This window comes from Phragmites australis, chromosome 2 (assembly GCF_958298935.1).
Source record: "Phragmites australis chromosome 2, lpPhrAust1.1, whole genome shotgun sequence".
NCBI lineage: Eukaryota > Viridiplantae > Streptophyta > Magnoliopsida > Poales > Poaceae > Phragmites > Phragmites australis.
In genome coordinates this window covers 15,992,834-16,064,922 of record NC_084922.1, presented here as the reverse complement: position 1 = coordinate 16,064,922, position 72,089 = coordinate 15,992,834, and the positions used below count along the sequence as shown (strand labels likewise).

At 45.7% G+C, this 72,089-nt stretch overlaps 2 protein-coding genes across 8 annotated transcripts; one reads left to right on the top strand and one right to left on the bottom strand.

Annotated features, from left to right (window-relative positions):
• Nucleotides 1-26,848: 26,848 nt before the first annotated feature.
• On the bottom strand, nucleotides 26,849-29,050 carry LOC133901034 (uncharacterized). 2 transcript variants are annotated; one of them, XM_062342338.1, is made up of 3 exons: nucleotides 29,032-29,050; nucleotides 28,837-28,947; nucleotides 26,849-28,216 (listed from the first exon to the last, which is right to left on the bottom strand). In XM_062342338.1, the coding sequence occupies exons 2-3, from the start codon at nucleotides 28,837-28,839 to the stop codon at nucleotides 26,942-26,944; spliced, it is 1,278 nt and encodes a 425-aa protein (XP_062198322.1). In that variant the 5' UTR covers nucleotides 28,840-28,947; nucleotides 29,032-29,050; the 3' UTR covers nucleotides 26,849-26,941. The 2 variants fall into 2 exon arrangements, with proteins under 2 accessions (XP_062198322.1, XP_062198314.1); XM_062342330.1 differs by lacking the exon at nucleotides 29,032-29,050 and having other exon boundaries at nucleotides 28,837-28,966.
• A 10,782-nt stretch (nucleotides 29,051-39,832) lies between these two features.
• On the top strand, nucleotides 39,833-53,001 carry LOC133901000 (uncharacterized). 6 transcript variants are annotated; one of them, XR_009906632.1, is made up of 3 exons: nucleotides 39,833-39,970; nucleotides 40,075-40,516; nucleotides 52,366-53,001. XR_009906632.1 is itself a non-coding variant. In XM_062342307.1 (3 exons), exon 3 carries the CDS (start codon nucleotides 40,762-40,764, stop codon nucleotides 41,956-41,958), a length of 1,197 nt encoding a protein of 398 aa, XP_062198291.1. In that variant the 5' UTR covers nucleotides 39,836-39,970; nucleotides 40,075-40,219; nucleotides 40,345-40,761; the 3' UTR covers nucleotides 41,959-42,059. The 6 variants fall into 6 exon arrangements, 5 of the variants coding, with proteins under 5 accessions (XP_062198279.1, XP_062198291.1, XP_062198303.1 ...); XM_062342307.1 differs by lacking the exon at nucleotides 52,366-53,001 and having other exon boundaries at nucleotides 39,836-39,970; nucleotides 40,075-40,219; nucleotides 40,345-42,059; XM_062342319.1 differs by lacking the exon at nucleotides 52,366-53,001 and adding an exon at nucleotides 41,122-42,059 and having other exon boundaries at nucleotides 39,836-39,970.
• Nucleotides 53,002-72,089: the final 19,088 nt, after the last annotated feature.

Here is a 72,089-nt window from a genome sequence, read left to right as displayed (position 1 = left end):
CTTGATCCCAAGCTGGCGGGGAAGACTGGGCTGAGCCAACTAAAGAGGTGGCCACCGGGGCAAAAGCTGTGAAGGCCTGGCCCGGTACGCCAGGACGAGGGCCGAGTATACCTTGGCCAGTAGCATTGCCCGAACCATTGACGGAGCCCATGCTGGGGTTGATGCAGATCCACAGACCGGTTGGGGTAGGAGTAGGAGCGACCTGTTTCGGAGCAGACTGGACGTGCCCATCATAGCGACCTTTTCTGTGCTTGTAGTCGTGGCGGCTGCCAGAGGAGGAGCCCCTCGCGCTATGCTGGGCACCAGCTGCTTGCTGGCACCCACCAGAGCCACAACCAACGTGCGGCCTGGAGATGATGAGGGCAGTGCCAGAGGCCGCCTCATTGTTCTGATGCATCTCTGACATGAGGAGGTAGGAGCAGGCCTCACTGAACATGGTAAACGGCGTCTTGAAGGAGATGTTGTCGATGGCATTGGCGAAGCTCGAGCAAACGCCACGTAGAAGGTTTAGCACGAGCGCTGGCTCGCACATTATGTGACCAACATCGCAAAGATCATCGGCCAGTGATTTGATGGGCTAGGAGTACTCCGTTATCGACAGATCGCCCTACATGATTGAGTGAAATTGATGATGAAGGTAAACGACGCGGGTCTCACGGTTGTTGCGGAACTGCCCCTCGATGCGAAGCCAGAGATCCCGCATGGTCTGGGTGGGCTCAATCGTGACGGTGAGCATGTCCTCGTGATGCAGCCGAAGAGCCATGAGAGGACGATGCAGTCCTCTTGAGCCCATGTTGGATCGGTCGGAGCGGTGGGGACGAAACCATCGATGTGATGCAGCAGATGAAACTTGCCACACATCACCTTGAAGAACACGGACCACATGGTGTAGTTCGCGGCCTTCATGCTGAGGATGATGGTGATGTGCAACTTGATCGAGGCAACGTTGGTTGTGGCAGTCGCGGTGGAGGGGACGAGGGCGTTGTGGGCGGCCGGCGTGGTGGAAGATAAAACGCTAGGGAGGTGTCTTGGCCAGAGACAGTGCCCATGGCGGTGCTAGGGAGAGAGGGCGGCAGCGCTAGGGAGAGAGAGAGCAGAAGCGATGATCGGATCGATCAAGCTGATACCATGAAAACCAGAAAGGAGAGAGGGTTTTGGGAAGGCACGACACATAGATGTGCGGCCTTCATTTTCTCATATATAGCCATTTACAGAGGGATCAATCCCTGATTACAAGGGAGGGAATATCGCCAAGAATAACTACAATACATGGCAAGATATATCTTTCCAAAGAATGAATACTTTGCCCCTAAGTATGTACGTTAACAGAAAGGCTGCATCATATTGAGCTCGATCGTCTCTGATGAAAGTCTGATCGTGTTGGACGCCAAGCTGCAAGGCCACCTCCTTCGCGACAGCGGATTTGGCATAGCCAAGAGCTCAATTCAGCACTGCTATGCTCAGTGCTGTCACCTCCATTGCTCTCCTCTCCTCTCCTTGGTGTTTGCGTGAAAAAATTAGGCACTTGCCTATGCTCAGCTACAAGACTAGGCAATCTGACAGTTTTTTTATAAAGACTTTGCCGCTATCATTTTTGCTCAAGGTCTAACAACACAGAAGACTTCATTAGTAAATTTTTCATCCAGCCTCTATTATAGTGAAAACAGCGATCCCTCAACAATGCTATAAAGTCCACATTTTACTAGACGAGAGGATTTGTGGGCCAAGGATGTTAGTTGTTTGCTCAAACAACCCACTTAACGTCTTAAACTAGGTCAAAATGCATAAGCCTATCCTTATGATAAAAGTGGCTGTCAGCAGGTCATGATCTAACAAGATACGCAATCAGTGAAAGTTGAGTAACCATCTTTCCTTTTCTTTCAGAAATCTCAATTGGCAACCAACAGCACAGCCAAGCTAGACAATAAAATTATGCATATGGAAAACCTTTAAAATCGTATTAGACAAGTGAACGTAATGCGTGACTTAATAGTTGATATCAATGGCGGCGAAACAAACAAATACTGTCATCAGCGAGAAAACGATTTCAAATCAACTGCACACACTGAGTCGACTAAACCTGGATGGAAAATATCTAGGTGCAAACCCAGTTGCAAGAGCAGCTCTGGACTGAGCTGTCAACGGTCTAGTTTCAGAGCTGCTCTTGCGCGGTTTCGCCTCGAGAGAGGTTCCTGATTTCCACATTCTGACTCGATTAGGATCTTGATTGTTGCTCAACACAATTCACAAATTCTAGTGCATGCCAAACAAGAGAGCAAGAAGACTCGCAAGTCGCACCATTTCGCCCTACCAAGCTGCTCGCACCAAAAGAAATGTTGCAAAGCTGTCAATTTTTCGCTGCAGTACAGAAAATAAAATTAGATATTTTTTCTTGCCACGAAAATGCCAATTTTGCACAAAAGAAAATTAGCGTGGTCAAAATGCAATAGATTATGATCAGAGAGCTGTCTGGTGATTATGATAAGGGTTTGTCTCCTTTTCAGGTGACTGAGATTTTGCTTATGTCTCAGTCACAAAACATCATCCCCACAACCGTAAAATATTGTTGCTTTTACGATCCAGTTTTTATGGTTACATGGTGATTTTTACAGTCATGGTTCTATGATCATAAAAACAATAGAATTTTACGGTCGTGGGGATTGGCTTTTACGTTCAAAATGTGACCGAGACATACACAAAATCTCAGGCGATCCAGAACTAGCTAGCAAATCTGTTATGATAATTACATGCGCTCAAAGAAAGACAAAGTTGACTAGCATCTTTCCTTCTGTTTCAGATAACTGAATTGGCAAACAACCACACAACCAACCAGAGGATAGAGTTATATTCGTAAGGCAGCTAGATGAAGGTTTTAAGACATCAAATCCAATGACGATGGAATTGTGTGCAAGCCCATTTCCAAGAAGGATTCTGGAGTGAGAAGTCAAAGCTAGTTTCGGAGCAGCTGATGCGTCTAGAGAGAAAGGTACCTGATTTATAAATTTCATCACGACTGGGAACTGGATGTGCTGCCCCTTGTTCCACACAATGCTCAAGTTCTTTCTTGAGGAAGGTTGTAGGAGAAATCCTCAAAGAGGAAGATTTTAGGAGAATTCCATGATATTCTCCTTGATGTTTTGCCGTGTATAAATACACGATGTACAGCTGCTTACAGGAGGTTGTGATCTACACGATTATAACATGTTTTCTATACAAAGTAAGTCTACAATCTAGCATGGAGATCCACTTGGATTCTGATTCTGCTATTGCCGTGTTGGTGCCGGGCGGGGAACTGGAGCGACACGGGACGGTGTACAGTCTAACAGTCCCTTTGCAGTAGAGTGCAGGTTCATTGTCGGTTTACAGGTTCCTGCAAGTCAGTAATATTTTCAGGTACTGTAGACTTTCAAGACAGCCTCCACAGGTGCCCTTCTTTATGGAGATCATAATTCTTCTCTCTTGGAGTGTATGGACAGTAAGAAACAATTTGATCTTCAATCATGTGACGCCCTATGTTTTGCCATATTATAAAAATCAGTAAAAAATTAAACTTTTTCAAATTTCAAACAAACTCAAACGAATGCAAAGAAACACAAGCAAAGTATCCCAAATCACTACTATAGAATCTATTTAGTGGGACGCCCCTGTACAAATAGATCTACGAGTTGTCTGTACAAAGGGTACCATAGACGGCTCCAAATTAGAACCGTTTAAGAAAATAACAACAAGCAGTTCCAACAAAGTAGGACGCTATAGTACATACGGTTCCAAACTGGAACCTACAGACGGTTCCAGTTTGGAACGGTCTGTACTATAGGCAGTAATAGTACATACGGTTATAGTTTGAAACTGTTTGTACAAATAGAATAGTATAGACGGTTCCACACTAGGAACCGTCGGTACTACTATTAGTACAGATAGTTTCTAGCATTAGTACAGACGGTTCTAAGTTTGGAACCGTCTATACTAATAGTGTCTCACTTGTTTGGAGCTTATATGTTATATAGATTATTTTCATACAATAATTAGCAATCAATGACAGGTGAGATGGTAAGGAAGCTTCGCGCAAAGTTTGAGGTTGCGAGTTTGACTCCCAGAAAATATTTCGCGTGATTTACGACCGCTCCTACATAATAATATAGGGGCCGGTGTGGGTAGAAAAAATATTTTTTAGATTTTTTAGCTCCAGAAAACTTAGTACAAACAATTATAATTTGGAATTGTCTGTAATAAACATTTGTACCAATGGTTCAAAAACCGTCTGCATAAACCTGATTTGTACAGACTCTTTAGTATAGATGGTTCAAAAAAGTGTCTCACGTGGGGTTTTTGAACCATTTGTACAAATCATTTCTCTAGTAATGAATATTAGCCTAATTTATTTTTTGAAATTTTGAAAACTTGCACAAAATATTTCATACTGCATTTTGGAGTTCTTCTGGATTTTTGAGTTGTTTGGTTGCTTGTTCAAATTTGAATTATATTCAAATTTGAATCTACTAATTCCTAGAAATGTTTATAACATTTATTATCCTTTAAAACCCTTAACAGGTTGCAATCATCTCCACTCCACCCTTCCAGCTGAGTCTAATCCCCTTCCTTCATTTTCTTTTCTTCCTTTTTCTAATCGGGCCACATGGCTTCCTCTCTCCCTTTGGGCCCGACCTGTCCCAACCGCATCACCACCACCATCCTGCACACAGGCCCACCTTGGCCCGTAAAGCTGATCCCATCTACACTGACACCAACAAGCGGGGCCTACCTGGCCTTCTTCTTCCTCCGGTTTCCCCGCCGCCTGCCATACCTCCGGTTGAAAAATGTATATGATTATTGTGGTGACCTAGTGTATGGCTTATGAACTTCCTATTTGAATGTTGTACTATCAACTGTGAATATTTGGTGAAATTGTATCTGAGATTCTTGTGGTGACATGGAATTGCAAATTTATTTGATTGTTGTAACATGTGCAATACTAATTACCGACAGATACATAGTCTGTACATGGTTTGATATTTTTAAAATGTTTGAATGCTTCATGTTGGACTATCTGTCGGTAATAGTATTTTTTTCATCGAACAATCGGTCGGTAAAGAGGTAGTCAGTCGGCAATAGTATGTCGGTCGGCAAAGGTGTCGGTTGGCGTTTCTTTGATTATAGCATCAAACAGTCGGTCGGCAAAAAATAGTCGGTCGGTAATACTTTTCCCGACCGGGCTTTAAACAACCAAAATATCCGTCGGCAATACTTTTTCCCAACCGATCCTAAGTCGCTGATGGAGCTTTTAGCGACATATTTGGAGTCGCTGATTTTGTGCCGTGGCGTAGTGTTCCCGATCTCCCTCTCTCTTGTCCCATTGTCACACTAAACTGAGCCACGAGGAGCACGTGTCTCGGACCCCATTTCTGGGTTCCCCAATTCCTCATATATCAATCCTTGGATTAGTAGCTGATACGCACAGATTGCAACAGAATAATATCATAGTCACACATTAGATAAAATATATTACCTAAATAAAGCAATACATATGTCTCGCAGCTTAGGATTCCTGGCATCCACAGCCGACCAATCAAACATAAGAGAACTCGACAGCAGAATTATGATATGCCCAATGCCATATGCAACTTGGGTGTAGCCGTAGCCTTAAGTTTCTATGCTTCATCATCATACTCAAAGTAATGCCATGATTGCTCTCCTGTATTCAACAAGCAGGTTTGAGTACGGAAGTTACTGAACAAGTCCTAACAATACATCAAGGGATAAGTAGATGCTTAATGGTTTATCAAGGAATCAGGCCATAGGGCTTAGTTTTGAGCAAAAAACTAGTTTTTATGCATAGGGTTGAGTTTGTAAAGCATAGTTAAAACATATCGTAAAACCAGTTTAATGTCGCCATTAAATTTTGTTGGCCTTAGGGAGATGCAATCCATTCCTCTAGTTCCCAAGTTTTAAAGTCGATGGACACTCTGTCGTCTCGAGCTCACGGCACATATCACTACTTTCCAAAACATGGGCATGCCGTCCACTCATGCATCAATAAACTCACACTTCAGACTAACCATTGTGTGGCCGAAGCTTCGTGTGTCCATAATCGTGGACATAGCTATCTGGATAGGATTATAATCTATAGATGTTGTACACTTTACCTACAAGATATGCTTAGCCTCCAACCATGACCAATGGCATAGCTGACATAACAAGGTCCCGTACCCACCAAGCATCGCCTCGATATCCACCAATGGATCATCCAGGGGCTCATGATCAACATGGCTCAAATCAATTATTATAGTCTCTAGCTGGATCATAGGACTCCACTTAGTGCCCACTGCCAGTACTAGCCTCGTGAGTGGGAATCAAGCTAAGTTAGTGGGTGTGGGGCCAAGACCTACCCATACAAGACATGTGGTTGCACAAAGGTTGCTTAGCATCATGACACAACGATTTGGTCCTTAAGCGTCTAAGGTGTCTTCCAACAATATGTGGCTCTTGTGAATCCACTTGCTCCCAAGGTATTCCTGTCCCAATGATGTCGATATAAAGAATACTGGGGTCCCTTGTCGGGAGGTCCCGCACCGGCATATGCTAGCTGGCAGTTGATATTTTCAAAACCATGGCTCTACAGTGCGACCAGTCCCCTGATCGTAGAGGGAAACCCCACGACTAGTCCTTGCTGGTCGTGAGGCAGGTACACACCTAACCAGTCTAATCGTATTTAATGCCATCCACTCATACATTTTCCTTCCCCAGGCACCGTTTTGGCAGGCGAAGTCGTGGGCCGGCACAGAGACGGTGTGACCCGTCCAGTAGCATTTAATGCTACGGGGTGGCCTGGCAGGCGAGCATGACGGACTGGTAGGCAAGCGTGATGGGCTTCCAGGTGGGCATGATGGTGTTTGGTGGATGTTACATGGCATGTAGGACAACCAGAGCGGACCGAGCATGTGCACCTCCTATAATGATGACCTTGGGGTAGCAGTTTTCATTAGGTATAGGGCGGCCACAATTTTTGACACGATCTGCTTGTATGTACACCTCGCCTCCTACTATATAAAGATGGGAGGATAGGGCTTGTAAGGACATTCTCACTCTGGATAAGTTCATCCAACTCATAAGAAAATACACAGGACATAGGGTTATTATCCCACGGTAAGCCTGAACCTGGATAAATCCTGTTGTTCTTGAGTTCCTTCGACACACACACACACACACACCCGCATACATCCACCGAAAACGTTGATCACGCACTCATCATCTGACACACCCTGGATACATTGTCAGGGATTAACTCTCAATAGTTAGCGCCCCAAGTAGGAGGGTACGTTTTCGCATTTCTGTAGGTGTTGATCTTATGATTGGGCTACCCATGGTCGGATCTATGACAACTGCCGAGTCATGTTCCGAGGATCCTGGTTATCATGAGGTGTTCGTCTTGGGGTATAACCCAGATGAGCCCGGTGTGCTCCAAATTTTGGACACTGAATCGGAGTTTGAAGGCTCCAAGACTCAATGTGAGGTTTGCATGGTAGACCATGCAGCGGGGGGCAGTGGAGGCCCTCGAGCCCTGGGCACCATCAGTGAGCCCCAGGCCTTGCGCCCTAAGGGAAACCGGCCTGGCACTGAACAGGGGGGTGCCCCGATACAGCCCCATCAACAGCAGCACCGCCCAAAGCAGCACCTGCCTAGGGAGTAGTCCTTGGTGACGTTGTCGTTTAGGCCGTTGCACCATGTGAGCGTTGGGGGCTCCCCTCCTCATGACATATCGCCGCTTCGCGCTCAGTAGCTCGACTATGAGGCCATGATGCCTGCACAGAATCTACAGATCGTGCGAACGCTTTTTATCCACCCACCGGTAATAGTACCGGAGGGCTCACTAGTAGCGCCATAGCTATGTGACCTCGCACTCCTAGTAAATACTGCCCGATGCCAAACCGTGGTGGCAAAAACCACATCTGTCGCAAGGACTAATGAAGGTCGCGATCGCCAAGAACCGCAGTAAGACACGCGGTAGGAAAGATCCCATGCTCTCTCAGTGACGGTAAGTACTCGGAGACCCCCGTCGTGTCGGAACAACCAACCCACTGACCTGCACGACTCTCTTCACCAACACGACCTCCACAGCTTGATCCCGGGCCAAAGGGTCAGCCAAGAGTAGGAAGATCGCACTCAGCAGGAGCAGGAAAAGGGCAAGCAGCCCTAACACTCACCTCCCCCTCGCAGGGAGGCGTCGGATTCCTCCACCCCATCACTAGGGCTGCAAGTCCGTTGTCTCTCTCCCTGAGCACGCGCTGCTGCCCATTAGCATGCTACTCCCAGTTACAAGACGGGGTGCAGTGCTTTATCTAACTGGCTATGTGAGGTGCCCTGGCAAGACAAGTTCCGACTGTTCCTAGCTGAATAATACGATAGCTCGACCAATCCCGAAGTGTTCCTACAGATCTACACTACCATGATGCAGGCCACGGGGGGACACGGCAAAGTCATGGTGAACTATTTCCCGATCGCTTTGATCGACTCAGCCCGGTCCTAGCTTATTAACCTCCCTTGCGGGTCAGTTTACTCCAGGGAGGACTTGTGGGACCAGTTTGTCGCCAACTTCCAGGGGACCTACGCTCAGCCAGGGGTCGAGGATGACCTGTACCAAGTTACGCAGCAATAGGGGTGAGTCGCTGTGAGAATACATCTAGCGTTTCACTGAACACCAGAATACCATTCCGAAGATCACGGATAAGTCCATGGTCATAGCATTCCAGAGGGGGTCAGAGGCCAGAAGATGGTCGAGAAGCTGGCCACCAGGAAAGTCTAAAGCACTACCGAGCTCTACCCATGGCCGGATCTATGATGACTGCTGACTCCTGTTCCAAGGATCCCGGTTGTCATGAGGTGTTCATCTTGGGGTATGACCAAAATGAGCCCGGTGTGCTCCAAATTTGGGACACCGAATCGGAGTCCAAAGGCTCCAAGACTCAACATGAGGTTTGCTTGTTACACCATGCAGCAGGGGGCAGTGGAGGCCCTCGAGCCCCAGGCACCGTCAGTGAGCCCCAGGCCTTGCGACCAGAGGGAAATTGGCCTGGCACCAAACAGGGGGGTGCCCCGATACAGCCCCATCAACTGCAACGCCGCCCAGAGGAGCACCTGAGTAGGGAGCAGTCCTTGGTGGCATTGTCGTTTAGGCTGTCGCGCCACGTGAGCGTTGGGGGCTCCCCTCCTCGTCACATATCGCCGCTTTGCACTCAGTAGCTCGACTACGAGGGCATGACGCCTGCACAAAATCTGCAGATTGTGCGAATGCTTTTTAGCCACCCACCGGTAGTAGTACCGGAGGGCTCGCCAGCAGCGCCAGGGATGCGCGACCTTGTCCTTCTGGTAAATACACCCCGATGCTAAACCGTGGTGGAAAAAACCATGTCCATCGCTAGGACTAGTGAAGGTCGCAATCACCAAGAATCGTAACAAGCCCAGCAACAAGAAAGATCCCATGCTCCCTCTGTTACGGTAAGTACTCGAAGACTCTCGTCGCATCAGAACAACCAACCCACTGACCTGCATGACTCTCTTCACCAACACAACCTCCGCAGCGTGATCCAGGGCCAGAGGGTTAGCCGAGAGCAGGAAGATCGTGCTCAGCGGGAGCAGGAAAAGGGCAAGCAGCCCTACTACTCACCTCCCATTCGTAGGGAGGCATCGGATTCCTCCACCCCATCACTAGGTCCGCAAGACCATCGTCTCTCTCTCCAAGCACATGCCGCCGCCCATCAGCATGCTACTCCCAGTTACGGGGCGGGGTGCAATGCCTTATCTAACTGGCTACATGAGGTGCCCTCGCAAGACAAGTTCCGGCTGGTTCTAGCTAAAAAATACGATAGCTCGACCAATCCCTAGGAGTTCCTACAGATCTACACTACCATGGTGCAGGCCGTGGGGGGGACGCAGGAAAGTCATGGCGAACTATCTGCTGACCGCTTTGACCGGCTTAGCCCGGTCCCTTGTGGGTCAGTTTACTCCTAGGAGGACTTGTGCGACCAATTTGTCGCCAACTTTCAGGGGACCTATGCTCGGCCAGGGGTCGAGGATGACCTGTACTAAGTAATGTAGCAACAGGGGTGAGTTGCTGTGAGACTACATCCGACGTTTCACTGAACACTGGAATACCGTTATGTAGATCACGGGTGAGTCCGTGGTCATAGCATTCCAGAGGGGTGTCAGAGGCCAGAAGATGGTCAAGAAACTGGCCACCAAGAAAGTCTAAAGCACTACCGAGCTCTTCGAGCTTGCAGATAAGTGCGCGCAAGCCATCGAGGACCGAGAGCATCAGATCAATGCAAAACCATGACCACCATCTAACCAGCCCGCCTCTTCCTTAGGTGTCAGCTAGAAGGAGAAAAAGAAGAACAAATGCAAGGCAGAACCGCCCAATGTTATGGTGGTCGAGCAGACTGGCCCATCGCGTCAGCTCTACAAGAAAAAGGACGGAAAGAAAGGCCGAGGATACTGCCCGATCTACCGCAAAGACACCAATGACCTAACCGAGTGCAAGGTCATGTGGGGCATCATCGATAAGCAGCATGGGTAGCTGTCGGTGAATCAGGAACCAGGGGTCCTCGAATCCTGAGGCCAGGCCAGCAGTCTGCCACGTGGCACCTTCCCACGGGGATCATCTCCGTGAGGTACGAAAAGACTGAGTCCCGGGAGGGGGTGCTCGGGGCCATGAACAGTTGTCCCCGAGTGCCCAAGTTCCCCGATGATCTGCGAAGACTAAGTGTCGGGAAGGGAGTGCTTGGGGTCATGAACCGTGGCCCCTGAGCACCCAAGTCCCCCGACGACCAGAAAAGCCGAGTACTGGGAAGGGTGTGCTCGGGGCTGCAAACAGTGGCCCCCGAGCACCCGAGTACCCCGAGGACCTAAGGAAGTTAGTTCCGGGAGATAGTGCTCAGGGCTGCAAACAGCAGCCCCCGAGCACTCCATTCCCCGAGGATTTGAACAGTCAGTTCTGGGAGAGAGTGCTCGGGGTCATGAATAGTGGCCCCCGAGCACTCGGTTCCCCAAGGACCAAGAGAGGGCGTTTCCGGGAGAGAGTACTCGGGGATATGAATAGTGACGCCCGAGCACTCAGTTCCCCGACGGCCCAAGAAGTTCTTCGTCGGTGGCCCCCACAGGGGTCCACCGATGAGGTGTCAGCCTGTGAAAGGCCCGATGCCGTATTTAAGAGGGCGCGTGGCCTGTCACCTCCAACTGCTCCTACCACGCTCGATGTCAGTCCCTGCCACATTCTGGCAGAAGGGCATGGGGACATTTAATGCACGGGTCCCATCCCGCGTCATCTGGCGTGCCTTGGTATAGCATGCAAGGCCCAAGGCGCCCCGCCTGCCGCCCTGCTATGTCAGGCGAACAAGATCGGGCGGGCACACCGGGCTGCTCTGCAGCTGCCCGGTGGGCCCTCTCCACGGCGCCCGTTGCCAGCGCCATCATGACGACCGAGACCGGGCGGGGGGCGCGTTTTCAACCCCGTTGTCACTTCGCGCAGCAGCCCATAATGACCGCTTTTCCATTTATGGCGCCTTGGAACTCATGCCCTCCCTTTCGGGGCACGCTACCGCCGACGGGTATTTAAGAGAGCCGGTGGGCACGGACAAGGGGAGGTTTTTGAGGACTCTGAAGGGCTTAGAGACTCGGATACACATTCTCAGAGGCTGAAGAATCTAGAGCGTAGACAGAAGAACACCTCAGTACAAGCACAGAAGTTGAGACCACCGAAGAACAAGGAGCCCGAAGCTCTAGGATAGACAAACATTCTTGTAACCAGCAACATTCCTGAGAGACATTCTCAGGGCATTTATAGCATCCACACAGGAGTAGGGTATTACGCTCAGTGCGGCCCGAACCTGTCTAAAAATCCCTCCAGTACATTTACTGCATTCTGCATTACATCATTCCACCCCACCTGCCATCGCATTTACATCCATTTATTTCTCCCGCAAACATATTCAGAATCATCCCCCTAGCCGAATCTCAAAAAGGGGTCCCTCCGGATCCCTGCGATAGGAGTTCACCCTCCGACAGTAGCGTAAACCCAAGCGCGACAACATTGTGGAGGATGGGGCCGACCCCGACCAATCGGTGTTGGGTTTCTAGCAGGCCGATCACATGGTCCACTATATCTTTGGGCGGTGGCGCAATGTATATCCCAACCAGGGAATACAAGTCGGTGGCCCGCGAGGTGTGGGCTACCACGCTGGCCTAAACTCGCGTTTGAAGTGGTTGGAGCTACCCCTCACCTTCAGCCAGTAGACCACCCGCGTCTGTCAGACGTCCTGATCACTACCCCATCGTGGTCGAGCCCACAAAACAGAACATCCGACTAGGTTGCATACTGATAGATGGAGGGAGCTCCATCAACCTCCTCTTTGCTGTCGCACTGGATGCCCTGCAAATTTCGAGAAGAATGTTGAAACCATCTCCTCCTTTCTTTGGGATTACCCCCGGCTCCTCGGCTAAACCATTGGGTCAAATTGAGGTGCCCGTCACCTTCGACTCACTGAGTAACTTCAAGACCGAAAAGGTCCTGTTCGATGTGGTGGACTTCAGTACCGCTTACAATGCAATCCTGGGGTGACCAGTAACGACCCAATTCATGGTTGTGGCCCACTACGCATACCAGGCAAACTAGCCTAGCCCAACGAGGGCCATCACCATTTTTGGTAGACAAGAAGAGCCTCGACATGATCAAACTGGATCCTATATCGCAGCTCGAGAACATTGAGCCCAGTGGTCGCCCGTTGAAGGTCCACGTCGTCTCCAGTCCAGACGATCGGCTCAAGGTTGTTTGTCCAGATGGCTCTGACCCTTCCAGGATAGTTCAGATAGGGGCCAACTTGGACCCTAACTAGGAACTCGCGCTCATCACTTTCCTCCAGGTGAACGCATATGTCTTTTCTTGGAGTCCGTCTGATATGCCAGCTGTCCCTAGGGACGTGATCGAGCACAAATTGTTAGTGTGATCGGGCGTGTGACCGGTAAAGCAAAAGGCACATCAGTTCATAGCTGATCGAAAGGAAGCACTTCATAAGGGAGATGTGTGGTAGCTTTGAACAGGTTCATCTCGAGGCTAAGAGAGAAGGGGTTACCACTCTTCAAAATTCTGAAAACAATGACCACTTGCGGTGGACGTCGGAAGCGGAGGCCGCCTTCCAGGATCTCAAAAGGTACCTCTCTTCCCCTCTGTACTGACTGCTCCTCGACTAGACGAGGAGCTCTTGCTCTATGTTGTAGCTACCCCATAGGTCACAAGCGCGGTCTTGCTCATCAAACGAGAAGGTCTTCAATGACTAGTGTACTACATCAGTGAGGTCCTACACGACGTGAAGGCTCAGTACCCATAGGCTCAGAAGCTAGTATACACTATACCGATAGCCTCTCGCAAGCTCAGACACTACTTTCAGGTCCACAAAATCATGGTAATCTCATCGCACCCTGTTAGAGAAATTCTCCATAGCAGGGATGTGGCAGGAAGAACAACAAAGTGGGCAGTAGATCTCAGGGAGTTTAATATTCAGTTCAAACCTTGAATGGCTATCAAGTCCCAGGCACTGGTCGATTTTGTGACTGAGTAGTCATCCGTTGAGCCCGAGTGGGAACATTGACTAGAGGCAGATGAGCACTAGACCATGCACTTTGATGGGTCATTCAGGCTGAAGGGAGCAGGGGCTGGAGTGGTCTTGACCTCACTGACCGACAACATCCTCAGGTATGTAGTTCAATTATGTTTTCCGACCACTAACAATATTGCAGAATATGAGGGCCTCTTGTCCAGAATGCAAGAAGCCTCTGCACTTGGGACAAAGCACCTGCTAGTGATAGGGGACTGGCTACCAGTCGTGAACTAGGTGCAGAAGGAGTTTCAGTGCTCTGATCCAACAATGGTGGCATACTTTGCTAAAGTGAGAAGGCTAGAACGACGCTTTATTGGTTTTGAGGTCAAGCATGCCCCTCTCAAGGATAACTTCCTAGCCGATGAGCTGGCCTGTCTAGCTTCGTCTTGCGAATCTGTTGTGGTTGGAGTCTTTGAAGAAAGACCCACATGACCATCCACCATGGTCTCGGGCCAAGGTGAAGGGGATTCTCCGCTTGGAAACGGAGCACCAGAGGCAACACCTTTTGAGGCAATGCCTCGTTTGGTGTCGTCAACCTCGGGTGGCCATCATGTGGTCGCCCTGGACGATTTGGGTATTGTCGAAGGATGAACTCCTCAAGCGGGGATCCTGAGGGACCCCGTTTGAGATTCGGCCAGAATCATCCCCCCGGCCGAATTTCAAAGGGGGTCCCTTAGGATCCCCGCTTGAGGAGTTCACCCTCCGACAGGTGGCGCCTTGTTTTCTGCAGGGAAAATGGCAGGTGGACATCATCTTCAACGCACTGGCTCAAACTCCAGTGAAGAAGTGGAGCACGTGGCCCAGGAGACCCAACTCCTGCTGTTCCCAACAGCAGCAGCAGTCGGCCCGTACTGCGCCCCACTGCTTCGGGGACAACGGCGCTGGCCCAACAGGGCCGCCGCTGCCGCAGGCGAGCCACCCAACCCTCAGCAGGCGGCACATGTCCCTGCCTCAAGATCTACGTTCGGACAGCGCCGGGCACTGTTACGGCATAGGCTCACTTTTGGTGATGCCAGCCCCGGGAGCGCTTTGCTTGCAGCGCAAGCATTCCTCAGGCACCCGCCTGTCCAGGCAGCAAGGGAAACCCTAGAAGGTCGTTGGCTGCAGGAGGCAGCCGCCTTGGTGGGCACGACCCACCAGCAGGTGCTGGCCGAAAGTTCCTTCACCACCTCCCACCGTGGTGCAACAAAAGCCAGTCCATCTTCGGGTGGCAGCAGAACCGGCCGGGGGGCTCCAGGTGGAGCACCGCCCCCCTGGTCACTACAGGAGCTTAGGATATCCACTTACACCTCAACGAGTGGAGGGCTGTCGAGGATGCGTGCATCACCCTTGAGCGCCACCGGGAGTCCCGGCACGAGGTCGACGCAGAGGACCAGGTTTCCTCTATGCCAGCCCGCGACCGCCAGGGTTCCCCGGTGTGCCGGCGTTCGCCCCCCCAAGGGCGCTGCTGGCGCCGTGGGATACGGCACAGGCTGCCACGCATTCACCAGTGAGATCCATCGGGTCAAATAGCCCACGAAGTTCTAGCCAGAACTACTGAAGAAGTACGACAGGTCCATTGACCCTGTCGAGTTCCTCCAGATCTACACCACCGCCGTCCAAGCAGCAGGCGGGAATGAAAAGGTTATGGCCAATTACTTTCACATAGCCTTGAGGGGCTCTGCCCGCTCCTGGCTTATGAACTTACCCCCAGGATCTATTAGCTCCTGGGATGATCTGTGCCACCAAGTCGTTGCCAATTTTCAGGGCACCTTGAAGTGCGACCTCCATGCCGTCAAGCAGCAAGAGGGGGAGACGCTGAGACGCTTCATAAAGCGCTTCAGCCAGGTCCGCAATACCATCTCGTGGATTACCCCCATGCCATCATCGTCGCATTCCAGCAGGGCGTCCGCGACGAGCGGATGCTTGAAAAGCTAGGTACGCATGAGGTCGAAACCACCGCAGAGCTCTTCGCGTTGGCCGACAAGTCCTGCGCCCTAAGCAACCCGCCGCCGACAAGGCAGGTCCTTCTCGCTCTGATAGGTGGGAAAAGAAAAAGAGAAAGAAGCGCGACGCTACCCCTATCGTGCCGGCGGAGGGCCCTGCCTGCAGGCCGGCACGCCGGGCGGCTATCGACAAGAATCCTGCTCCCACGAGGGCTCCTGCTCCCGTAAGGACTGAATAAGGAAAGTGGTGTGAGATCCACCAAACTAACTGGCACGACCTCACTGAGTGCCGGTCGGTAAAAGGGCTCGTCGAACGGCACCAGAAGGACCGCGAGGAGCACCGCAGGGGTGGCGATGACAAAGCCGCCCCTGAAAACCAAGAGCTCGAGTTCCAAGAGCCCGAGCACACTGTCGCTTTCATCGACGGAGGCGCATACACGCCCTCCTCTCATCGCTGCATCAAGACAATGCGGCGTGAGGTGTGCTCAGCTACCCCGGGCGCTGCGGCCGCAAGGCCTCTGAAGTGGTCGGAGACCCCGATCACCTTCAGTCTAGCGGACCACCCTGCGGTACTGTAGGCGTGGGGCGACTACCTCTGGTAGTGTCCGCCACCATCTGCAATGTGAAGGTCACCCGGGTGCTGATCGATGGGGGTGCAGGCCTAAATCTCCTGTCCCAGGAGGCCTTTAAGAAGCCTACGTGCCGGAGAGGTATGGCCCTGCTGGCATCTTGAAGGCATAGCCTCCATGCCTGTGAGGTGTGAACCCTCCCCACACGGGAGAGGTGTGGACCCTCTAGCATTGCTACATGCAGGAGTGGTGTGGACCCTCCGGAATTGCTACATGCGGAGCGTCCATGGAAAAGGCATAGCCTTAGTACCGAGGTCAAAACCCTCCATGGAAAAGGCATAGCCTTAGTACCGACGTCCAAACCCTTCAAGGAAAAGGCATAGCCTCAGTACCGTCATGGTCCAAATCAGCTTATTTATTAAATCCTAAAAAAATTACTTCATCACATACATACATGCATATTCATACACACACACACACACATACATACATACATACATACATACATGCATGCATGCATGCATACATACATACATACATACATACATACATACATACATGCATACATGCATACATACATACATACCTGCATACATGTACATATACATACACATGGCATAACCACCTTACAAGCTTCCCAGCCTCGGCTAAAGCCACGTTGATAGCGTTAGTAGAACATGCCCTCTGCCTGCTCGTGATCATAAGACGCAAGGGGGTTGGGGGAACGACGCTTCGCGCGATACACACGACGTGTGAGAGGCGAGCCGCGTCCTCCACCCACTCATGGCCAAAAAATGCGAGAGGGGCTGGGTAGTCAGGGAGTCAAAGGCTTGGCCAATCCTGCACAAGTTGTAGAATTTCCCTGTCAGAGCACATTATTTTCAAAACCCTCCGGCATCTTGAAGGCAAAAGCCTCCGTGCTGGAGAGGCACATTATTTTCAAAACAATTACAGGAACAATGCAAGGGCTGAGGTCCCAACAAACTTGAGTGGATTCGGAACATGCTGGCTTCGGATGGCCCTACCTCCGTTGAGCCTCGCCACGGCTAACCGTTGAGGGGGTCGCACACTGCCTCCCTCAGCATCGCCACCGACTCCGTCCCGAGCTACCGCCGCGAGGGGCTCCGGATGGCATTGCCTCCATTGAGCCTCATCACGACTAACCGCTGAGGGGGTCGCGCACCACCTCCCTCAGCATCGCCGCTGACTACGTCCCCAGCTACCACCGCAGGGGGCCCGGACGGCCCTGCCTCCGTTGAGCCTCACCACGGCTAATCGCTGAGGGGGTCGCGCACCGCCTCCCTCAGCATCGATACCGACTCCGTCCTCGGCTACCACCACGGGGGGCTCCAGATGGCCCTGCCTCTATTGAGCCTCGCCATGGATAACTGCTGAGGGGGTCACGCATCGCCTCCCTCAACCTCGCCACCGACTTCGTTCTCGACTACCGCCGTGGGGGGCTCTGGACGGCCCTGCCTCTGATGAGCCTCACCGCAACCAACCGTAGAGGAGGTCACGCACCACCTCTCTCAGCATCGCTGCCGACTCCATCCCCGGCTACCACCGCGGGGGGCTCCGAACGGCCCTGCCTTCATTGAGCCTCACCGCAGCTAACCGCTGAGGGGATTGCGCACTGTCTCCCTCAGCATCGCCGCTGACTCCATCCCCGGCTACTGCTGCGGGGGGTTCCGGACGGCCCTACCTCCGTTGAGCCTCGCCGTGGCTAACCGGTAAGGGGGTCGTGTACCACCTCCCTTAGCATCGCCGCCGACTCCGTCCCTGGTTACCACTGCGGGGTGCTCCGGACAGCCCTACCTCCGTTGAGCCTCGCCGTGGCTAACTGCTGAGGAGGTCGCGCACCTCCTCCCTTAGCATAGCCGCCGACTCTGTCCCTAGCTACCATCGCAGGGGGATCCGGACGCCTACCTCCATTGAGCCTCGCCGCGGCTAACCGCTGAGGGGGTCGCGCACCACCTCCCTCAGCATCGCCGCTGACTCCGTTCCCTAGCTACCGCCGCGTGGGGCTCCGGACGCAATGCTTTGGTTGGCACGACTCCGTCAAGCTACACCATTGTCACCACACGGCACGTGACCTTAGCGGACCTCGCGGCACTCGCTCTGGAGCAAGGACGTCCATGTTGCAACAACGGAAGGCCACCCCGGATATCCAGACTTTGAGGGGGTTGGAGCTAATTCATGGTGCATCCGCTCGCCCCTTGGAACCTCAGAGCTAGCGGATGAGGGGGTACTGTTTGGGAAACGCCTCAACCTAGAGATATTTAGATGATGCACTGTGGAATTATTATAGCTATTATAGTATCATAATCACCACGTGGTATGTAAAGGGGGGACATGCCTAAAATACCCCTTTATGTACATGATTGTAACATAATATCTTAGGGGCAGGCGGGTAATTTCCCCTGCCCTTTCTCTCTATAAATAAGCCCTCAAAGGGCAGGAGAGGGACGGACCCCGGAGGTTTTTCCCATAACACTGACTTCATTTCTCTCTCATTCTCTCCTCTCGGCTCACTGTTCAGCTCCAAGCTTCAGCCTCCTAGCTAGGCTCTTGCCATATCTGTTTGGGGCACGCTTTCGTGCTCCAACACCAGCGTCCATGCCGGCGAGCTCCATAGCCACTCCTAAGCTTCATGGGATGCCAACACCCCCTTCAATCACACTGGAGGCTGTCCAATTTGTGACACCGCCATGCTCTCTCGAGTTGGATGCGGAACATGGCGATGAGCCCACCTGTTTTCGGACACTGGACAATCTCCTTGGTCTAGCTCCGACCCCCGGATATGCCCCACGAAACATTGGGATGAGTTCCTTCTCTCAATTGGTGATGAACCAACCTCCTTTGCGGAAGCAGAACAACATCAACATTGGAGACACGTGATGGTTGAGGACATAGCATCGATCGAGCAGAACAGCACGTGGAACCTGGTTGAGATCCTTGATGGTCATCGAGCCATCGAGTTAAAATGGGTGTTCAAAACCAAGAGGGATTAGAAGGGCGCAATTGTGAAGCACAAAGCATGGCTTGTCGCAAAGGGATATGTTCAGCAGCCGGGTGTGGACTACGATGACATCTTCGCTCTGGTGGCATGCTTGGAGTCTGTGCGCTTGCTTCTCACCATTGCAGCGTAAGGAGATTGGGAAATCCATCACATGGACTGAAATCTACTTTTCTAAATGGCGAATTGCAGGAGGAGGTCTATGTGGATCTGCCTCCCGGCTTCAAGGAAGCAAGACAGGAACACAAGGTGTACATGCTGATAAAGGCTTTGTATGGACTTCGATAGGCCCCGCGTGCGTGGAACATGAAGCTCGACACAACACTGGAGTCTTTGGGTTTCCAGAGCAAGTCAGAGCATGCTGTGTGCACTCGAGGTACTGCTCTCGATCGTCTGATTGTTGGTGTGTATGTGGATGATGTGATAATCTCAGGTTCGGACATTCAAGAGATTGCAAACATCAAGAGGGAATGAAGTCTTTTTTCCAGATGAGTGATCTAGGACGGCTCACTTTCTACCTCGGCATCCAAGTTCATCAAAGCGTAGAAGGCATCTCATTGAGCCAAGAAGCTTATGCACTGAAGATCCTTGAGAAGGCAAGTATGGTGAAATGCAATGCATGTGCTGTGCCCATGGAGCCGAGGCACAAGCTTAGTCGTGATGGTGTCACCCCTCTGGTGGATGCAAAAGAGTACCGAAGCATAATTGGCAGCCTCAGGTATTTGGTGAATACTAGACCTGACATAGCTTATGCCGTTGGTTACCTGAACAGGTTCATGGAGGCACCCCGGACTGAACATTTGCTGCGGTAAAGCATGTTCTTCGATACATTATAGGAACCAACAAGTTTGGTTGTTAGTTAGAAAGGAAGAAGGGAGGAACATCGCTACTGGGTCATAGTGACAGCGATTTGGGTGGAGACACTGATGACAGAAGGAGCACTTCAGGGATGCTCTTCTTCTTCAGTCAGTCACTAGTAAGCTGGCAATCTTAGAAGCAAAAGTTGGTCGCCTTGTCCACATGTGAATCTGAGTTTATCGCGGTGACGACATCAGCTTATTAGGGCATCTGCTTGTCTCGTTTGGTGAGTGAAATCAGAGGTGACCCACCGGAGAAGGTGAAGCTATTGATGGACAACAAGTTTGCGATAGCTCTCAGCAAGAACCCGGTGCTACATGATCGGAGCAAACATATTGATGTTCGCTACCACTTCATACGGGATTGCTGGGAACAAGGGAAGATTGACATTGAGTTTGTCTGCACTGGCGATCAACTGGCAGATTTACTGACAAAACCATTAGACCGGTTGAAGTTTCAGAAACTACGGGAAAGAATCGTCGTGATGGAGATTGAGCACATTTCGGGTTAGGGGGTGATTTGTTAGCTTATCCTATGCGCTTGTGGGCCCAATTTAGTTCCTAGTTTAGGGGGATCACATTTGTATTTTCCTTCATTTTGTTAACTGCATCAACCTTGTCAGAGTGATGCGACCATGACTGGCAGGGGATCCGGGACGTTCTGTTCGTGGCCGATTTCTCAGTGTGTGTGGAGTCATGGCGTGAGTGTAGGGAGTAGTGGCGCATGTACATCTTTGCATAATAAAAGGAGAAGAAAACCCAGAAAATGCTGCAGCTTCATCGCAGCACAAATCCACCGAGTTCATTCCCTACTATTCTCTGAATTTTGTCCAACAACCGCGGCTAGTGCTCATCAGTTTTGTCAGATAGCTGTCATGTGTGAGTTGAGCGGCAACAAGCAAAGGGGCGATCCGTTGTTTGGGCTGACAAGCGCATGCACTGCCACAGAAAGGGTTATCTGCACCCCCTCTTCACCACCGATTCGTAAGCTTTAGCCGTATATAAAAAGCCGAGCCAGCAAGAACCGACAGTGACAGATTTAATCACTATCACTATCGGTTATTGCTGGCTCGGCTTTTTATGTGCGGCTAAAGCTTACGAACCGGTGGTGAAGAGGGGGTGCACATAACCCTTTCTGTGGCAGTGCATGCGCTTGTCAGCCAATAACCGACAGTGATAGTGGCTATCACTGCCGGTTGGGTTTACGAACCGGCAGTGATACTCAAAATTCGTACGTCTTCACACGTGTAACTATCAGGCTTCACACACGGGACTTTAAATGTGAGCGATCATCGCTCACTCTTTCACTATGCTTTCTCGCTCTCTCTTGCATGCTCTCGCTCTCAATCTCTCTCTCTCTCTCTCTCACCCACCACTAGACAACTCCACCTCCCGCGTGCGATCCACATGGATCTGCTACCACCTCCATCGCCGCCTCCACCGCTGCCTCCACCACCTTCTCCGAGGATGCCTCCCACACCTGCATCCTCGTCCGGGGAGGAGGAGGCCCCGCCGGACGAGGCGCCTCCCACCTCGTCAGATTCCGGCATTTCACCGAGATCCCCCTCTTTCGACGATGAGGTGTGGGACAAGTTCATTGACGAGGCACCGAGGGCTAAGAAGGCCTAGACCAGCTCGTCAGAGGAGGAGGACAAAGACGAGGAGGAAGATGATGACGACGCCGACGCGATGCTGTCGATGATGGAGACAGCGGCGGTGGCGACGACGATGATGGTGACAACGACGATGGTGACGACGACGACGACGACGAGGATAACGACGATGTTGATGACGAGACCACGGACTTCCGTTCGTGGGTCGAGTTTCAGCTCGAGCACGACCACTAGCTAGTTAGCTACGTTAGTCGACGCGCGCGTTAGGGTTTTGCGTTGTCATCTACATGACGGCAGTTTTTGCTGTAATTAGTATAAACTATTTTAATGTGATCATTAGTAATTCTAATCTCCTTTAAATTAATACATTAATGTTTAACTTTTTATTTTATTTTTGTCCTAGATTGAGTATCACTGCCGGTTTATAGATAGAACCGACAGTAATAAGCATACAAATTGACCGGAATGAGATCAAGAACCGACAATGATAGATTGTATTATCACTGCCGCTTATTCACTGCCGATTCAAAAACTGGTAATAATGTCAATTTTGAACCGGCAGTGACCTTTTTTTAAGTAGTGATGGTATAGTAGAGCGGATTGGTCTCTGGCTTATAGGCATTTAGCTGATCAACTAATTGCCAAAATTCTCAACATAATCGGTCACTGAGCCGATTGTTTGATATGGAACAATTGAGTAATGAGGGATTCATGGTGAACATGCCCAAACCTCTCCCTAATCATCTAATAGAGGTATCCCCAACTAGCCCTAGCAAAATGCCGCTCTGTTGATTGCAATAACCAACGCACTGCTGGGGCTATGAAGTGTATCATGGCAACTTTGATCCAATAGACAGCTCTAATGAGTACATCTCAAAGTAATTCTCACATCTAGACTACCATAATTTTGAATTCTCCCCATCAAACTGAGGGAAGTTCATTTTAGGCAATTTACTCCCAAATCCATATCTCTCACCGCAATGCACATTATTATGGAATCCACTAGGCGATGCAAAATTTAGCGGAATTGAAGAGTACACAAACGAGTCATTGGTACCTTTGATTGGGAGATGAGCTAGGGTGGTGACCAACCCAAACCCAGTCTCTAGGTGAAGCTATTCGACATGGTGCCCATCCAGGCCATCAGCGTGAGCTCTGGTCGGTGGGTGCGCGGACACCGATCCTAGGTTCGCAAGCAATCCTGGGGTGCTTGTTGATTGCAGGAACATGATCCTATTCCAATGCTTGTTGAGCTTCCCGACTTTGAGATTGATGTTGTTGATTGTGGACTCAATCTGCGGCTTCCATGTCTCGATTGCCATCGTTGTCACCTCCATCGCTACCACCCGCTCATTCCTCTTCTGGTCTTGCTCCAGAAACCTCTTCTCCCACTTGAGGTCAAATTCGGTGAAACACTTGTTCATCTCTTCGATGATCATCTTGGTGTTGGGATCCATGGCTCCTAGCTTGCCTTGGAAGAGGGTGTAATGATCGTGTTGCTCCAGGATAGTGGCTCTAAGTACCAATTGTTAGGTTCGTGGAGTAGAGGTTGGGTTGAGGTAGCAAGGAGAATTGAGAGAGAGAGGGATCGGAGATCGGAGATGAGGTATATATAAGGAGGAAGAAAGGAGGAGTTTTATTAGAGGAAGAATGGAGTTCGTTTACAACTTTTCTACCTCTCCTCTCGAATGTTTCCGGTTTATATATACCACCGGTTACAGTTAGCCTTGGGCCCAGAGACGCAAACCTACTCCACCCATTCAGGCTCAGACACGCGAGGGTTGGGCCGCTTCTCTCGAGCCTTGCGCTCCAACACTCCGCTGGTATTTGAATCCTCCCACGTTGTGTTCTTACTCGCGTCTTGAGTCTTCTGGACGTCAGGCGTACTGACAGGAAGCTGACAGGCGGAGCGGTCCATCTGAGGCCACCTTGCGCCATGTATCCGGCCAGTCATGCATCTGTGTGAGCTCGGGCCGGTGCCAGATCCACCCAGGCCCCAAGGTAGCCTTAACCTCAGCGCCTCCAGATTGGCACGTGTTTGTAGGAACCTTAGCATTGCCGAGGTGAGCACTGGCCATCGGCCCTCACCGGAGCGCTCGCAGGCAGGCCCGAGGTCCACCTTGTGGGAGAGGGGACGACGAACGACGAATGAGACGATCATGCAAGTGAGGCAGACCCACTGCCGGCGTGGACACATGTGAGGGGACGTTAGATCGGACCACCACCAATTGGAGTGTTTATATTTTTATAATACTCCCCCGTTCTGATGACGTTTAGCCATATTGGTTTTGTTCTTAAACATATGGCATTTTAGGTTTTTTAGTGATGTTTTCCCATGTTACTGCTATTAAAAGCTAGTTAAACGAGTGCAATTACTGTACCCTTCTTGTTACCAAGATGAGTTAGTGCAGTTCTCTGCATCCAAAAAAATTTCACCTATGCATGTGTTTAACAACAGCCCCAAACGCTTGATGCCAGGTGCATCTACCAAGCGTATGCTTTGCATTTCAGCACTTGCATCTGCTGTGGTCCACGCATGCGCATTAAAGAGCTAGTACGGAGTAATGAGAGGCGTTGTTCGTGGACCATACTCTAGAACAACATCTTGGCGATCGGAGGGAGCAGTGAAGATGCAGCCAATGGACCGCTTCAAGGCCGGCTAGCCGAGCAGCCCACTAACCGACCGAGTCCCTCGACATCTTATCTCCTAGCGGGTTACAGAAGGAGGAGGAGGAGCGTCGGCACCACTAGCCCATGGCTCTGCCCTAGCTGGCCGAGGCCGATTCGTGGGCAAGGTCATTGGGATTATGATGGTGGCGGCTCGGCTGGATCGGGTCGGATATATGTGGGCCTTCTTCACCTCCCGATTTCCATCTATTTTCCTCCACCTCCGGATCTCGAGCAACTTGGATTCCGGCAACCCATTGGACCGCTGCGCTTCGGCTTCCTAGCGAGGTGGTGCTCGCGACGCTACTGGCCTAGCCCCTGTGGTTGGCCCCATTGTGTTGAGCGCCACCGCACCCTCGGGGATCCCGGTGGTGTTGTGGCCGACTGCCCAACTTATGTTCGCCGATGGTGCCGTTAGGTCTATGCGTCATCGTGTGCGTGTTGGCCAGTGCTGATGTTGTCACCTTGATGTTATGTTGTGTTGCGCCCATGCGCGTGATCTGCAAGTGGTGTTGGTGCGGCATGGGAGCTTCGCCGTGTGAGAAGTCTACCCGGTCCTCTGTGTTGCTTTGGTCGGTGTTCTCTTGTGCACGGTGTCTTCTCCATTTGCGCACTTGCCGTGTGCCGTGGTGCACGGTGTATTCACCGAGCGCGTGTTGTCTTCTTGACCGTGCTCTTTGTGCGCTCTGTGCGGGGTTGGCCCTGTCGTTGCTGTTATGTGTGCTTTGGTGTTAGATGACTTCCTCCCTGGCTCAGTGTTGGGCTCCTAACTGTTACGGCTTTGTTCTGCTCATCGGTGTTGACTGCAATGTGCTCTTCTATTGACACAATGGCATTGTATCTCCAAGAACATTCACACTACTGATCTTGGTATAGATGGAATGTCTCTATTTTCAGAGACAGTGCACTCGTGCCTTGCCTTCGGCTTCTTCGTTGGAAAGTAAGACCGTTCCTGTTGCCTTTTAAAGTACATCTTGCAATTTTGCTATAACGTGTACCTATATCTGTTGTGTGCTATTATTGGGAGTAAATTGCATGGTAGGGTTGGTGGGTACACTGCTCGATGATGAAAGCGGTTTAAGTAAGATTAGTATGGTAATGTAGAACAAGCTCTTCATTGTAGTTATGTTAATTACTGTTTATAGTCTTGTTTTACTATTTATCACTGTGAACGATTAATCTTGTTAAATTCTGATCAATCAGATTGTTTTGAATATCTTTATTTCTTAATAGGTTTATGGCATAGTAAAACAAGACACTAAACTCGTTGAACTCAATCTAGAACTTTTGCTTGAGACTACCACACTAATATGTGAACTTAGTGTAGCGTTAGATGACAGTTAAAAAAAAAATTCGCCTGCCCTCACTCTTTATTTCACAAATCAGCTCAAGATCTCCAATAAAAGTCTTTTTACATTTCTTTATTTCACAAATGGAATTGACAGGGGGAGGGGGGAAGCAAAACTAATCTGCACACGTATTTTATACACATAAAATTATTGACGTCTATATATTCTAAAAATATATTTCGATAGTATTTTTTAAGCTCTATTGAATACATCATCAAATATTAAATATATAGATATAAAGTTCAAATAATAGGTGGTAGATAGTATTTGTTTCTGTACTTTTTCGAATTAAAATATCACATATTTTAGCAAGAACGGATATGTTTCTTGTATTATCCCACCATGTTATGTCGATTGCCATATTTGATATCCTTTTGAACATGAGTAGTAAAATTCATGGCTTAAATTATGTTGAAATGCTCATGTTCTTGTGTGTGATATTTTATTATGGCTACCATGTCCTTCTTTATGTGTTTAATTTTAAAATCATGTTAATCGGAAAGTTGCTAAAATATGCTTTGAAACATCAGTAGTATCTGCCCCTAAAGATGTCCAAATGGGCTGTGCAATATGGGCCGGCCCGAGGCACGACACTGTTATCACGGCTCAGGCACAGCATGGCACGACGGCTAACGGGCCGGGCCGGCACGGCACGGCGACTTGGGCCGTGCCTGGGCCGGAGCCGCGGCACGACGGGCCGGCACGGCACGACCCGTTTAACTGTTCATATTTTTGTAGTATTTTATATAATTTTTTTTAGATCTAATACCATATGGAATATGTGGTGTAATGGTAGTGTGTTTGATTCCCAATTAGAAGGTTAGGTGTTCAATTCCAAGTGAAAACAAGTTTTTGTGATTTTTTTTCAATTTTTCGTGAGCTGACGGAAAAAAAATATCGAGTCTACCGTGCCACAGACTGATACGGCACGACCCGATTTTAAATAGGCCGTGCCTGGACTGGAGTCGAGGCACGTGAACCAGCACGGCATGACCCGTTTAGCTAACGGGCCTAAACGAGTCGTGCCTAAACGGACCGTGCCTTAATGAACCCGTGCTGTACCGGACCAGACCGCCCATTTGACCATCAGCCAGCTCAGTCCAAGAGACAACACAAGATCACAGTTCTGCTGAGCTTAATGGGTCGGTAATTTGAAATGGTTGGCCCGTTGGCAGCAATAGAAAGTCAGAAATAACACATGTGACAAACAAAGAACTAGAATCACGAATATCGGATCAAGATTTACAGCAGGAAAAAAGCGAGTGAGATATAACAAATTTTCAGTCACTTGATTACTGTTTAGCAGTTAACACTAGAAAGCGCGTACGAACTTCTTTCTCTGGCTTTTTTGATGAAGCACGTAACAAATAACTGTAGCTGTGCGGATGAACTCGAACTGCAGGGAATATGGCATTCGTCTTCAGCATCAGATAGCGCATGCATCGCAATTAACATAAATGCAATCGCGGCAGCCGCCACGAACCCATGGGTGGACAGACAAGCAACCTTAGCAGTCCAGACAGCCGCTTTTTTCTTGAAGTGCGTCATGAACCTCCACAGGAGGCCTGAGATCACAGCCATGGCAGTGATGAGTATGAAGGCACTGGTGTAGCTGCTGAGCGAGCTGTTGCGGATGCTCGGTAACGAGATGGCCAGGAAGCCTGTGAAGGTGACCTTGGTCAGCTCCAGCGATGCGAGTTTAACTTCGTTGCCGTCCAGTTCGTTACCCTCTCGGACGCATAGACACCCAAGGTAGAACAGAAATAGGCCGACACATGGTACAGCGACCGCCGTGATTCCCTTCTCCTTCTCGAGTTCGAAGGTGATCGTGAGCACCACCACGGCGAAGAAGAGAGTTAGTGCGCCACACAATACGTGTAAAAGCGTGCACATCTGCATGCATCCATTGCCATTATAGTCAACGGGAGGGACCGCCGCCAAGAGCATGATTGCAACAGCCACCACACAGAAGAAGAAGGTGAAGCCGAGGGGGACAAGAAGGCGTGGGTCAAGGTCTTTGCCGACGGCGGTCTGGCCCTCCAACGCCAAGCCTTCCAGCGCGAGGAACAGAAGTGACGTCAGAGCGGCCGAAAAGTCCAGTGACGGCTCGAGCTTCTTATAGCAGTCGCACGGTCCATGTCCCCCGTCGATTCGTTCCTGGCTTTTTATCACAGACAGGTAGCAACAGTAAAGGAGGAAAAGACCGAACACGACCAACACGACCAAGAACGGTTTGAACCTCATGGTGATGAGAAGAAAGATCATGTACGCGAGCAGCATCTGAAGAACGGCACAGGCGTGGACTAGCAGCTTCGAGAAACGAAATACCAACTCTAATTGATAGGGAAACCGATGTGGTAACAAGCCTTTCAGGATGCTCGCGATACCGAGGAGGACGAAGGTGAATAAAGACAGGAACAGACTAATAGCCGCGACTGGCGAGATGCTGCCTCGAACAGTTGCATTTCCCTCGCTCTTCAAGTCCACTTTCTTCAATGCAACGGCGACAAGCACCGGGCAAGCCATGATCAAAATGCCCTCCGTGAAAGTTCTCACACGGTCCTTCAGGGAGTCCTAATATTTTAAAACTGTGGATTAGTTTTATACTTTCAGTGCTAAGGAAAATATAAAATCTCAGAAAAACCTACAAGAGCACCCTAAATTTTTCAGAATACCCCTTTACTTATTGCACTTAAAATTTTTACCATTCCAACTTCTAGTGATGTATGAAAAATCTTATTTGTGCATTTGGTCACGAAAAGTAAAATGATATAGTTTTATAAACATATTATGATCTAAAACATCACTTATTGTAACTAGGTGTACTTTATGGTAATTCCTGGAATCATTAGAATTTTCATTTTTATTGTCCTAGGCTCCTAATAACTACTTGCTTTAATGTACATAGTTCATATACCAGGTATTCTTTTAGTGTTATATGTTTTGGAAGATCCGTTTTATATACATCATGTTAATGCAGCAGTTGACTAAATTGCTTGAGTCGAATAATTCTGAATCCAAGCTGCCGCACTTTTGAAATATCTCAAAAAACAACTTACAAACTCCGATGCACCCATCATAGGCCATAGTAATACTGTAAAACGCGCTTCATGAACTATGTTTTGCTTTGCTAGCAATATAACTACTTGAAATGAAGACGTAAACTCTGCGAATATTCAAGGATAGGAATTTACCATATGTACTGGGAACAATCGATGGTTGCGTTGATGCAGGAAGTACTAGCGGCTGAAGATCCCCACAGGAAGATTTCGTCAACGTACCATCAGGTTACTAGTACACCATTGCTGTTGCAGCTAACAGGAGCATATATATAAGCTTCCAACAAAGGATCAAAGCAGTAAGCATAACAAGGAGGCGAGTGAAATTACTCTGACGTATCCTTGCAACTTGCTCTCCGAGGACTCTGTGCAGCTGCATGTCCTTGGCAAAGTTGTTAGGAACGCGGAGATGACTTAGGAACGCGGAGACGACTTAGGAACGCGGGGGCGATGACCCTGTTATTGGGACGTGGTGAAAAGGACCACAACTAATTACAAGACTTTCCAGCTCCTTGTGAGAAACTCGCTCTGGCATAAAATGGAAGTCAACTTCCATGTGCTTGGTTCTGGCGCGGAATACTGGATTGGCTAAAAGTTATGTTGCATCTAAATTGTCGCACCAGAGGCATGGTTCTCGAGGCTGAAATATACCTAGCTCACTCAGCAGTGTTTGAACCTAGATTACTTCTGTTGTGTCGTTTGCAAGGGCTTTATATTAAGCCCCGGTACTTGACCGAGAAACTGTGGCTTGTTTGCGCAAGCACCACGAGATCAGATTCTCACCAAAGAACACTGCGAACCCATTTGTTGACTGCTGATCATCGGGATAGCCAGCCCAATCTGCATCTGAAAAGGCACTGAGTAGAGTTAAGGCCGAACGACGTATCTTCAGTCCCACTGCTGCAGTTCCTTTCAGATATCGAAGGATTCGCTTGACTGCTATCTAGTGCTGTGTTGTGGGAGACTGCATAAATTGGCACACCTTATTTACAGCAAAGGAAATATCTAGCTGAGTTAACATCAGATATTGCAGTGCTCCCACTGTGCTGCGATACTTAGTTGCATCTGGCTGACTTAACAGTTCCCCTTCTGACCTGGAAAGCTTCTCAATAGTCGAGAGAGGAGTGTTCATCGGCCTGCACTTCTCCATGCCAACTCGTTGCAGCACATTAGACACATATTTGGACTGTGTCAAAATAATCCCATCAACTTCCTTCTGAACCTACATGCCCAAAAAATAGTGTAGCTCACCAAGACCCTTGATAGCAAACTCGGTTTTCAAATTGCAGATTAACTCAATGATAGCACTATCTGATGAACTTGTGACAATTATATCATCAACGTAGATAAAAAAGTAAATCACCGTAGTGCCTTTTCTTTATATAAACAGTGACGTATCTGCTTTTGATGCAGTGAAGCCAAGATCTTGTAATTTGGAATTGAGCTTGGAAAACCATGCTCTTGGTGCTTGTTTCAACCCATATATAGCCTTGTTGAGCTTGCATATGTACTTCGGAAATTCTTTACTAACATACACAGGAGGTTGATTCATATACACCTTCTCTTCTAGAATGCCAAGGAGGAACGCGTTCTGGACATCTAGTTGCCTCAAGCTCCGACCTCTAGAAACTGCCAAGGACAGAATGAGTCGGGTTGTGACTGGCTTCACCACAGAGCTAAAAGTGTAATCATAATCCACACCATGAAGTTGCTTGAACTCTTTTGCAACAAGTTGTGCCTTCTATCTGTCAATTGACCCATCTACCTTTTGCTTCAGCTTGAACACCCATTTAGAATCAATAAGATTTATTCCAAGTTGGTATGGACCTAGCTGCCACATGTGATTTTTCTGTAATGCTGCATATTCATGATCCATAGCCTGTTTCCAGTTTACATCTTGCACTGCTTCAAGATGATCTACAGGTTCTACTGTAGAAAGATGTGCTTGCCGTCGCATGGGAATTCCATAGGGTATTGTACCATCTGTGTACTGCTTGGGTACTACAACGTTGTCGCAAAGCCTGGTGTGCATAGGGTGTGGATTGTCTTATGCAAGGACTTGTTGAATCACCGGAGCCTACTGTTTAGTACCTCCTTCCCGTGCCGGACGGAGACCAAGTTGTTTGACAACAAGTGGTGCAAAGTTGTCAACATTGGCTTCGTTAGAATTACTGACTTTAGTGATTCTGCCTATATCCTGCACAACACTAGAGCCTCCACACAAGCATCAGGTCCGTTAGCAGCAGAAATAGAAGTGATATGCTCAGAGGTCATGCGATCAGTATCACCCCCTCCATCCGTACTAGGCTGAGGAACAGAGAAGGATGGAATTGGTAAAAGAAGAACATGTTCACTGATAGGTGTGGCAGGTGACGGATTGGTTTCAGAGAAAGAAAATATATTTTCATCAAATATCATGTCACGTGAGACGTAAATGCACCTAGTAGAGGGGAGAAGACACTTATAACCCTTGTGTATGCCACTGTAGCCCAAAAACACACACCTTTGTGACCGAAATTGAAACTTGTGGTCATTATATGGTCGAAGGTGTGGCCAGAAGACATAGCCAAATGCCTTGAGCAGATGATAGTCAGGTTTGCAATGGAATAGGTTTTCCATGGGAGTTTTAGACTGGGTAGTCTTGCTGGGTAGGCAATTGATAAGAAAACAATATGTTTGGAAAGCCTCGTCCCAAAACCGTAGAGGCATGGATTCTTGTGCGACGAGGGATAGGTCGACCTCTACAATGTGATGATGTTTTCGCTCAGCTAGCCCATTTTGCTAATGAGTGTGGGGACAAGAGACATGATAGGCTATGCCGTGATGATTAAAGAAGGGATGTAGCTTTAGGTACTCGCCTCCCCAGACAGTTTACATACACACAATTTTCCTGTTTAGCAATCGTACAACATGTGCTTGGAATTGAATAAAGACACATTCACAATCGGACTTGTGCTTCAAGACATGAATCCAAGTAAATCTACTGAAGTCATCAATGAAGGAAACATAGTATTTATTGCCATTCACAGAGGTGATGGTGGGACCCCAAACATCAGAGTGCACAAGTTCTAATGGAAATAATGTAACATGAGTTGAACGCAAATATGGTAATTGATAGCTCTTAGCCTGTAAACAAGCATCACAGACTAGAGCTTTATTTGAATCCCTAACACACAGAAGATTATTGCTACTAACTACTTGATGCACTACTTGGTCAGAGGGGTGCCTAACCGGCAATGCCACAAGCGTTGATCAAACTTGGCTACTAACAAGGCTTATTTGACATGATGAACATCATGTGGGAGTAAAGGATAGAGTCCACCTTTACTGGTACCGCAAAGAAGAATTTTCATCGTTGCTCGGTCCTTGATAAGAAAATACTTTAGGTGAAACTCAAAGTAGATATTTTTGTCAGAAGTAAGTTTATGAACAGAAAGAAGATTTTTTGTGGTGTGTGGTACATGTAAGACATTGAGATGTAAAGTACGTTCAGGAGTGGTGATGCATAATGGACCGACATGAGCTATGAGCATACCTGATCCATTCACTGCATGAACTTAGTCCTTGCCATGGTACTTCTCGCGCATTATCATCTTGTCGATTTCTCTGGTGATATGGTTGGTTGCACCGAAGTCCGTGTACCACGTTGGGTCGATGATGTACCCTGTTGCGACAGCAGTAACGACTCTGTTGTCACCACCGGTTGGAACGAGTGGTGAAAACGGTAGTAGCATCTGGGCACAGTGTGATTTGTTCTTCCACAGAGCTGGCACGACACCTTTTCACCGTTGCTCCGGGAACAATCGCTACCAGCATTGTTGTGCTGGCCTCCTTGATTGCCAGAGGCGTACCGTCCACTGTTGCCACCACGTCCGCCACCTCTGTTCCTTCCGCGTCCTCGACTAGCAGCATTGGTCGATGGGCCAGAGATGTCGACTTGCACATTCTGTTGTTGTTATCAAACCTCATAGTTCAGCATGTGAACATAAAGATCATCAAGCCCAAGTGAGTCTGCCTGCATCGTAATCAATGTAACAAGCGTATCGTGTTCACTATCGAGCCCTGTCAGGATGTATGTCACTAGTTCGTCTTCCTTGACTGGTTGTCCAGCCGCCAGCGCATCAGCATACCCTTTGACCTTGTTTAAGTAGTCGGCCATGGACATGATGCCTTTGCGCACCATGGCAAGTTGACGATGGATCTAGATCAACTTGGCCCGTGATGTTAACGCATATTGAAGTTGTAGTGCCGCCCAAACCTCCATTGCAGAGGACATGAACAATACATGGGAGAGAACTTCAGTAGACAGAGATGCAAGGAGGGTACTGAGCACTAACTAATCTTGCATGATTCACGACTTGTACTCCCAATTGAGAACTCGTCGTGTTTCTTTTCTGACATTCTGCATCACGGTTTCTGGTGGCGCCGGGAGTGAACCATCTACAAATCCCAAGAGCTGTTGCCCCCTGAGATACGACAACATTTGTGCTTGCCAAAGGAGATTATTGTCACGCATGAGCTTGACATTGACCAAGTGCCCAAATGAGGGCGTGTGAAGGAGGCCTGCGGCGGAAGAGATGATGGACGTTGTCGCCATTGATGTTGCCGTGGAAGAGGTGTCGACACTAGTTGTCGACATTGGGTAGAAGAGAGGCTCTGGATACCATGAAAGAGAATTGGAGAAGAAGCCACCCCTCAACAGGAGGGCAGGCTGTTGAATTTATACATGGCAAGCTTGTGACGGATAATCTTCCGATTACAACAAATTACAACAAATTGCAACCAACGTGCAGATCTCACGCAACAACCAAACTGACATGGTTACGATTCTACCGTGTACAACTCATTCTCTTAACAATCTCAACCACGGTAAGAACCTTGGTGAAGAAGTGTGGAGGAAGCGAGTCAGGCACCTGGTAGAGGAGAAGGTTCCGAAAGATGTAAAGAGAAGGAAAAGAGAGTAAAGAGAAAAGAATTTAAAGATGTAAGTATAAAATTCAAAAGTTTATACATACGAGATGAAAGTACGAAAAGGCCGAGTAAAGGGTTCCAAGATGTACAAAGATCAAAATTCCAAATTGAAATGACTAAATCTGTGTAAAAACTATGAAAAATCTGAGAAAAAGAGTAAGAAAGGTCCAAGTGGAGAGCTTGGAAATCAAAGGGAAAGTTCAAAAATCAGAGTAAAAATTATGAATATCCATGTTTAAGATCGGAATTTGGAGAAATGCAATGCAACTCCCTTATCGAGGGTGCATCTGTTAGAGTTAATCTTATTTTATGGTAGATTTAGTTTTGTCATGTATGAGAGTCTATGTCAAAATCAAAGTACTGGACTAATAGGAGTTTAATGTGTAGAGAGTCGGAGTAGGAGTAAAACTCTGAGTAGGAATATGATTGCATTGAAATATGATTTAGAGTCTAGTATTTGTTTGGCCTCTATATAATGAAGGGTGGGGGCACCCCATAATGTGTCGTGAGAAAAGAGTGGTGTTCGTGAGTTATAATGTCATGTATGAGAAATAAAGTAGTAGCGTATGTTGAGAAAAATTTGATCATTTTTTTTTATGTTTGTGTTTTTTTTTATTGTTCGATCCTGGTGAAAAATTAATAATTGATATCAGAGCTGATTCAAGATTTAGCAACTGATGAGACCAAGATTCTTGCTACATCAAGAAGCCACGACACTGATGGCATGGCATCCTTGTGGTTAATGGCGGGAGGCTCGACAACACCGACAATGTGGTGCGGTACGAGAGTGGCTACAGTAGTATGATTGGTGTGTGCAGTGTGAACCATATGATGCCATAGCGAGGTGGTGACGGCAAGACGTCGTAGTGTGTGCGATTGGTGCCTGTGCGGAAGGAAAGAGCCAAGAAATAACTTCACGAGTTTCATTTGGCGCCTTCTTGCAACGAAGCTGCTCCGACCAGACTCAAAACCGCGCTCCACACAGCCAGCGTAGAATTTTTGTTGTTAATTGTTACAGTGCACAGTTGGTAAAATTTTTTATAACTGATCATATTAATGCCAACGACCATCACTTTTTTTTTTCCTTGGCTGGATTAGTACGACACATGTGTACATCCGTAGAAAAAAGAGTTAATTTGGTGTGTAATGCACTAGTTGGTAAAACCAATTAGAATAATTTAGTACAATCCACGCGGTATGCATCGGTGGCATAATAAGAAATGCCGAGAGACTGACTGTAGTGATGTGGTCCTAATTACTAAATTAGAGAATAATAGACGGCAAGTCATTCACACAATCACACTAAATAGGTACGGTACCCGCTCACTGCAGTTTTTAGGCTTTATTTGATAGGGTTTCAATTCCTAGCTCCACGCTAGATCTTTAGTTTTTAGAATCAAATAAAATAATTTAAGTCACTAGTTTTAGATTAAAATAAAAATAAAATCTATCACTTAAATATTTTCTGTGTACTCACAGCTGCAGCTCCACGAATTTTTGGAGCTAGTAATACCTAGTTCGAAGAATTTTTGAAGCTACAGCCAAACAAACCCTTAAACAACAATATGATATAGAATCTATCTACAACTACAAATATTCTATCTTTGACTATGAAGAACATCTAAGGGTCGTAGTGACAGTCATAGTCAGGGTCGTGGTCGGATCGCCGGCGGCCACGGGGCTCCTATTTCGGCCAGTTGAGGGGCGAGTGTTGGCGTAGCATGAGCGTGGTCGCGGTGGCTGTGTGGACTTTCACACCAGCAAGACTAGGGAGTCGTCCGCCTGGGCTGCCACCCTGTCCGTCTTCTTCTTTAGTGGCATCCTACCTCTGTTAGTGTTTCTAACGCATATTCTCTCCACATAGACAGTGCCAACTGTTAATGAAAGAAACTGTTTTCCACGAACAAAATGCGGCGAGAGCCAATTCACAAGAATGACTTAAGCTTAGAGAAGTGGAGATGGATAGAACACCACGAGTTTTCAGAAAAATCGACCCCCGTTTTGTTTGGTGGCCAAAGGTTTATATTTATACTTATATCTTTACTACTTAAAAAATACGTAGTGCTTCTTCTCGTGGTCTGCGTCCCCTCCCATGCCCTGCCGTGTGAGCCTGCGCTGTCTGCTGTCTGCCCTCCCGAGTTTCATTTGGCGCCTTCTTGCAACGAAGCTGTTCCGACCAGACTCAAAACCGCTCTCCACACGGCCGGCGTAGAATTTTTGTTGTTAATTGTTACAGTGCACAGTTGGTAAAATTTTTAATAACAGATCATATTAATGCCAACGACCATCACTTTTTTTTTGCTTGGCTGGATTAGTACGACACATGTGTACATCCGTAGAAAAAAGAGTTAATTTGGTGTATAATGCACTAGTTGGTAAAACCAATTAGAATAATTTAGTACAATCCACGCGGTATGCATCGGTGGCATAATAAGAAATGCCGAGAGACTGACTATAGTGATGTCGTCCTAATTACTAAATTAGAGAATAGACGGCAAGTCATTCACACAATCACACTAAATAGGTACAGTACCCGCTCACTGCAGTTTTTAGGCTTTATTTGATAGGGTTTCAATTCCTAGCTCCACGCTAGATCTTTAGTTTTTAGAATAAAATAAAATAATTTAAGTCACTATTTTTAGATTAAATAAAAATAAAATCTATCACTTAAATATTTTCTGTGTACTCACAGCTACAGCTCCACGAATTTTTGGAGCTAAGTAATACCTAGTTCGAAGAATTTTTGGAGCTGCTGCCAAACAAACCCTTAAACAACAATATAATGTAGAATCTATCTACAACTACAAATATGCTATCTTTGACTATGAAGAACATCTGAGGGTCGTAGTGTCACTCATAGCCAGGGTCGTGGCCGGATCGCCGGCGGCCACGGGGCTCCTATTTCGGCCAGTTGAGGGGCGGGTGTTGGCGTAGCATGAGCTTGGTCACGGTGGCTGTGTGGACTTTCACACCAGCATGACTAGGGAGTCGTCCGCCTAGGCTGCCACCCTGTCCGTCTTCTTCTTTGGTGGCATCCTATCTCTGCTAGTGTTTCTAACGCATATTCTCTCCACATAGACAGTGCCAACTGTTAGTGAAAGAAACTGTTTTTCACGAACAAAATGAGGCGAGAGCCAATTCACAAGAATGACTCAAGCTTGGAAGAGAAGTGGAGATGGATAGAACACCACGAGTTTTCAGGAAAATCGACCCCCGTTTTGTTTGGTGACCAAAGGTTTATATTTATACTTATATCCTACTACTTAAAAAACACGTAGTGCTTCTTCTCGTGGTCTGCGTCCCCTCCCATGCTCTGCCGTTTGAGCCTACGCGGTCTGTTGTCTGCCCTCCCGAGTTTCATTTGGCGCCTTCTTGCAACGAAGCTGTTCCGACCAGACTCAAAACCGCTCTCCACACGACCGGCGTAGAATTTTTGTTGTTAATTGTTACAGTGCACAGTTGGTAAAATTTTCAATAACAGATCATATTAATGCCAACGACCATCACTTTTTTTTTTGCTTGGCTGGATTAGTACGACACATGTGTACATCCGTAGAAAAAAGAGTTAATTTGGTGTATAATGCACTAGTTGGTAAAACCAATTAGAATAATTTAGTACAATCCACGCGATATGCATCGGTGGCATAATAAGAAATGCCGAGAGACTGACTATAGTGATGTCGTCCTAATTACTAAATTAGAGAATAGACGGCAAGTCATTCACACAATCACACTAAATAGGTACGGTACCCGCTCACTGCAGTTTTTAGGCTTTATTTGATAGGGTTTTAATTCCTAGCTCCACGCTAGATCTTTAGTTTTTAGAATAAAATAAAATAATTTAAGTCACTATTTTTAGATTAAAATAAAAATAAAATCTATCACTTAAATATTTTCTGTGTACTCACAGCTGCAGCTCCACGAATTTTTGGAGCTAGTAATACCTAGTTCGAAGAATTTTTGGAGCTACTGCCAAACAAACCCTTAAACAACAATATGATGTAGAATCTATCTACAACTATAAATATGCTATCTTTGACTATGAAGAACATCTGAGGGTCGTAGTGTCGGTCATAGCCAGGGTCGTGGCCGGATCGCCGGCGGCCACGGGGCTCCTATTTCGGCCAGTTGAGGGGCGAGTGTTGGCGTAGCATGAGCTTGGTCGCGGTGGCTGTGTGGACTTTCACACCAGCATGACTAGGGAGTCGTCCGCCTGGGCTGCCACCCTGTCCGTCTTCTTCTGTGGTGGCATCCTACCTCTTCTAGTGCTTCTAACGCATATTCTCTCCGCACGGACAGTGCCAACTGTTAGTGAAAGAAACTGTTTTCCACGAACAAAATGCGGTGAGAGCCAATTCACAAGAATGACTCAAGCTTGGAGGAGAAGTGGAGATGGATAGAACATCACGAGTTTTGAGGAAAATCTGCCCCCGTTTGGTTTGGTGGCCTAGGGTCTATATTTATACTTATATCTCTACTACTTAAAAAGCACGTAGTGCTTCTTCTCGTGGTCTGCGTCCCCTCCGATGCTCTGTCGTGTGTGCCTACGCGGTCTGTTGTCTGCCCTCCCTCCCGTACCTCCAGTGTGGTCTCGCAGCCGTTCGCACATCCCGCTCCCCTCCCGCGTTCATGGGTCCTGTGGGTCCCGTGCGCTCTTCTGTGTCTCCCGTGCCACTCGTGCCCGCGTCTCTCGTGCCGCTTGCTCTCGCGCCTCCCACATCCCGCTCACAATGTTTTGCGTGCTCCTGCGTACCACGCCCTCTCCCGCGTCTCCCGCGCAACTCGCTCCCGCGTCCCACGATGCATGCTCCCGCGTACGTGCAAAGCACGGGCACAATACTATATATTCATAGTGTAAATATACAAACATTCTCATATGAGACTGGTAGAAATACATGTTCTTTATTATACCATAGGGCATAGGGATAGCCCCGGAAATCATTGATATGTCTAGTTAGATGGTTGTTCTAGCGGCTGGTCGTGTATTCTGGTGCTGTACTGCACTAGCATGTCAGGCAGGCACCACTTTACTGGTATTAAATGCCAGTCACTTTGTTGCAAGTAGGGAGTGACCTACGACCCCCTACTGGTTTATCTTTCTGAATGCCCGATAGCTCCGGGGGTCCGAAGGGCTCCGAAAGCATAACCTCCGGTACCCTCCGAAGTCGTGGGGTCTCGAAAGGATCCTGAGCCTGATGATCCTCAAGCCTAGACTAACGGAGCTAGAAAATATCAAGGGTCCTTAATAGCGACCCCAACAACGATTCTTATGATTGATGCTTGATGTTTAATCCTTCTCCGTTCGTACTCTTGATATTCTCCTACCATGACCAATCATTGAAATGTTCATTACAATAGCTGTCAGCATAATGGCTCGATGAGACGATGACCAACACGTACTAGCCAAACCTGTCTCAGCAAAGCACATACCTAGGTTATACATGGGTTGTTAGGCCGACTCCAACAACTCTGGTATTTTTACTGCAAATCACTATGTCGTCAGCTTTTTGGTCCTTTTGCCGCTCGCCTGGGCTGCAAACGCCTCCAACAGAGGCGGTATTCCAATGCTACAGTGATGGAGTCCAGAGAGATGAGCTTCAAATTTGCGGTAGGATACGAGAGACTCTAACACTGTTTATAGTATATGCACGTAGGTCCGAGGGGAGGAGGAAAGTAATGAAAGGTAGGAAATAGGGTGGCTGTTTGAGATAAAAATAAATAAAAGATGCTGTAATAATATTATAGAATATAAATTTTTAAAGTATCTGTTGAAAATGGTCTTAAGAACTTTCTGTTTCGGTCTTCACTGATAAGATAATGTCTATTATTTTATTTGTCTTCTCTGGTTTTTCTTATTTTGGGATTACTTCTGTGCATTTAATATCACATATTATTTATATAATGTATATTAAGATAAGATAAGATGTATAATTCCCAATAATATAAATTTTTGTGAGTTACGTAGCTGTCTTATAATTAGTTGTGGTCCTTTTCACCGCGTTCCCAAGAACAGGGTCATCTCCGCGTTCCTAAGTCGTCTCCGCGTTTCTAAGTCGTCTCCGCGTTCCAAGGACATGCAGCTGCACAGAATATCCTTGTCAGAGTAATTTTACTCGCCTCCTTGTCCTGCTTACTGCTTTTATCCTTTGTTGGCAGCTTATATATATGCTCCTGTTAGCTGCAAAAGCAATGGTGTACTAGTAACCCGATGGTACCTTGACTAAATCTTCCTGTGGGGATCTTCAGCCGCTAGGACTTCCTGCATCAACGCAATCATCGATTGTTCCCAATACACATGGTAAATTCCCATCCTTGAATATTCGCAGGGTTTACGTCTTCATTTCAAGAAGATATATATATTCCTAGCAAAGCTAAACATAGTTCATCAAACGCGTTTTACAGTACTATTACTATGGCATGTGGTGGATGCATCGGAGTTTGCAAGTTGTTTTGATATATTATCACAAGAAGCCAAAACCATGATGGAGACTCCAAACTAAGAAAGATGGAAATAAGGCGTAATAACCACACTAGCTACGTATTCAGGGTAGAACAACACCTGTTCATCTCTGTACCCGAAATCAATCGACGTGCTTGAGTTTCAGAAGCCAAAGTGCATCGTGTGAGAGAGTGTTTCTTCCTCTAGGCTTAACACTGGACATCATTTTGCAGCCTGTCACTCTGTAGGTGAATTAGCGAATTTTCTTTCAGAGAAAAGAAAATATCGCAGAGCAGTAGAGCAGAGCTTGATATTCCGGTGTAGCCAGAGCCAGATATCTCTCAAGTCTACATAAGTAGATAACTGGAAGTAAAGAAGCCATCCATCAAACATCATCTAGCAAAGGTAAACTGCTCTTGTCTCAGCTTAGGTCTGATTTCCCCTTTTGTATGTGGTTCTGCATGCTATGAAAATTAACACTAGAAAACACAGAACAAACTGATGATCTATTGCCCAGTTAGGATTTCAACACTTTCAGAAGATAAAAAAAGAACTTTGTTTTTGTGCTGCACATTAACTTTGATCATTTTATGTATGTTGTAAGATTTGCACTGACATGGTCTCTCCTTTTCTTGAATCTAGCTTAAATCATGCATCGCGACCTGTTACGCTTCATATGCATCAGTTTCCCAAATTTGAGGTTGGAACCTTTGATGAATGCCTATATTAGGAACCAGTTGCGGCTTGCGTCCACTACTTATGTTGTGGCTTTCGTTTGCTATTTTCCCTTGCTCTGGCTACATGTCTCCTGGTGCGTTGGCCCGTTACCAAAGCCTAGCTTCAACTGGAGCCAAATTCGTAGAGCCGGGGCCTATGTCAAAACAGCTGTTCTCATCATCATAGCTTATGCAACTTTACTTGTGGTAAACACAAGATATATCAGTCTAGTCATCATTCCCATCATCGTGCTTGTTTTCATTGGAGCACTGTTCGTAATGGTGTCGCTGAAGGGCTGCATGGAAAGCGATGAAGACAACCCTAATGAGGCTAACAAAGCCGATGACATCGTTGCTGCTTCCAAAGAGGATGGTAATGGTGGCGCCGGTGACAAAGACAACGAGCTGTTTTTAACAGCGGTACTACCCGGCTGGGTACTATGCTGCATGGGGCATTTTAATGTTGACAACCTGGTGGTCTCACAGTTCCTTCTCTTCCTCACCTCCACGCTGGGTGAGCTTACAATGATGATGGCGAGGCTTCCTTCCCAAGTAGCGCCGGCGTTCGAGGTTATTCGCAGGGCCTGCCTCGTGGTGGTGTTGGTCACAGCGCACACCATGGCAGTGGAGCTCATGGGGGATGACGTGATGCTGGTCTGCACGCCGGAGCTCGTCGCGGTGGTAGTATGGTTCAGTATCCAGTTGGGCTTGGGCCACGGTGGCTCTATTACCGTCAGTGTCATTGAGGCCACCTCACACAAATCTGGCACCGTCGTCCTTGGTGTGGTGGCTATCCTGGCTTACCTAGCGGCCTCCACGGATGAGTCCGAGGGGGAGATGAATCTGCTCTCCAAGTACATGTCCGCCTTGGTTGCTTGTGCCTTTTCAGTTATTCTGCCATCCCTTTGTGTGTTTGCGCTGCGTCAGTGGCCGGGCAAAACTCCGCTTTCACAAACTACTGCCGCGCGGTCGTCGGAATTGGAGGGGGCTATCCGGCTGTTAAGCTTCTGCCGAGATATTTCGTTCAAAGCAGCAGCTATGTATCTAGTAGTTACGCCATTGGTTGATGTGCGGCTACGTCTGCAAGTGCAAGGACTAGCAGCCGAGATATTGAATAAACTAAGCCAGTAATTAGTCTTCTCGTAACTTTGTAAATTGTGATGCAGCTCGAGTTTGACTTGTAATGTTATGGGACTAATATGTCAATTGAGAGGGCGATGAACCTACCTCAACCTATCTTCGTACCAAGTGACGAAGAACAACCTTTCAAGATAAATCACTCTTGCAGAACTGCCACTTTAATTGACCACTAAAATATTTGTGACAATAAGATAAATCCCTTTCTCTTTCGATTTTTTTCCTGACCTGGTCTTGGATAACAATTGGACAAATGAACAACACATGTTGGTTGTATAGTTTGTGCTTGCCGTTTTTTTTTCAGTTAAAATCAATCGGAATGGCCCAGCCACTTAAGAGTAGGCTAGAGAGTTTTTTTTAATATTTTTTTATTAAAAATTTAAATAAATAGATTCCCTGCAGAAGAATTTGTAAAATTAGGCGCCTGCAGCCCTCTGAGAGGGCGGTTAGTGGACCTAACTGCCCCCTGAGAGGGCGGTAGCCCCTCTTGCCGCCCTCTGAGGGGGCGGTTAGAGGTATTTTTTCCTCTAAAAATGTATTTTTTTCCATTTTTTTCCTCTAAAAATGTATTTTTTTGTGCAATTAAAGAAATAAAAAGGAAGGGGTGTAAGGAAATTAAGAATTTAAATTTGAAGTAGGTTATGTAATAGCCGGAGAATAAAAAATCAGTAATTAGTAGTCGCAGCATTTTACCTGGGTATGAGGTGCGAACGAGGACAAACATAGTATTAAACATAGGGTGAAAACATTACAATACACTGTAACCGCGACGACACGATGAGGAAACAAAGGTGGCATGTACGGTTCGCATTAAGACCTACTTATTAGTGCGTCGATCCTAATCATAACATGCCTTAGGGAGGGAAAGTATGTCGGGTTACATTAGGTAGTCTCTACTGCGTGCATCGAGAATACTTTCCCTTTCGGAGGGCAACGGGACCTGCCGCCTTAGCACAGCGGGCTCTCTCCCGCTTCCTTTCCCTCTTAGCCTCCTGAGCCTGAGCCATGGTACGGTCATGCGCCGCCTTCCTCATGCGCTCTTCTTCCTCCCGCTTGAGGCGAAGTTCCTCTTGTTGTTGCTCGTACTCTCGACGTGCGTACGCTTCCCTTCTCCACCTCATGTTCATGTCGACCCACTACTTCTGTGAGTTATTTTGCTCATTGTCGAGCCATTGAATAAAATCACAGAGCGGTGGAGGGGACTGAACAAATGGAACAAGATGAGCGGTTAGTAAAAGAGGGTGCGAAATCGGAAGAGATGAGGCGGATATCTGTTACCGTACCGATCGATAACTAGTTGTTGCATGGTGAGGCTTGTCATACTCGTAGTTGGCACACATGAAAAAGCGCAGCCTATAGGTGTATGAGATGTCCTGCGACTTGCAGAGCTTACAAAGGTCACCCAGAAGCACATTGGTGGTTCGAGACCTTCAGGTATGGTAGTCCCCTAATGTTTCTTTGGTGGGCTTAATGGAGCTGAGGAATACATTGCACTTGAGAGATATGAGAAATGAGCGATGCTTCAACATAAGGAGGTTCGGCTATTTATAGTTGGGGGAGGCAGGAGCATTCGATTTGCTCGTGAAGAAAGGAGTGAGGGCAAGGCTGTAGCTGGTGGCAGGAGCATCGGATTCCATCTTGAAGAATGGGAAAGTTGTGTCATTGCTCATGGTCAGAGATTCCACATTTATTGGTACCCGTGTTGTCATTTATTGATTGGAAAAAGCTAGGTAGTGTTGTCACATCTTGTTTAAAGCCTGCGGCAGGAGGCATGTGTTGTCAAGTCATGGTTAAAGTTTAGTGGTGTTGTCACTTCTTCATTGAACGTGTCTGAATATGAAATGCATTTACGAAATGCTAAGTCGACCATATAAAGTAAACGTGTCTTAATACATAGGAGTACATCACGAAGCGAATATGCATATGTTAGTTAAATAAAATGTAAAATGCTACTCATGCCTCCCTCGTTGCCGTCGCCCGTGCGTCCCATCATGGTCCCGATGCCGCTGGTTAACCCTCACGTGACCCCTGGAGTAGGTGAGGGCGTCGGGTGGACAGACGTGTCTGGTAGGCCTAGTAGGGACCACCGGTGTCGAGGGCTTGTCCTGCGTGGGCTGTGTCCGAAGGGGAGCATTGGAAACCTGGGACCGCTGGAGGACGTCGTAGTCAGGTGTGCCCTCGAAGAAGTCACGGACGATGTCGTATGCGGCGTCGGGGCCAGCCTCATCCTCCTGACTAGGGTAGGAGGACTGTGAAGGCTCCGCAAGCGTCCATGTGTACTGGCTGGAGGGGCCTATGAACAAATAATCACGTTAGATACGAACAATATGGTATTGAAAGTAGTAGTAAAAAATGTATAATTGTACTTGCGTGGTACGACGGTGCAGCAGAAGATGGCCACGCTGACGTGCCGTAGTATGGCTCGTACGTTGCGAGCGGGGTCGGGCGTGGGGCCGCCGAAGACAGACCGGCCTCGTCACCGAAGTAACCTGAGCACAATATTAACTTATTTTGCTGAAAGTATTAGAAACTAGGATGAAGGGTGCCCGGAGTACCTGAGGGTGGACGCACAGGGCTCGATCTACGAGGCTACATCGAGACTTGTGCAGGCGGATCTAATGAATGTTTAATAATAATAAGTAAAGGATATTGTTCAATATTATTCAAAAGTATAATTCGTACCATGTTGCTCCGAGCCTCCATGACGTGGTAGAAGGGGTCGTGTGGGTGCCAACACGGAAGAACGTCGGTGCACGTTTGACGGCCGAGACGACTCAGTGTGTACACCACTCGACCTGGGAGGCGGCCCTGCTACATCTGTGGTTGATCGGCAGGAGGTGAGCTTCAAGGCGCGCGTCGTCTTGTCAAAAACCTGTTTAATGAAGCTCGAAACATCCGACGCACTTAGGTGGTGCCCTTGCCGGACGCGGTCCATGGCAGCAGCTGCATCCCTATTTACATCATAAAGGATATCTGTCTGCGGATACGAACAGAAGTGAACAATTACAGTATACGGTTATGTTCATTCAATATGGACTACGGACTTCAAAAAGTTACTTATTGCTAATGCGACGTCCTCGTCCTAATGCATCGGGTATGCCTCCATTGTCAACGCGATGTGGGGCCGGACATCCTCAGGGGTGTAGGTGACACGGGTCCGCGTACGTGGTACATACCACCGTAGGTACTCCCTGAAGTTCCGCTCGCTGTGGGGACGAGCCTCCTCCACGACGTCCTGTAGCGCTTGGGCCCATGTTGCCACGTAAGGGGCCAAGTGCTCTGCCCAGAGGTTTCCAGCTGGCTGGCCTTTTCGCGTGTTCCTGCATTGAAACCACGGTAAATGTAAGTCACAGTGAAACGAAGGTTGCTAAAACTATAATTTTGCAAATGTACCTGTGGATTTGCACGGGGATGCTACGGATGTGGACGAGCGGGAATGCCTGGTGACGGCCAAACTGCCGCATGACGCGGTGCGGTGAGTACTCTTCGACGTAGATGTCGAAGACAAGGGGCGCCTTCGTGAGCCAGTACTCCTCGTCGGGTTGCACAAGGGTGAGAAACTAAACCCTGCACGCGCCTGCACGGACGGAATGCTATATGGCTCCCATACCACATCGTCAGGACGTAGCCTGTCAAACTGGGTACGAAAATGCTCGTACGCGCTGCGAGGCTGCTCGTGCGCCCGTGTGGCTGAGTGAGAAACATCAATACAAATATTTAGAGACAAACAGAATACGAAGGGAACTGTTAATGTAAAATACGTACCCGACGACGACACCACATCGAGGCCATAGTAGGCGCGTCCTCGTCTGGCTCACTGTACCATTCCTCTGGGTACGGGGAACGGTCCACCATCGGCCTGCCTATGGCGAAATGCTCGTACGACCACAGCTGAAGAAGAAGTGGACACCCGGCGAAAGTGGCTAGTGCCTCCTTCTTCGTGCATGTGTCGCAGAACGCCCGATACGTCGTAGCAAGAACAGCGGATGCCCAGCTGAACTGTGGTACATCCTCCGCATCAGCATCCGCTATCGACCGGGCGTACGGCACAAGCGTCCTGGTAACCAGGTGGCCTTGGCCACTAGTGAACATTACCCACCCAAACAACCAAAGCAGGAAGGCCTCCAAATGTCTCGAGACCGCGTATGCGTTGGCGTGTGGGTGTATGTACGCCGGCTGCACATATGACTGGTGTCAGAAAGGATCATTACAACATACTATATTAGTATTCGATAGGTTGTATGTTACCGTACCTAGAACTATAGGATCCACTTCTTCGTTGGCCCTTGTGCATCGGATAAGAACTCAGGCACGTAGGGGGGTGTGTCCGCCTTTCGCTCCACCGGGCCAAAGCGCTGATGCATGTCGTTCATCCAGTTAGCCTGCATATCGATGACCCCAACCGCAGCTCCCACGCAAGGAAGGCCTAAGAGGTAGGAGACGTCCTGCAGGGTCGAGGTCATCTCGCCGCACGGGAGGTGGAACGTATGTGTCTCCGGCCTCCAACGGTCGACCAGTGCTGCTATCAGCGACCGATCGAAGTAGAAATGATGGGCCACAACCTCGGGGTTCTCCGTCGATCGGGCCTCGACCAACCGGCAAAGCGGTAGGAGTCCAGCCGTTGCCAACCTATAAGTGTTGCAGTATGTCAATAATATGGAACAATAGCAGTGATATGGCAATTTTGTATCAAATTTTTGAAGTACCTGTGCTTTCATCGCTCGTCTATCGTCAGCAGCTCTCCAGGGCCTCGTGGTCGAAACACTCCTAGCTCCATCTGGTGCTCAGCGGATAAGAAGCTGCGATGCTTCTTGTCCACGGCAGGGTCTAAAAGCTCGGAGGTCACAGGGTGAGCCATATCTGCATTTGAAAGACATGTACATTAATACATTGTTAAATAAATACAGTAACAATATACTTTGAATGCAAATTAACTATATGCGAAATTAACAAATATTAAAATGGTACAAAACAAGCACAACGCACATAAAACTCACCTAGACAACAGGTGCATCACCGCATGCATTTTTGGGACAATATTTATAAGTGTGACCTACTTCATTGCACTGACTGCATCGCTTAATCCTAGGGCCAGCCTCGGATTCATCCATATCATTGCGAATCCGACGAGTTTGTTTTCAGCCCGGTGCGTTCTTCATCTTTCCCAAATCAGGCACATATATTCTTGCAGGCCCTGGGTTACTTATAAAAGTGTCAAGAATGCCGTAACCATACAGCTCCTGGTTCCAGGTGTTGAGTATTTGATCTTTCATAAAATACTGTGACACATATTGCTTGGGAAGCATATGGTGCTCCGCGCACGCAGCTATGATGTGTGTACAAGGTTTGTGGAGTAATTGTGGCTTCTGACAACTACATATGCATGTCCCACTTCTTAGCACACACTCTTGAACATGCCGCTCACGTCTACCCCCCATCCGACCCTTATCCCGACACAGGACACTGAACCTGTGCTCTGCAGTGCCCTCTTGATTTGCGCGATGCATGTGGGCCTTCTTATTAGCCTTCTCCATATACTCACATAGCATCCGCCCGTAAAGCATACGATTGTCCTCCATTACAACCTTAGCAGCTGCATACCGATCAAAAAAGTACTTACAGGTCCCATGCAAAATGCCTTGTACAATTCCAACTAGTGGTAGGGACCTCATTCCTCGCATGACCCAGTTATAAACCTCTGCAAGGTTTGTAGTCATCACTCCATACCTTGCACCACCACTGTCGTACAACAGAGCCCATTTTTCATTCGGCTCATTGCGTATCCACTGTGAGAAGCTCCTAATAGATGAGCCTGATATCCTTACAATCTGCGGAGTATCGGTTGGGAGAGGACCGACAGCTATTGGTTCATCACCGTTAGGTGCAGCCTCCGTAGTTTGTTTTAGAGTCAGTTCATCAAGTCTTTCCCATAATGCATTGAACTTACGTTGCTGGTTCTGACTGCACAACTTCTTGAAGAGCTTCATTAACTATTTGTTTTTAAACTGTCTATAGAAGTTCGCACCCATATGGCGCATGCATCACCTGCTTTTGAGATCGGGCCACTGTGCTGCTACACCCCGTCGCACGCTACCATGTTGCATATCCAGTAAAGCCTGCAACAATCATGTATGTCTATCATGAATGAGACACATATCTGGTCAGTCAAGAACAATTGCATGTTTAACTCGCTCTAGAAACCAATACCAGCTGTCCCCGTTCTCACTTTCCACGAAAACAAACCCTATTGGCAGGACTTGGTTGTTACCGTCGACCCCTATTGCAGACAAAATCTGCCCTTTGTACTTCCCAATCAGGAATGTTCCATCTAGGCATATGATGGGTCGGCAATATCTAAATGCTTTGATAGTTGCAGCGAATGCAAAGAAAGCATGCTGCAACACTCTTTTTCCGCTGTACTCCACATCAGTAGAGGGGTAATACTTGATATCATAGTAGCTGCCTGGATTTCTTGCACAAATTGTGGCTAATTGACGAGGTAGATTGTGATATGAATCTTCATATGTACCGAACCTCATCTCAATAGCCTTTTGTTTCACCCTCCATGCATTCGTATAGTTTATTGTGTACTGGAAATTGCTCAATAGCACGGATTATTGATCGTGGCTCATATCTTAGGTTGTCCACAATCTCTCCGTATATAACATTTGCAATGAAAGCAGAAGACAAGTTCTGGTGGGCGAACTCTATTTTCTCAATGTGACAATTATGTTCCTTAACTATTGAGCATTGCCAGTAGTCTACCCATTTCCCTCTAAATGCGTGCACCCACCAAGGGCACTGAGGCACCAAGCACTTCACATCGTACTCTCTTTTACTTGATTTAACAACCTTGAATTGCCTACGAAGAGACAACGACTAGAATTTCACTGCATCAATAACTGCCTCTTTTGTAGGTTACATAGCACCTTGTGACACCTCATTCTCATGGTACTGCCACGGTGTCCGGTCAGCCTCGCTAACCACCAACTTCGAAAATTCATGATCCCGCCACTCTGCAGGAACTGGAGCATTACCCTCCTCATCAGACGAATCCTCATCGGCAAGACCTTCCTCCAACTCTTTATCCTCCAAATCCATATCTTCAATGATGCTAGGGATGTGCTCCCCTTCATCAGCTACACGCATTGGTTGCAGCTCTGGAACATCACCAACTTCCTCCTTGGACCCTACATTAGCCGCCTCTAACTCATCTTCCACTGCCTCACTTGGTCCCGCTACTGCTTCTGCAGAGTTCACCTCATTTTGATCTTTCAGTTACACCTTAGCTAACAAAACAAGCGGCATGCCACGTACACAGTATATATCTACATATTGCCTCCAAGTTGATGTGGCTTCGATAGGAATAAGCTCACCAAAGTATCCATGACTAGCACGGCTCAGGACAGCTTTCAACTTCAGCTCATATTGCTGCGGATCCAGTTGGAAAAACCGCATGAGCCATTTGCACACACCCACAATAGTCCTCTCATTAGCTTTACTAAGCCCCTTCATGACATGACAAAATCCAGACAGATCTACACTGTTAGGACCGTACCTAATTTCACCCTCACCATAATATATCTGAAAAATTAATTTATCTGCCATCCCTGGAAACACCCGCAAACATAACCCATGTTAAGACAAGAAACTATATTTCTGATTATCGGATAAAATAATTTCTAAATGCTACCCTAGGTTCGCAAATTATCATCAACTGTTGCCTCCTACATCCACAGGTACAAATAATATACTAAAATAATATACTACAAATAATATACTAAAAATAATATACTACAAATAATATACTAAAAATAATATACTAAAAATACTATTCTATATTGAACTGCTATCGTACCATTTTCTAAATAAATTTGACAATTTTCTAAACCCTAGGTCATAAATGTCTAAAATCTATGTCATATACTACTACTGCACTAATTAACAACAATAAAAAGGAAAAAAAGACTTACCCAAAATTTTCCTTCAAATCCGCGGCCCAAATACAGCAGGGCTTCGCCGACCTCTCTTCCTCTCCTCTCCTCTCCTCTCTTCTCCTCTCTTCTCCTCACTCTTCTCAACTTTTCCTTTTTCTGGATTTTTATGAATTTTTGGCCATCTTTCGGCCTTTTTATAGCAGAGGGCGGCCAGGCGGGCACTGCGGTGCGACGGGCGGGGAGGACCCCTTACCGCCCCCTGAGAGGGCGGTAAGGACCTCTACCCGTCCCCTCAGGGGGCGGTAAGGCATCGGGCTGGGTGGGTAGGCCGTACCTGCCCTCTGAGGGGGCGATTAGGCCTACCGCCATCTCAGGGGGCGGTTAGGACCCCTAACCGCCCTCTCAGAGGGCTGCAGGCGCCTAGTTTTGCAAATACATCTACCGGGAATCTATTTATTTAATTTTTTACTAAAAAAATAAAAAAATAAAAAAAACTCTAGGCTAGAGGGGAATGGAATGGCCTAAACAACATGAGAGAAGGCCCATGTGTAAAATCAGACCAACCAATGTACAAGAATATATGGAGCTTTTTTATTTTTATATTTCAAAAATAAAAAAATTGTAAAACTAGACGTCTGTTTTTAAACATTGCAAAAAGTAGGCTACTTTCACCCTTCCAACGGGTGACACTTTTTAAAAAATAAAGATGTCACCCTTTCAACGGGAATTGATTAATAAATCAAAAAACATTGTTTCTTTTCTCTCAAAATTCAAAACATTATCGAAATACTCATAAAAAATTATGAAAAAAAGTATGTTGTAGAGGATACTATAATCTATCTCTCCAAAAAATTTCAACTCAAAAGTTACTTTTACAATGAGAAACAAAAAATACAAAGTATGTTGTCTGAAATTTTTTAGAGCTAGATCATAGTATCCTCTACAACATACATTCTTTTTAGAATTTTTCAAGACTATCTCGATGAGACTAGGCCAACTGGTCCGGCACGGGCACGCCTAGGCATAGCCCGGTCAGGGAATGGCCCGTACGGCCCGACTAACTAATCGGGCCATGTCGGGCCAGGCCGGCCTGGACAAAAATGTGACACGATTGGCCGACGGGCACGGCGGGGCAGCGACATGGCATGGCGGGGTGGCGGCCGGGCGAGGCGGCAAGGTGGGGCGGCCGAGGGGTGCCATGCCCATGCCGACATGGCTTAGCGAGGCCAGGTCATGCCAAGGCGTTGGCCCAAGCACGGTTCGGCTTGTCGTGCCGTGCTGGTCTGGCCCGCTGGCTCTTGTGGCTAGGCCAGTCCAAAATAGTTGTACCTCGTACCGGCCCATTTGACCCGGCCTAGTTGGCCAGCATTAATTTCGATAGTGTTTTGAATTTAGAGAGCAAAATGATGCAATGTTTTTTATTTTATTTTTTAGCCTATCGCCCATTGGAAGGACTACACCTTTATTTTTCTAAAGTTGTCGCCCATTGGAAGAGCGAGATTTTTTTACAGGTGTCGTCTGTTGGAAGGGCTTGCTATCGCCCTTCCAATAGGCGACAATATGCTATTTTTGCAATTTTTTCAAATGGACGTTCAGTTTTACAACTTTTTGATTTTTGAAATATAAAAATAAAAAAAATTCAAAGTATATGCTATAATTTTTGTATCCTACAAAGGGCAAGAGAGAGATTAACCTCTCTCTCCCCACTCCTATATGACCTCCAAGAGGAGATGAGCCCCTAGACCTCATTCATTTGCTTCACTTTTGTTCTCTCCCTTTGCCTGGATCATATAACCCTAACCTTGGGCTTCTCCGGTGAAGCATCGAGGCACCCTGTTCGGGGCATTTTTCCATATGCCAACACTGTAATAGTGATCAAGTTAAGTAACGGAATTAAATAACAACACCTGTTCCGACCACTATCTGTACTAAATGAAATACTAGTATACCTTCGAGCTATCTCAGAAGGCATTTTTCCATATGCCAACACTGTAATAGTGAGCAAGTTAAGTAACGGAATTAAATAACAGCACCTGTTCCGACCACTATCTGTACTAAATGAAATACTAGTATACCTTCAAGCTATCTCAGAAGGCATTTTTAACTCGGCTAAAGCTCATGCCCGGCTCTCAAAGCTCAACAGCTGCACTTCAATATAAAATGTCCAATAAAGTTTTGAAAAAGATTTTTGATTAAGCTCGAGCGAACATGTGATGAAAAATTGGTTTGATTGATGAAATTAGTAGAGTAAAGTGATTTAGCATAATGATATTTGGTTGATGTTCATGAGTTGCTAAGATATGCTTGGATAGCATAGTTGGTTTGATGCGCTATCATTAGTTGAGTATGCTTATGTTAGCGTGTTGGTTTTGCTTGTAGTTTATGCGGTGTTGCATGAACTGATCTTGAGTCAAGTCGGAAATGACTTGTGCTCATACTCGATTATTGTTTGATTCATGTGCAGGTGTTGCTCGAAAGCGAACGTGGTCAATGACGGATCGATGAAATAAGTTCAGGGAGGAACTGAAGTTCGGCGACTAGGTTCAGAAGGAACTGAGCTTGTGGTGATCGAGGATGTCATACGGGATGTTCGAGCTGAGAGAACAATGCATATGGAGACAAGGTTTCACGATGGACGCTGGAGGCGATCTGATCGTGAGAGTACGTGAAGACGAATTCTTGTTCGAGTCAGATCAGCCACGAGAGAGTCGTGTGGTGACTAGACTTGAGACAAGAGTTAGTGTCGGAGATGGACTCTGAGTTGGTTACGTATGTGCATGTATGCATGTAAGATGTGCATGTATGATTACATAAGAGTTGTTGGCTAATTAGCTTAATTAGCGAAAATTGTTTGTCCTCTTGTAATTGGAAGAGGATAGAGATCATATTGAATATGGCAAGGAGTTGTAGTTCGATTCGATCACGTTTGTGCGTGTGACTACCCTATAAATAGAGAGCGCTGAACAGGGTAGCATAACACAACAGAGAGATAGAGATACTTGAGAGATAGCTATTTTGGGATTTCATGAAAATCCTTGTTGGATACTTTAGAGTGGCATCTTGTAAAATCATCTATGCAATGAAAATCAAGTTTCGTAAATTGATAAGTTGCTGATTTAGAATTTTCTCTATGTTCTATATTCTGCATGTTTGGTTTTAGTTTTCGATTAATCTCGTGCTTTTATCAAGTTTTATCTTGGTTTAATCCATTCAAAACCTTGCTATAATATCTAATATTTGATCTGAGAAAATTTCGAGTGGATTTGGTTTGATCTTGAGTAGCTTTTTGTCAACTCGACTATATTTTGATCTACTCGATTCTGGTTGACACAGTTTGCTTCCACCAGGCATAATTCTTGATCCACATATCTGATTTACTCGATTCTTGTTGGGTTAGTTTTGCATTTGAATCTAGTTTTTGCTGACCAAATATTAGAGCAATCCGACCAACGGGTCTTTCTCTACATCATTTTTACTATAGCTTGTGCAATCTGTTTCGAGTGGAATACTGAATTTAAATTGAGTTTCAATTTGGGTGAGTTAATCTTTGAATTTGGTTTTCGCAATCATTCACCCCCCTCTGATTGGGTATTTTGTGCATATTCGATCCTACAATTTGTATCAGAGCCTTAATCCTTTCTAATTGATCTTAATCGGTAATTAGAAACATAGCTTTAGATAGGTATTCCACAAAACTTTGTGTTTTCGATAGAGTTGATATTTAGTTCTAGAAGGCGATGATGGAGGTCTACATTCAAGCACAGGGCTTTACAATTTTGTAAAAGGTCTACAAGCTATATGTGGTCCCTGAGAATAATGAAGTGACGGCAAAGAACATGTCTCGTGTCCAGGCGAACAGCAAGGCAAGGAACCTGATCATCCAAGGCTTGGGAAGGAGCGACTTCGATTGAGTAATACATCTCAAATCAACGTACGTGGTATGGAAAGCACTATGTAATTATCATGAAGGTTCAACTATTATTAAAGAGGTACGTCAAGATTTATTTAAGAAAGATTACATGCATTTTGAGATTAAACCTGGTGAGCCATTGGATGATTTCTTTGCTCGGTTTAATAAAATTCTTAGTAATTTATGTGCTGTTAATATTATATATACTGATGCTGAGAATGCATGTCAATTACTAGGAGCTTTAGATATATCAGTGTGGGAGATAAAAGTTACATCTATTAGAGAATCTACTGTCATAAGTTCACTTACATTAGATGTACTTTATTCTAAATTGAAAACTCATGAGCTAGATGTTTTTGCTAGGAAGAACGTCAATAAATCAATTACTTGATCTCTCAACCCAGCATGTCTCATATTAAATCTTCTTCATCAAGTTTTTCATTATCTTCTATATCTTCACTAATTGATGATCATCTTGAGTTGATTCCTGAAGAAGATTTAGCACTACTTTCTACTCGGTTCTCTAAAGCATTGCAGAATGTGCGTATGAGGAAGAGAGGAAGTGGAGGTCCTCAAAGATGCTATGAATATGGTGATTTTAACCACATTCGTTCCAATTGTCCTAAGCTTGCAGATAAAGTATCAAAAGAGGAGAAGGAGAAAAAAGAAGTGATCATTCAACGACAAGAAGAAAAAGAGCTTTCTCAATCGCAAGGTTATACATCAAGTCTTTCAGCGCTCGAACAAGTCAACTTGAGTGACGTTGATTCAGAGAGCTACGAGGATGATACAACATCTAAGAAGCAAGCCATTGCGTGATTTGACTGGATTGTGTCTCATGGCATGCAACAAAGAAAGCTCAACCGAGGATGAACTTGACCGTGATGGTAACGAGGTAGTACCTACTTATGATGATCTATCTAATACTGTTGTTCGTCTTGGTACACTCTTAGAGAAACGTAACAAGAAAATTAAGAAACATGGTGTTTTAATTGAATCACTTAATTCTGAAATTGCAAGACTTAAGACTTTAATTTCTGATGATGATGCTTGCAAGTCATGTGACTTAATTTATTCTGAGCTTACTTTTCTTAGAGATGTTCTTGCTTCTACTCTTGAGAAACTTAGAGAAGAAACTCAGAAAAATGAGAAACTTGTTGTATTGAATTACAAAAATGTTAAAAATGCAAGTTGTTCAATGTCTGATTTGCATGATTCAATTTCCTTTTCTAATTGCTCAATTCTTGAATTGAAGTTGCATGATGCTAATACTAGAGTTTCTCAAATAGCTAATGACATGATTACTCATAAGGTTTTTTCATGCTCTAACTGTCGTAATAAAAGAAACCCATGAGTGTTGCTTGTAATAAGTGCCAAGCTCTTTCTAAACAAGTTGATTACTTGAAAGGAACTTTAGAACATTTTTCTAAGGGAAAGAAAAATCTGAACCTAATGTTAGGTTCATCTAAGTCAAGAACATGTAAACAAGGTTTAGGTTTTGATCCTTATGCTCATTCTAAGACCAATGCACCAACTATTGTTAGAGCTCTTGGTTGTGGAAAATTTGAAACTCTTGATGAATCTGAACCTAAGAAGGTTGTTTTTGAGTCTGCTAGATTTTATCCTCTACAATGAATGCAAATGTTGCTTCTTCTTCAAAATTCACACATCGGGTTAAGTACACTTGCACTCATTGTGGTAGAGATGGATATTTAGTAGATTTTTGCTTTAGACTAGCTAAACAACAAAAAGAAAGAAAAGTCTAAGGCTAGGTCTAATTTGCGAAAGGCACATTTTATCCCTCGTGAGGTTGTGGCACCTCATTTTGTGCCTCTGGTGAAACAATCATAATCTTTTACTACTCGTGTAACTCAAGTTGAACCTACTCGAGCTTCTTGAGTTGAGATTACTCGAGCTGCTAGTGCTTCTCAAGTTGAACTCACTCGAGCTTCTCGAGTTAAGTCTACTCAGGCTACTCGTGTTGTTGGTCGAGTGACTCAGTATTGGATTCCTAAAAGTTTTATTACTAACCCCAGTACTGAGGCCTTGACATCTTCTATTTCCTTGTAGGCTTCTTGAGCAAGGAAGGAGAACATTTGGCTAGTCGATTCCGGATGCTCATGCCACATGTCCGGTGATAAAAATTGGTTCTCCTCTGTTGTACGTGCATCTCGTGCTGAAAGTGTTACTTTTGGAGATGTTTATTCTACCTCAGTTGTTGCAAAAGGTACAGTGTAAGTAAATAACAAGTTTATGTTCAAGGATGTTGCTTTAGCTGAGAACTTGAAATTTAACTTGCTTTCTATCTCGCAAATGATTGATGAAGACTTTGAGGTGCGATTTAAGAAAAATGAATGTAAAGTATTAGATGGTGTCACACCCGGTTTTAAGACCAAAACCAGATGTAAACTATATGTATGCCAGGATCAGTTTATTCATACATATAGCGACTTCATTAGTGCGTAACAGACACAGTGCTTCTTATTACAACGTTAATTATTACAAAATGACCACACACGGGTCTAAAGAAAAATACACCACAACGGAAAAAGAACGGTGCAGCTCCTAGCCAACAGGCAGCCGACCGGGAGTTCCACAAGCCTAGAACTCGGCATCATCTTCAGGGAAGTCGTCCTCAAGGAATTCTTCAAAAGTTTCACCTTCTAAAACAGCAAGCATGAGTATTTCCAATACTCAACAAGTGGAGGAAAATTTAATTTGATATGGTGGCTTGAAACAAGGTTTCCTATTCTCTAGGGTTTTATTTGCATAAAAGCCGATTTTATCCCTGAACTATGGAAAAGCAAATTTTATTTTAAACAGGAAGAGATGTACCAAAGATTTTCTTTAACCTCAGAGAATTCAACCCAATTCTCAATCCAAGAAAAACAATCACCCAACTAATCATGTGAGGGTCCATGCTGCTCATAACCGTGAGCACAGCTGAATATTCAGTTTGACACTCTGCAAAGTTTGTACACTTTACCCACAAGTCGTGATCTTCTCTGTTGCCGGTACCTGCTGGTATCTTACACACTTCCGGGGTGTGCGCCAAGAGATCACTACGAGGCTTTTCCAAAGAGTCTCCCAGTATGCACTTGCCCACTGAGGTTTCACCGCCGTACATAAGTGGAGTAACCCTCCACCCCAGAAGCCCCCTCTTGTGCCGGGTAGAGTCGGGAAGTAACCCTTCCTTATCTACACATCCAATTGGCTCATATAACACTGAGAGAACATCTAATTACTAGGCCAAGCCGTACCATATTGGTCCCGTGGTTGTTCTGTTTGCCATGGATGGTCGCTCCACGAACCGGTCCTTAAAATGGTCTGGGCAAGACCGCCAATAACCCCATAAGGGTAGATTACCAAACATTTCCAAACAACCAACCATGCTGGGAAAAGTAGCCCTTTCTTGCCCAAAACCCCAATTATCTTTGTTGTTAACTCCCTTAACAACATCAGTTTTCATGACATACTTCTTATATCAACTTTTAGTTCATAATTCATCACCTACACGATAAATGTTCATCTAAAAGCATGGCTAAGCATAAACATGATGTTGTTTTAAGGATAAAACATCTACAACTAACACTAGTATTTGCTATACTACCAATTTTGTAAAATAGCATGCATATTGGATAAAGACTATTTTTATATAAAAACTGGGTTTGCAACATGGTCAAGACACTTGCCTTCGTCGAAGTGATGCACAGGTCCTTCAAAATCTTCTTCCTGAAAGTTTCCGAACTCCTGAACTGAATCGTCTACACGAGCACACAATCATATATAAGAATAGTACACCAAACAGACCTAAAACTAGCGAAAAACCCTATAAACAGAATCTACATGTCGCTACGAGAATATGAGCGCAAAGATCGCCTAAATCGGAGCTACGAGCAAAAAAGTTATGAGCGTTTGAAGTTCCAGGGGTGTTTCTGCAAATTTTCCTTATTATCAGAGAAAATCCGAATTGTTTTTACACTAGAAAAATTAGATTTATGACGTCATAAACATTATTGGTTTATTCTTCTATTAGAAAAGAATGTGGAATGGGTTCATGAGCCCATGGACCAGGGCTGGATGGCAGGTCCATGAGTCCACGGTGGACCGAATTTCAAAAATGAAGAGGATTTAATCCTGGCCGTAGAAGGGAGATCGACGGTCGAGGTTGTTTTGGGTTCGGTACGGTGGCGCGAACGGCGGCCGATGGCGGCGGGGTGGTCAGAGTGCGACCGGAGTTAGCTGAATCGGGGCTCCGATGGCCGGGCTGCTCCAATGAGCGGCCGAAGGGAGTGAGGGGAGTCCGACGAACTCACCTCGAGCTAAAGGATGGCCAGAGAGGCGTCGGGGTGACCGGGCGACAACGAGGGCGGCGGCGACGGTTGGTGTAGCGGCGGAAAGGAAGCTCCGGCGCTCGAACGACAACGGCGAACAGCGAAATCGGCTCTGGATGGCCCTGCAGTGCCGAGGAAGGGATTAGTTCGGGCGGAGACGGCGAGCCGAAGAATAAAATGGGCGGTAGAGGCGTTCTGAGCGGAAACACGAGGTGTGAGCGGGTGTGTGGTGTGCGGAATCTTGCCGGGATGGTAGAGGGCAGCTTAAATAGAGGAGATGGTGGCCGGAGTGGCCGGAATTTGAAGGGGAAAGGGGCGGCGGCCATGGCCTCAACGGCCGGCAGTTTCTGCACTAAAATCGAGCACCAAAAGGTTTTAAATGAAAGGGAAAAGAAGGGGGAGGGTACGTGTAGGCGGCGGAAGCGATTCTGGGCGGGGAGATGAACGGGGAGGCTGTAATTGAAAACAGCGGCGGCGGTGTTAAGCAGGGAGGCAAGCGGACGGAGGTGGAAGAAGGAGAGCCGTCGGCTCGATTCGGCGCGCGGCTCGGCGGCTTGCTTCGGCTCGGTGCTCGGCGGGTCCCACGTGGCAGCAAGAGCGGGGCGACGGCTCGGGAACTCCAGCAGGCCGGCTTGGCTTGCGAGCTGGCACGGAGAAAAGGAGGCCGGCGGCCCACGTGGGAGGGAAAGAAGAGGGGAGGAGGGGGGGGGGGGTTTGGACCGAGGAAAAGGAGAATTCGGCCCGAGAGCATTCTTCTTTTAGAAATTCTTTTTCCAATTTGAATTTTCAACATATTTCAAAAGAGGTATTAAAGCGACGAAATCTAGCGAAATTTGCAAACTTTTTCGACCCAATAAAACCTTATTGCATCTATAACAGCATGAATGCAATCAAACAATTTATCTTAGGCCAGGTTAAATTTAGAAATTAATTTCCTATTGAACTAAGTTGCAACACTTGATTAAATTTCTAGCAAAATTTTAAATTATTGCAAAAATTAAATTTTTGGGTGTTACAGATGGTTCTGGTGATCTGGTTTTTAGAATCTCATATTTTGGAAGAATTTTTAAGGCTAATTTTGATGCATCACCTTTTTCTAAGCTTAGATGCCTTATTGCTAATGTTTCTAAAGATTTATTCTTTTGGCATCGTAGACTTGGTCATGTTGGTATAGATCATTTCACTCGAGTTAGTGGTTTAGATCTTATTCGTGGCTTGCCTAAGCTTAAGGGTGATAACAAGTTAGTTTGCTCTTCTTGTAGACATGGTAAAATGCATTCAGGTTCACATCTACCTATTACCATGGCTATGACAAATGCACCCGATCAACTTTTACACCTTGATATTGTTGGTCCTTCTAGAGTACAATCTTTTGGAGGTAAATGGTATATGCTTGTTATTGTTCATGACTACTATAGATATTTTTGGGTTTACTTTATGGCATCTAAGGATGAAGCTTTTGGTTATTTCAAAAGTTTAGTTCTTAGATTGTCTGTTGATCTCCCAGGATCTTTGAGAGTGATTAGAAGTGATAATGGAACAGAATTTAAGAATTCTTCTTTTGATCACTTTTGTACCGAGAAAGGTATTGAACATCAATATTCATCACCTAGAGTTCCTCAATAAAATGGTGTAGTTGAAAGGAAGAATATAACTTTGGTCAAGATGGCTAGGACCATGTTAGATGAATTTTCCACTCCTAGAAAATTTTGGGCTGAAGCTATATCTACTGCTTGTTATGTTTCAAACCGTGTTTTCTTGAGATCTAAATTTGGTAAAACTTCATATGAGCTGCAGTTTGGACATAGGCCTAGTGTATCTCACTTTAGAGTTTTTGGCTGCAAGTACTTTGTGCTGAAATCTGGAAATTTGGATAAGTTTGAATCCAGATCAACAGATGGTATTTTTCTTGGATGTCCTGCTCATACTCGTGGCTATCGAGTGCTTGTTTTGGAGACTAACAAAATTGTTGAAACCTGTAAGGTTACTTTTGATGAGATTAGTCCTAAAACTAGATCAAGTGATGTAGGTACAGGTACACATAATTATGGGGAGTTCGAGAGCATTTTTGTAGATGATGATGAGGTTGATGAGGATGAGATTTTAATTCCGATGATACAATCAGCTGTAGATCCCGTAACAACTTTGATCACTTCAGTTACAGTTGGACATCCTCAAGCTGCTACATCATTTATGCATATTGAAGGAGACGAAGAAATTGCTTCTCGAGTGACAGCTCCTTTGCACATTCAGCAGAGTCATCCACCTGATCAGATGATTGGAGATTTGCATGAGCTAGTCACACGGTCCAGGTTTATTGATTCTAATTCTTATTATCATTCTGCTTTTGTTGCTTCTTTTGAACCCAAAGATATTTCACATGCATTAACTGACGAATCTTGGATCAATGTCATGCATGAGGAACTTGAAAATTTTGAACGCAACAAAGTATGGCAGCTTGTTGCACCTCCTCCGGGTCATACACTTATCAGTACTAAATGCAAAAATAAACAAATTGAGGATGGTGTTGTTGTTAGAAACAAAGCTAGACTTGTAGCTCAAGGTTTTACACAGGTAGAAGGGCTAGATTTTGAGGAAACTTTTGCTTCAGTTGCTAGACTAGAAGCCATTAGAATTCTTTTACCTTTTGCTGCAACTAAAGGCTTTAGATTATATGAAATGGATGTCAAAAATTCTTTTCTGAATGGCTACATAAATGAAGTGATTTATGTTAAGCAACCACCTGGTTTTCAAAATCCTAAATATCCAGATTATATATACAAGTTGTCTAAAGCTTTGTATGGTTTAAAACAAGCCCCTAGAGTGTGGTATGATAGTCTTAAAACATTCTTTCTTTAAAATGGTTTTGAAATGGGAAAGGTAGACAAGACGTTGTTTGTGCTCAAGCATGGTAATGATCAACTATTTATTCAGATTTCTGTAGATGATATCATCTTTGATTGTTCTTCTCATGTTTTGGTGTCCCAGTTTTCAGAAACGATGAGCAGGGAATTTGAGATGAGTATGATGGGTGAACTAACGTACTATTTGGGACTTCAAGTCAAACAAACCAAAGAAGGTACTTTTGTTCATCAAAGTAAGTATACACGAGACCTGCTACGACGATTTGAGATGGAAAATAGCAAGACCAGACACTTTTGTATCTCACCGCTTCAAGACCAGACATACAATTTACTGTATACTTGTGTGCACGATTTCAAGCTTCCCCACATGCTTCACATCGACAAGCTGTCAAACGGATTCTAAGGTATCTTCATGGAACTCAAGGTTTTGGCATTTGGCTTTCTGCTTCTTCATCTATTAGCTTAATAGCTTTTTCTGATACTGATTTTAGAGGTTGTAGAATTGATAGAAAAGTACATCTGGTATATGTCATTTGTTGGGTAATTCTCTTGTTGCATGATCATCTAGGAAACAGTCCTCTATTGCACAATCTACTGCTGAATCTGAATATGTAGCTGCTGCTAGTTGTTGTTCACAAACTTTTTGGATAGTTGCTACACTTAAAGATTGTGGGGTTAATTTAGAGATTGTTTCACTTTTTTGTGATAACACTATTGCTATAAGTATTGCTAAAAACCCTGTGCAACATTCTCGGACTAAACACATTGATATCAGATTTCATTTTCTTAGAGACAATGTTGAAACAAGAAATATTGAACTTCTCCATGTGAATACTGAACACCAATTGATAGACATTTTCACAAAACATTTGGATTCTTCTCGGTTTACTTTTCTTCGAGGAGTACTTGGTGTTATTCATCCTATGAGATTGTTTTGAGGGGGAGTTCTTATATCCTGGAACTTGTCAAAGTTTATAAAAATGAGAAAACAGTGAAATATGATGAGCATCATATCTGATACATATGTGACTTTTGAAGCCAGTGCTTATGCTACATAGGAGTTTTTGCACTTTCATATCTATATGTGTAATTGTGTAGTTTTTGTCATGACTTATTAAATCGAATGACAACTTGAATTAAATCTTATCATGGTTAAACTCTCTTGATTGTTTTGATCTTTGATAAAAATGCTATATGTGAAATAATCAAAGAAATGAAAATTGTTGAATAATAGTTGATAGATAAAAGATCAAGGAAGTATGCACTGTCGCACTTCTTCTTTTCGAGACTGCTTATCATTGCACTTCGATATGAACTTGAAAGAAGTCGTGTATGACCATAATCAGTATCTTAAGCTTCTGATTGTCTTTTTGGCATAGGCTTGGCATGGTTGGATAGAATAAGGCTGATGGTGCATTTAATTTCTTGCAAAAAGAATATGAGAAATTCTTGACATCAAAATTGGTATCTTGTTATATGTCTTTTTATCAAAACAATGACATACTTTTGATATTCATGTTTTTGATAGCATATAAATTGAGGATTCGAGTAATTGAGATTGGGATATCATGCCTTGCAAATAAATCATTAATTATACTTGATAAGTTGTGCTCACACTATATTTTTACATGTGTAGACAGGTTGGTGCAAGTATTCTTGATAGTGTGGCTTAGTTGAGTATTTGTTATATACGCGGATGATTTCTGATGCTCATTGAAATGATTGAAATAACAAGACTTGATTCTCTCTTTGGGATTTTTTATGAAATTATTGCCAAAGGGGGAGAGAAAGTTGCTCATTTTTGGAGAGTTGGAGAGAGTTGCAAGAGGGAGATGGAGTTTTTTTTAGTCTTGTTTTTCTCAAAGGAAGATTTTTTTTCAAAGGATTTTTGTTGATCTTTTGATTTCACTTTGCGTTTGATTTTAAAATCAAATCATGTCTGTTAAAAGGTTGCCAATGTTCATATGAGGGTTGCCAATATTTTCATCAAGGGGGAGATTGTGAGATAATGTGATAAAAAATTGGTTTGATTGATGAAATTGTCAGAGTAAAGTGATTTAGCATAATATGACATTTGGTTGATGTTCATGAGTTGCTAAGATATGCTTGGATAGCATAATTAGTTTGATGCGCTATCATTTGTTGGGTATGCTTATGTTAGCGTGTTGGTTTTGCTTGGAGTTTGCATGGTGTTGCGTGTACTGATCTTGAGTCAAGTCGGGAAGGACTTGTGCTTATACTCGATTGCTATTTGATTCATGTACAGGTATTGCTCGAAGGTGAACATGGTCGATGATGGCTCGACGAACTAAGTTCAGGGAGGAACCGAGGTTCGACGACTAGGTTCTGGAGGAACTGAGGTCGTGGTGATTAAGGATATTATGCGGGACGTTCGAACTGAGAGAACAATGCATATGGAGACAAGGTTTCACGATGGACGCTGGAGGCGATCTGATCGTGAGAGGACGTGAAGACGAATTCTTGTTTGAGTCGGAGCAGGCACGAGGGAGTCATGTGGTGGCTAGACTTGAGACAAGAGTTAGTGTCGGAGACAGACTCTGAGTTGGTTACATATATGCATGTATGCATGGGAGATGTGCATGCATGATTACGTAAGAGTTGTTAGCTAATTAGCTTAATTAGCGAACGTTGTTTGTCCTCTTGTGATTAGAGGAGGATAGAGACTAGATTGAATACGATAGGGAGTTGTAGTCCGATTCGGTCACGTTTGTGCGTGTGGCTACCCTATAAATAGAGAGCGCAGAACAGGGCAGTACAACACAGTAGAGTCGATAGATAGCTGTTTTGGGATTTCATGGAAATCCTTGTTGGATGCTTTAGAGAGGCATCTTTTAAACTCATCTATGTAATGAAAATCAAGTTTCGTAAGTTGATGAGTTGCTGATTTAGAATTTTCTCTATGTTCTATATTCTGCATGTTTGGTTTTGGTTTTCGATTAATTTCATGCTTTTATCAAGTTTCATCTTGGTTTAATGCATCCAAAACCTTGCTAGAATATCTAGTGTTTGATCTGAGAAAATTTCGAGTGGATTTGGTTTGATCTCGAGTAGCTTTTTGTCAACTCGACTAGGTTTCAGTCTCCTCGATTCTGGTTGACACAATTTTCTTCGACCTAGCATAATTCTTGATCCACATATCCGATTTATTCGATTCTTGCAAGGTTAGTTTCGTATTTGAATATATTTTCTGCTGACCAAAATTGAGAGCAATCCAACCAGCAGATCTTTCTCTATATCATTTTTGCTAGAGCTTCGCAATCTGTTTTGAGTGGAATACTAAGTTTAAATCGAGTTTCGATTTGGGTGAGTTAATCTTTGAATTTGTTTTCGCAATCATTCACCCCCCTCTGATTGGGTATTTTGCGCATATTCGATCCTACAGATGTCAAGTTTCATCATAGCATATATACACAAGCACGTATAAATTGGAGTCATGAAACATCAGGTCTGATCACAGTATATATACACCGCATACATGTCAAGTTTCATTATAACAATGATAAACAATTTAACATTTCTTGCTAATCGAAGGTCTGAACTATGTCTTTTCTTGCTAGATGAAGGTAATGAGATTGACCAACCAATTTCATGGTACTCGTTGAGTGGACTGATGACATGGTCATTGATGAACCCGACAAGTTGTTCTTGAAGTGCGTTGATTTCAATAGTCAAGAGTCGATTTGTGGCCAGCTTGAGGAGTTGCAGTTTCAAGAATTGAATAAATCAATCCTTATGAACATGTATCGGGCCTGAAATTAGTTATCAATATGTATGCCGCCTACCTCAGCATCGGTCCTATAGGGACGGTCTCCGGTGAATCCGTTCATGAATTCTCATACACAAAAACCACATAAATTGTTGCTTGTGCGCTGCTTCCTATAAGGAAAGTCATGTTGGACTATCCATTCTTTCGTGTATGGCCGGTGTCTAATACTCTTCTTGATGTATCGTGTGTACACTCTGTATGTGTATGATTATTACCGTAAGTAGACTTAGATTCAATCAAATCAAAGATTACAAGAGCAATAACTAAATGATCGAGTTTACCTTTGTAGAAAGTCAATGACGGGTTGGTAGGTTTCTTTTGGATTATTTTGTGAGTCCAAGACAACAATCTTGCTAATGTTAGGATGGATGATAAGGAGGATCTAGTGAAAACTGCACATATGTCACCATAGGTTAGTTGGTCCTAATTTCTAACGTTGTATTGCTCAAAAAGAGTAGAACATTCATGGGGGGGAAACATATAACGAAAGTGGTAGGGTAAAAGTATGTATTTTTTTTAAATTGTAGCTCTAGAATACACTCCAATGCATAGTCCTCGGTTTCTTTTGGTTTGATTCGGATCGTTGTCAGGTTTACTTTATGTGGGTCGATGAATCCCACATGGTGGATGTCGTCCGTCCTGCATTTGTGTACCTCCATTCTACACAAGAAATAAGTTAAGACATTTAATCTAATAGTACAAAAATGTATACTATGAATTATACATATATGACACTTACAGAGTCCAGCAACTCATGATAGACATGTCGAGGGCATCTTCCTGATACACTCGATACATTTCCTCGAATAATATAAAAAAGTGTGTCGTCCCCGTGGCCTCGAACATTTGTCTAACCTCCCTCGACTCCTTCATGTACCACACATGGAATTTTTTAAGTTGAAATGCTAGGTTGTTCCACACGTCTGGCTCGACTAATAGTTCACCCAGCTTAAATTTCCATCTCGTGGTTGCTTTTGGTGCCAAGGACCCGTCTATAAGTTGCTCTCTTTTCATTCTGGTTTCTTCAAGAAATCTTTCTAAATTTTGTTCTTGTAGTATCTGTTTGATCGTAGACTCCTTCAAGTGTTTCTTGCTATTGATGCGCTCGTAGTCTAATTTATGCTTAGGCTCAATAGGTGTGGCCATCTTCAAGAAAAAACATCTATGTTTCTGCACGGATTGATATTTTCTTCTCAGGCTCTGGCTTTGCAAGAATTTTTGGATACTGATGTCCAATATTAGTCTGGTTTCTTCTTCAGTTTGTTCATAAGGCAACTTCTCAGGTGTTGTCACCTTATTAGGTGGCCTTTGCTTCTGGGATGAAGTTGATTTATGAGATGAACTCAAATTCTTTGATTGTGCACGTGTTGTTGACTTCCGAGGGGGAGGAGTTAGCTCTTGTGGAGACTTCTGTGGGGGAGGGGTTGGACATTTTCTTGGTGATGGTGGCAGTGGTGGTGACCGTGGAGGAGCTAGAGGTCTTCTGTGTGTTGGGAAGGTTCTTGGTGAGTCTGACTCCGCATCAGACGACACGTCTGTCTCTTCTTCAAACACTATGTAGCACTTGTGCCACAGAACAAAAACATCTATGTTTGATTCGAACCTCTTGGAACCCGTCTCTCTGGGGTAATCCATATCAATCTTACAGTACAACCTTCATACAGAGTCCCCTTCCGTGCATTGGTCAACCTGCCCCATAGCCACTGTGGTGGTAATGTCCAAGGTGGGCACGACAAGCTTGCACATTTTTCTTTATGTGATGTCATCTATGGGGTAACGGGTCAAGTCTTCTTCTAGAAACCCCGTGGACGCGCTGCTACTCCGACGACCACCAGGGCTCAAAACATTATCTTCGGCTTGTTGCTTCCTATTTCCTTGCCGAAGTGCTTCTTTGATTTTGGCATCTGTCATCAGTCTCTCTTATACAAGTTCTTGTCGTAGTAAAGCCAACAGCTCTACTGTTTGTTCTCCGCTTCTCTTCTGACTCCTATAACTTCCGATGTCTTCGGGGAATCCCTCTTTCCAAGGCACCACACCCTTGCCTCTGATGCGATTTGGGTGCTCTATGGTTCACAATGCCAAGGTTAGCTGGTCTTTCTCCCTTTATGGCATGAAAGATCCTTGGGAAGACTGGGTGTGGGCTTCTACAATTCTTTGAGTTACTTTATATTCTCTATTACTTTTGAAGATTAGGTTGCCCTCTGCCAACACAGTCACCCCTCTCGTGTACAGATAGTGCTTCGCTCGTTCAATCTAATCAGCCATCGCAGGTGTGGCGCCACTATAGGTTACTTGTTCTTCCATCTCTTCCCACTTGTCGTATTTCCTCACGTACCCACGCGAGCTAGTTCTTTGGGGTATAAGTTCTCGTGGAAGTTGGCCTTGTTTGCCTCACTTAGCTGTTGTGCTTCCTCTGACAGCTTGGACTCTATGAAATCCTTCCAAAATGGTTCCACCATCGGATAATCCTCCCATTTTGGTGTTTGGTCCTTCAAGTAATAATCTCTACACAGCTTACCCTTGAAAGTCTTGAACGCGGTGCCCATTGTTGATATGGCACGACTCTTCACTTTGGCCATGTTGCATCCTTCAGGGTATTTGAACTTTGCTGTGAACTTGCCCCACATTAATTCTTTGATGTTATTGGGAACCACCCACTTGTTATCTCGTCTTCCTCTCCAACTTCTATAGGTTACTGCAATATGGTCCCGCACGAGACACCCGATTGCTGTCTTGAATGGCCCTAGAACATCTTTAGGTATTGTGGGATCACCAATTGAATTCACCTCTGTGATGACAAAACGTTCCTTGGGCATACTACTGGGACCTCGTCCACTCCTCTTTTCTTTGAATGTCTCACCCTCCGGAGCATCAGCATTAGGATCGATCTCACCATCCGAAGCATCAGCGGATGTCTCAACCTCAGGTCGATCCAAGTTGAGGTACACACTCGGGCTGCAACCTCCCGTCTGGTCCACCTCCATGTTTGCAGGCTCATCTTGTACCGAGGCTGGACCTTGTATCGGAGGGGGTGGGGTAGGGCCGTGCGCGGCGGTTGGATTTTGGACATGTCAGTCCTACATAAAAATTCTAAAAACATAAAATTCTAATTACATGAAGTCTTGAATTACATGAAATTGTAAATACATAAAATTGTAAAATACATGTTATGATTTACATGACAAATATATATTCATAGTATGACATCTTAACACAAATACATGTAAAATTCACTAAATACACGAAAAATTCTAAATACATGAAAAATTCTAAATATATGAAAAATAATGCCTTCGAGACTTCAACGATCAAATTTAGGATCTCGATTATGTCAACCTTGTATAAAACACTATCCAAGCTGGTTTCAAAAAAACAAGCACACATAGTGTCCTTGTTAGTAACAAATAATGGTCAAGCAAATGCCGGCTCAATGATCACTCCCACCTCCCTCCTCAATGCTCATCAGACTAATGAAACAACAAAACAATTAGTTAGAATTTGCATGTTGTGTCACTAACATACAATTTGGCAACACAAGTTGTTAGAAGAAAGCAAATTAAACTTTGTAGTACAAAGCCAACCTTAAGTGCAAGTTACACATATATATTGCCTTTCTGCATATAAAGAGCATAGTTCATGGCCAGAAGCAAGCAAGGAAGATGGTAGGCAGTTTCCGCCAAAAATTAGATAAACCTAGCCTTATGTTCAACAGCATTTTTAAGCATAGTTCAGGTGAGGATGCAGCAACTACCACAAGAAAGATGACTCCACTTGATCTTCAGCACATGAAGTGCTTCCTAACTTTTCCTGCGCAATAATTCTTACTGATGGGTTAGAAAGTTAGTATGCAAAAGTAGAAAAAGAGAAGGTGATAATTCAGGAAATACGGGTTGCAAAGCTAAAGGGAAGCATGGAAAAACATGGGGTACACTCATATGAAAAGACTGAAAAGGTGGAGCCAGGAAAGGTGAAGCTGTGATGTGTATCCTTGAAACAAGACTGGCAAATATATGCTCACCTCACCTCACCTCACCCCTATTGATTCCACCATCTGTTACTAGAGTGGCAACAATTGGGCCAAAGAAATCACGCTCTCTAATTACTGAAATTAGTATTGAATAATCTTGTATTGAACTTACATCGGGGGATTTGATATCCTTTGATTGGAACGTGAGGAGCATGTTCCACATAACATAGAATCTACAGGCGTTGCTCGGTGATTGTTGGTGGCACTGCAAAAAAGAATATTTACATTTAAATCGAAAGGAAAAAAGCTCGAAGGTACATCTGTTTAGTAGCACATACTGCGAACCTGGTCTTGTGTGTCAGTCTACAGCCGTCTATCGCGTTGTAGTCAGGATTAGCTCGAAGGTACTTGTCAAAAGCCCTGCATAAAGAGGGATCGATTATGGAACATTTGAATCTTAGAAAAGTTAAATATGTAAACTAAGCCAGGCAAAACTTACGCGTCAAGGAGTCCTTTTACAACACTGTAATCACGCTCTCTAGTTTTGCCTTTTGGTCCTACTGGTCTTAATGAATTGAGGTACCACACCAAGTTCCACTTGAGGCAAATGACTAGTAAGATCCAATGACCACCGGTGTTGTGGGCGCCCAACAGATAGTCCATTTTGGAGTAATGTTGCATTTCCTTGGCCACATAGTCCATAATGTAGTTGGGGTGAAGTTGGATAACCGAGATTGTAATGGCCTCAGGATCAAGAAATCCGAGGGGTTCCTTGTTCTTCCTTGTTTCTTTGATCAAGTGCCTACAGATAAGAATATAGTTAGATTCAATAATTAGTGGTATTAATTAATGAATGTCCAGTTTCAAAGGACTTACAATATGAAGATTTGTAATAACGATACGTCCATGGCATCAAGGTTGAAGAGGTCATATAAGTCATTCAAACCCACAAGGAAGTAGTCATCATCTTTTAAGAAGTGTCGTCATTTGTACTGTATGACTATGGATTGAACATTGGTGTCTCTAGAAGTTTGCATGTAATAATTATGCAGGTCGACACATGCTTGTCCCACTCTTGTTAGGTCATCTACTGTCAGCAAGGGCTTCCCATATTTGAATTTCATGTGAACACTAGTCCACGCTGCTCCAATATCCGTGAACTTCTTCGCCGGTACAATGGCCTTCAACCTCTTCGACATGTGCTTCTTAGAGCCTTTCTTCTCGACCTCCTTGTCCTTCTTCTTTGGGCTCTTTGGGGAGATGGCATTGGAGCTGGAAGCGAGACTGCTGGATGTGGAGGAGAAGGCAATGAAGCTGCCTTCTCTAGAAGTGAGGGGCACGACGGTGGTGCACTTGAAGCTCGTCCAGATTGGAATGCACTGGAGACCATGATGTCGCTTCTCTTCCCCTGGATCCTTTCCCGAAGAGCTTCACCTAGAGTTGTGACTTCATCATTGGGGTGGGGGGGGGGGGGAGCTCCAACACATGATCGGTGGCATTACTATGTACTATGTCCACCGGAACCATGGTATAGCCAGCACGTATCGGGACCGTATGTATGATATGGACGTCTGGAAGCACCTGGCCCCTTGTAACCTCGATGAGATACCCGTCAGGCCTGATTCCAAGGCTGTAGGGTGTGGGCCCTTCTAGCAGGTCAATAGTATCCGGTTCAGTCATGGCAGTAGCTACTTGTTGATCGACCTCCTTGGAGGTGCAGCTACTCTTCCCTGTAGTTCCGGGGCTAGCTTCCGCTGGGATGATAATCTCTATTCCTTGTGCTGCAAATGTTTGCATGATGTTTGCGTAAACTTTTCGTGTGATATCCTGTGTCAATGCATCCACGTCCACTGCACCCGACCTCTTTCTCTTCTTGTACTTTCTGAGGTCTTCGGGAAAGCCATATTTCTAGCCCTGGGAACTTGATATACCTCGCACTCGACCTAGGTGCTACGGGTTTCCCAGCACTGCTGGAAGAACATCTTGTTCCCTGACCTTGGTCAAAGAACCTTGGCTAGCTTTGGCTGCCTTTTCTTTTACTTTTTCTGCGACTAACTGGGTTTCGTTGTTACTAAATGTGATTTCTCCGCTTTCAGACAACTCACCCCTTGCACGCAAATATGATCGCGATCATCCTGGGAATTGCAACAAAGGATTCTCGTGGCCTTCTTTGCCTAACTTTTCATCCTCTGCCTACCATTTCGCTCTTTTCCCCATGTAACCGGTTGCGCCGGTCCTGTGGTTGTGCTTGTTCCTAGCCTGAAGCTACTTCTTCTCCTCACTTTCCTTTTTGAACTACTCTGAGTTCTTCATATAAATAAAAGCATCCCAATCTTCCTCTTTCAGGTGCTTGTATCTCTCAAAGTGTGCCACCCATTTAGCTAGGAACCGATTAACAAGCTTGCACTTAAAGCTTCAGTGAAGTTTCGCAATTGCTTTCATTGTTGCATTGACCACGGTGATTGTTTGATACTCACTCATATTTTCGGGGTACTCCAGATACTCCTTGACGACATTATCAAATAAGTCCCTCTTAGCTTCGTCACTGAGGTCATTGAATTTAGACGTTATTTGCACCCTCTCCCGAGCAATGAGCCCTGCAACCCTCTGAAATCTATTCAAGGCCTTTTCATCCATAGGCAACCTGTCAGCATCGATTCCCATGATGGTAACCTTGTCCGTCGGCCACTGTGTTTGTGACCTTGGCTTTCGGGCTCATGCACCACTACCAGTTGTCTGGCTTGGAGAGTGCGCTTCCTCCATCTAGAGAGAAAATATGGAAAGTTGACATAAACAAAAAATATTCCTCCATTCCAGAAGTATAAAATGCATTGACTCATATCAATACCTCTTCGTCGAGATTGTATTCTTCGCTACTTTCCCAGCAATGGCTCTTCCGCTTGCATGGAATAGGGCTCGGGCTGTGATATTGGCTTTCGCTGTGCTGGAGGAGGACGACGAGTGCGGGCTTCAGCTCCTATCTACCCCATCCTGTGCCTAGGCAGCCTCTAGTGGTAGCATCCTCTGTGCTTGTGGTTTTTGAGGGGTGACAGTCCTCTTCTTCCCCATGAAAATCAAGTGTAGTATATTCTGTTCTCAATAGTGGAAAGAAAAGGAAATCAAGTGTAGTATATTCTGTTCTCAACATGTAGATAGCAAATGCATGTGTAAAAGGTGACATATTACTTCATATGAGGTTTAATGCAAATTAATTCATACAAAAAGTAAAGCGTCCTTACGCCCAGAACCGTCTCTTATGAAAAAAAAACTGCAAAGATTGCATTCATTCAAATGCAGTAGTGCTGCTTGATTTTTTTGTATCTTTT

What these genes read in the sequence shown, in the direction of transcription:
- LOC133901000 (XM_062342295.1), top strand. Translation starts at nt 40,762, where the DNA reads ATGCATCGCGACCTGTTACGCTTCATATGCATCAGTTTCCCAAATTTG.